The sequence below is a fragment of the Chrysemys picta genome, chromosome 13 (assembly GCF_011386835.1).
Source record: "Chrysemys picta bellii isolate R12L10 chromosome 13, ASM1138683v2, whole genome shotgun sequence".
NCBI lineage: Eukaryota > Metazoa > Chordata > Testudines > Emydidae > Chrysemys > Chrysemys picta.
In genome coordinates, this window is record NC_088803.1 from 3,226,925 (window position 1) to 3,297,945 (window position 71,021).

The following is a 71,021-nucleotide window of genomic DNA, read 5'->3' on the forward strand; positions in this document are numbered from 1 at the left end:
AGTGTTTGTGTGTGTGTGTGTGTGTGTGTATGTGTGTGTGTGTGTGTGACCGAGAGAGCGAGAGAGAATTTTATTTTTGGGATATGGTGTTCATATTCGATTTACTGTTGGGGCAGGGGAGGGGGGATCGCTGTTTGGATTCACGTGAATGTGTGTGTCACAGCCAGGATCCAACACTCCCTTCAAAACTGGTCTCTGCACTGCATGGAGTCCTCTCCCCCGTTTTGGGACTTAGAACATAACAACATGCTGGGTCAGACCAAAGGTCCATCTAGCCCAGTATCCTGTCTCCCGACAGTGGCCAATGCCAGGTGCCCCAGAGGGAATGAACAGAACAGGGAATCATCAAGTGATCCATCCCCTGTCGCCCATTCGCAGCTTCTGGCAAACAGAGGCTAGGGGCACCATCCCTAACAATCCTGCTAATAGATAGATTCATGGAGGATAGGTCCATCAGTAGCTATTTGTTTTTTGAACCCTGTTATAGTCTTGGCCTTCACAACATCCTCTGTCAAGGAGTTCCACAGGTTGACTATGTGTTGGGTGAAGAAGTACGTCCTTTTTTTTGGTTTGTTTTAAACCTGCTGCCTCTTAATTTCATTGGGTGACCCCTGGTTCTTTTGTCATATGAAGGAATAAATAACACTTCCCTGTTCGCTTGCTCCACACCAGTCACGATTTTGTAGACCTCTATAGTATCCCAGCACTCCAGGACCAGTTGGGACCAACTGCACCAGAGGGAGGACACCTGTAAGCAGCAGCATCAAGAAGAACAGATTAGACAGGAGAAGTAAATATTTAAAAGATTCTTTCTTGCAGTCCCCTCCCTGAACATTGATCTGGGGTGAAAGTAAATAAGATCGGGAAAATGAGCGACATATCCATAGTTTTCTCTCTTAGAGAGTGAAAAATATACTAGCAGGGGAGGCTGAGCACTTGGGTCTCTGAGTAGAGTGAGTTTCCTGGGCCTGGTCTACACTACGAGTTTAGGTCGACTTTAGCAGCGTTAAATCGAATTAAGCCTGGACATGTTCACACGATGAAGCCCTTTCTTTCGACTTAAGGGACTCTTTAAACTGGTTTCTTTACTCCACCTCCGACGAGGGGATTAGCGATAAAATCGCCCTTAGTGGGTTGGAATTGCGGTAGTGTGGATGGAATTCGACGTTATTGGCCTCTGGGAGCTATCCCACAGTGCTTCATTGTGACCGCTCTGGATAGCACTCTCAACTCAGATGCACTGACCAGGTAGACAGGAAAAGCCCCGCGAACGTTTGAATTTAATTTCCTGTTTGCCCAGCGTGGAGAGCACAGGTGACCACGCAGAACTCATCAACACAGGTAACTGTGATGGAGTCCCAGGATCACAAAAGAATCATAGAATATCAGGGTTGGAAGGGACCACAGGAGGTCATCTAGTCTAACCCCCTGCTCAAAGCAGGACCAATCCCCAAACAGATTTTTGCCCCAGATCCCTAAATGGCCCCCTCAAGGATTGAACTCTCAACCCTGGGTTTAGCAGGCCAATGCTCAATCCACTGAGCTATCCCTCCCCCCGCAAAAGAGCTCCAGCATGGACCAAACGGGAGGTACGGGATCTGCTCACCATATGGGGAGATGAATCAGTGCTAGCTGAACTCCGTAGCAGTAAACGAAATGGCAAAACATTAGAAAAGCTCTCCAAGGCCATGAAGGACAGAGGCCATAACAGGGACACACAGAAGTGCAGCGTGAAAATTAAGGAGCTAAGGCAAGCCTACCACAAAGCCAGAGAGGCAAACGGAAGGTCCGGGGCAGAGCCGCAAACATGCCGCTTCTACACGGAGCTGCATGCCATGCTAGGGGGTGCAGCCACCACTACCCCAACCGTGTGCTATGACTCCATCAATGGAGAAACACACAGGGGAGAGGGTTTGGGGTACGAGGAAGATGAGGATGGAGGTAATGTAGATAGCTCACAGCAGCAAGGAAGCGGAGAAACCGGTTTCCCCAACAGCCAGGATATGTTTATCATCCTGGACCTCGAGCCAGTTACCCCTGAACTCACCCAAGGCGTGCTCCCAGACCCTGAGGGCACACAGGGGATCTCTGGTGAGTGTAGCTTTGTAAATATTATACATGGCTTAAAAGCAAGCGTGTTTAATGATTAATGATTAATTTGTCCTGGCAATCACGGCCAGTATAGCTACTGGAAAAGTCTGTTAACGTGTATGGGGATGGAGTGGAAATCCTACAGGGACATCTCCAGAAAGCTCTCCTTCATGTACTCCCAAAGCCTTTGCAAAAGGTTTCTGGGGAGGGCTGCCTTATCCCGTCTGCCATGGTAGGACACTTTACCACACCAGGCCAGTAGCACGTAGTCTGGAATCATTGCATAACAAAGCATGGCAGCGTATGGTCCCGGTGTTTCCTGGCATGCAGACAACATCCATTCCTTATCGCTCTTTGTTATCCTCAAGAGAGTGATATCATTCACAGTCACCTGGTTGAAATGGGGTGATTTTATTAAGGGGACATTCAGAGGTACCCATTCCTGCTTGGCTGAACAGAAATGTTCCCCGCTGTTAGCCACGCAGTGGGGGGGAGGGGTGAAGTTATCATCCCCGATAATTGGGTGGGGGCGGGTTAGTTGGGTTTGTGCTGCATGTTAACCCGGAAACCGCAGCCCCCCTTTTACATTGCAAACCCATTTTAAATGGCCAACCCAATGGGTGTTTGGTATAGGAAATGAGGGCGCTACTGTTTGAAACCATTCCCACATGTTAAGAAGGTTAAAAAAGCCAAAAGACTGTGGCTTACCATGGCTGCCTGCAAGTCGAAATCTGTTTCCTGGCACTGCGTGAGTGATCTCTCACACCAAACCGGCAGGCCCTCAATATAAGAGGAAAAATGCGACCTTGTAACAAAAGCACATGTGCTGTGTAATGTGAACAGCAAAATTTAACGTGAAAAAGTGTACCCATTGTTCTCTAAAATGTGTCTTTTTTAACCACCTCTCCCTTCTCCTCCACCAGCTGCAAATGTTTCTCCTTCGCAGAGGCTAGTGAAGATTAGAAGGAGAAAACGACGGACGCTGGAATTTCATCAGCGAGCCCAGGTGCAGGTAGAACAAGTTCCGGGAAGAATCTCCAGAGACTGTTACCCTGCCCTGCACAGCGGGGTTGTACTGAGTGGCCCACGTAGTGCCCCTGTCCCAGCCATTCTGGCTCTTTCCCCGGGGGCTGGCGGACCCATTCCCAGTAGGGGTTAGTGACCGAGTCTCCAGCGATGGTGCACGTGAGTGTGAGAGACGCAGAAGGTGTCACCACGCCTGGCCCCGACTCCACCAGCTGGGGCTGAGAAAGGACACCTAGAAGGAAACAAAGAATTGCATTTCTGCTAAAGCTGGTCTAATATTTTCATCAGCATCCCCCCCCCCCCCCCCACTGATGGAAACACGGTCTTTTTTTTTTTTTTTTTTTTAATAAATGAACATTTTCACAGAGCATGTCTGCTTTCTTCCAAACATTTCGATTTTTTGTCAGTAAACTGAACACCCAAAATTTTAGGGTAAAATCTAAACATTTTTTGTTTTCATCATTGGAATTTAGTCAGGCAAAAAAAACCTGAACTATTTTGGGTTTGTGGGATTTAATTTTCTGTATGAAAATCCTAAATTTTCTGGCTTTCAGCATTTTTTAGCCAAAGGGTCTTTGGTCTCCCCCTACCAAAATCAGAAATATTTTGATTTTCATTTTGATGAAACGTCTATATTTTCTGCGAAGAAAAGCCATTATGTTTGCTACCAATCCTAATTCCTTCACCAAATCATTCTTCTGTATCTATACCCTCGCCTTCCCCTACTGAAAGATACTTACACCCTGGAGTGGCCAATAAGAAAAGGAAAATCAATAACAAATTCATATTGTTTAATTAAAAAGGAAAACCTCCCTGTTGGAATCGCCAGGTCTGAGTCTGGGGAGAGACTGAGGCTCCTAGAACCAGGGGTTTGTATTTAAACAGGAATCTCCCAGGGCAGGGATTTGCACGTGGGTGTGACCCAGCAGGGATGGGAGATGAAAGGGGCTGGCAGGGGGAGCTCTGGCTAGGTAGGGAGCCCCCTGCAGGACATGCCAGTGCCTCTCAGCTGATAGATACATGGGGATCTTCCCTTGAGACATATCCATGCCACTTGTTTTGGAGAAATGAATCCAGCTGCTGCCATAGATTCATAGACCATAAGGACCATTATGGGCATCTGCTCTGATCTTCTGCATACCACAGGCCAGAGAATTTCACCCACTGATTTAACTTATTAATTAATTAATTATAATCACTACATAATATCTCCGAGCCCTAGCATTGGAGGAGGCTCACATTGTGCAAAGCAGTATAGATATGTAAAGCCTGTAATTTCTAGAGCATATTCTTTTAGAAAGAGCTGTCCATTCCCAGCTTGGTTCCATCCACAAAGAATTAATGAAGGGATTGTCCAGGAAGAGCTGTAGATGTTATGACAAAAAAGGCCCTTTATCGCAGCGTAACTTTCTGTGAATATGTCCTATAAAAATGTGAGCTCCCTTTGGAATAAGTCATACCCCAGAAAAGATAGTAAAAAGATCCCTGTTGTTTTTTTCCATTACAGGACGGGCTACTGTATTTAGAGAGGAAGGATGGTTTTTTGGGGGGAGGCATTGGGCCACACTTCAGGACAGCCGAGTTCAATTCCTGGTGTGCTTTCTCTCTCAAACTCTTTCTGTGACCTTGGTCAAGTCACTTCACCTCTGTGCGCCCCCTGCCACCGAATTGCAGCCGAAGACCCGGAGCGGAAGAAGGAGTGAAGGACCCCGCTCCAGGGCCCCCAAAAACTCTTGTGCCCCACTTGTCCCCCCTCTGGGCAGCCCTGTCCTGCTGTCCCAGCCTTGGGTCACTGGTAACTCGCTCCCAGGGCAGGTCATTCAGCAGGAATTTCAGATGCGCACAGAACACAGACAGGATTGGTTCCCGTATGGTTACAGAACTGCAGTGAAGTTGAACAATTTTCAGCTTGTGTGATTGGAGGATGTCTGGATGCATATTATAAGACTGTCCTACATAAATGAGGAAAAGTTGAGGTGCCTTTATTATTCTTTTGTTCCACTCTTTCTTTCTATGGGGAATTTGCCAATGCAATATCACTGTCTTCCTTTTAAACAAATAAAACTAAAAAAAAAAACAAAAAACAAAACAAACAAAAAAATGGCTGTTGAAAATAGCAATTCCAGTCCTAATAACCACTGGGAAGCATTTCTTACTCAATTTATTCTACTTTTTCTACAGCAAGTTCCAGTGGATCAGTATATTTTATTGGGGAGAAATGAAGTTACAGCTGCCCAAACTGAGCTTGAGCACTCCTGAATTTTGAGGGTGTTCAAATCTGGAAGGCAGGTGCTAGATTCCCTTTCCGAATATTGGCTAAATCTGGAAAGGAAAAGTCAATTTCTGCTTCCATGGCTCAGAAGTGGAAATCCTCCTACGTGCCTGGTACTGTATCTAAAGCTGTATCTAAAGCTCCCCTCCCTTACTTTTCATTTTGAATTCTAGTGGGATCCACATACCTCCCTTGCTAGGCTTCAGACAGAGAGGGGCACTGCCCATTTAGTCCACCCAATTCTTTCTTTGGGGGCTGCAAGGTGAGGTCACACCAGTATCCCTAATCCAGGCTGGGGAAGTCTTCTGAAGGGGACATCTGGGGCAAAGCCGCCTACTCCTTGGGCTGGGCACACTTGTCCCCCACTCACAGTGCCACCCCCTTCTAGCAGCCAGCTCTCCATCCACAGCAAGCTGCAGCATGGCTCAGCTACCTCACTCCCTCCCCCTCCCTTTCCTGTTGATAGCTGCCAGGGAATGCTGGGAAATGTAGTTCTTTCCCTGCTCCAGGGTTGGCTCTATAGGCAGGGAGCTAGGCAAGGAACTCCCAGGATCCCGTGGGTTCTCCGCTTCTGCAGCAGGCCCCCAAGCAAAAAAAAAAAAAAAAAAAAAAAAGGATGGCCCGAATGCCAGCCCCTGCAAATGTGCTGCCTCAAGCACCTGCTTTGCTGGTGCCTAGAGCCGGTCCTGACAAACAGGGAGAATTCATCTGGGCTCCAGAATTGAAATCTCAGCTTGTCTCTACCTGCAGAGAATTAGCCGCGGTGCATATGTACATAGGACCATAGTGACCGCCAGATGGGGTTAGACCCAAGTTCCATCTAGTCCAATATCATCTTTCGGACAGTGTTTTGTCACAGATGCTTCAGAAGAGAGTGTAAGAAACCATGCAGGGGGCAGTGTGGGGTAATCTGCCTTCCACATTAGATCTCATCCTGATGTCCAATAGTGAGAGACTGGCTTAAACCCTGAAGCACCGGGTTTAACATCCCTTTCAAATATATGTTATGATGAGTTATGATAACTCTGGGTATTCTTGAGATCCGTATAAATGTCCTCTCTCTTGAAATCACAATTTGTGACAGGAGCCCTGCCTCTCATCCCGTGAAAGCCGGAGAGGAAGGATTACACTGTGGTTAAACCACTGAATTGGAAATGGAGAGAGCAGAATTCCTGTCTTCACTCTGGCACAGGCTGCCTGTTTGGGCAAACCAGTTAATCACTCCGTGCCTCAGTTTCCCCACCTGCAACATGGTGGATACTGATACTTTGCTACCTCTCAAGGGTGTTGTGAGGGTAAAATGTATTCATGATTGTGAGGTGTTGAGATGTGAGGAACATGGATCTGGACATCAGGCCCTGAAATAAGGGTTAAGCACGGCAGAAGTATGGTCACTTCTCTTCAGTGTGCCCCCAATGGTGGCATCGTTAAAGGGGCATTGCCTGGGCCAGAATACCGCAGATGAAGTTTTCACAGAGCGAGCTGTTTGGGGGGAGAGGGAAGGGAGGTGGAGCGGCCCTGAAAAATGTATTATTCTCTGGATGTAAATATTTAAATATTGTTTGGTTTCTGCGAAATTAACGGACAGAAAGAAAACATCAATGCAATTGATTTCTTTCTTTGTCTCGTTTCTTGTTGTTGAGGTAATTGTGGTTTATAGCCCTCAACCGTCCCCCAGGGCTGAATATGTTGTTTTCAATCTACAGCAGGAGGTTTTTGCATGAGTATAAATTCATTTCCCCTCACTGTGTCTCTCGCACAGTAATACCGGGCGGTGTCCTCGGGCTTCAGGCCGGTCATTTGGAGATACACCGTGTTGATGGAGTTGTCCCGGGAAATGGTGAATCGCCCCTGAACAGCCGGCGAATAATGTTGCTTGGATCCAGTCGGTTTGCTAACCAGAGCCACCCAGTCCAGTCCCTTCCCTGGAGCCTGTCGGACCCAGTCCATCTCGTAGTCGCTGAAGGTGAAGCCGGAGGCTTTGCAGGAGAGGCGGAGAGAGTCTCCGGGCTTTTTCACATCCCCTCCGGATTCCACCAGCTGCACCTGGGACCAGACACCTGAGAATAAACACATGTTAATAATCATATCAATGCTAGTTTCAAATATGACAAAATTCCTCTGCATCCCCAGTGTACTTAAAGAGAGAGAGAAAATACCTTCCAAAGCTGCCACAATCAAAACTAAATGGAGCCAAAGCCTCATTTTCCCGGGTGCTGGAGGGGAAAGTTCTCAGGGTCTGGCTGGTCACTGCACAGACCCAGGGGCTGCGGATTGTGTCTCCGGGTGCAACCTGGGCAGAGAGAGGCACAGATTTAAACAGGAAACTGTCTCCCACATTTGCATACCCCCGCTTTATAAGAGACACACACTCCTGCTGCCAGTGATCTGACTGACTCGCCCCAGGGCTCCGGGTGCAGAAGTCAGACTGTCCCGTCCTGTGTGTCTGTGCAGCGCTGGGCACAGGGCGCTGGGTCCTCCTGACACTTTCGGACCCCTGGGAGGAATGACCAGCTCCCTGCAGTGACTGTATTTCCTCACCCAGGAACTGAGGGCCTGGCTATTGTGAGGTGACATTGGGGATTGGGGGGACTCAGCTCTGGAGCCCCGTTCCACGTGCACAAGGGCCATGCAATGTCCGGTCACAGGGGGTCAGTGTCTGGGGAGGGGTCGTGTCCCAGGGATCCATTGGGCTGCGCCACCCGCTGGAGAGGGAAGATTTCCTATGGCGCTGGGAGGGATTTGGGACCGAAGCCCCTTTCCCTTCCCAGCAGTGACCAGCTACATTGAAATGATCCATGACACTAGGGATGTGATCTGAGCAAGCCTGGCTCATGCTTTGGACCAGGTCTGGGGCGCCTGTGGGTGCAGGTGGGAGAAGCTGGGGCGGGGTGGGAAGTCTGAGGACAGAGTTAAGGTTTTGCAGTGGAGCCTCCCTGACATTAGTGGGCCGAGAACAGCATGTCTGGGAGTTTTTCTTTAGGGGAGAGTCGAGGGGGGATTCAGGCTACAGTGAAGGAAGATTATTATGCACGGCTGATATTTATATTGGTGTTTATATTCCTGTTCCCAGTCACACTCCACTTCCCATTTACACTCGGATTGTAAACTCGGTGGGACTGAGAGAGGGTTTATGGTTTGTGTTTGTACCGTGCCTAGGACTATGGAATCCTAGACTATAATTAAGGACATAAGAATGGCCAAACTGGGCGAGACCAAAAGTCCATCTAGGCCAGTGTCCTGTCTCCCAACAGTGGCCAGTGCCAGGTGCCCCAGAGGGAATGAACAGAACAGGGAATCACCGAGTGATCCACCCTCTGTCGCCCATTCCCAGCTTCTGGAGACCCTAGGCGCTAGACCCACAACCAGCACCAAATCTGTCACCACTAAGCATCATCATACAGATCATTTACTTAGTTCATTATTAATAAGCAATAAAGTGTAGACAGAAGCTTTCTCCTGGTTGTGTTTAAAGAAGTTGTATGACATGAACACTATGTATTTCTAAACCATCCCCAAGATGTAATATTGAGGGATACCAACAAAAATATTTCCATTCCCACTGACTTTCAGACCAGTATCAGCATTCACACTGAGACACAGATCTCCACTCCCATTACACTCATGTTCCCTTTCATATCCCCACACTCATTCACACACACTGGAGAGAGAGAGAGAGAGGGAGAGGGAGAGAGAGAGAGAGAGAGAGAGAGAATGTTCTCGGGGAATGTTCCCTAGACAGTTACACTGAAGGATACTCAGAGGATGAGGGTGGGTGGGTGGCTCAGTGCTGTAACAAGGGCGAGGCGAGTGAGGCACTTGCCTTTGGCACACAAAGTCAAGAGGGCGCAGAAAGTGGTGGAGAGAAAAAAAAAGCTGCTGGCATGGAGATATTTATAACCCAGGTGATCTCCCCCCCCCCCCCCGACCCCCATCCCTCAACCTGCTTCCACCCCCTCTTCCTGGCCTGGAGCAGAGCAGCTCTATGCTGCCTCCCTGCAACAACTGCTGCTGCAGGGTCCTAGTGCCCCCCCCTCTCCATTCCAGGACAGACTGACTCTGAGCCTGTCCTTCCCCCTCAGACCCTTCCCTTTTCCGGCAGGACCCTCCAGCAGCACAGCCCCCCGTCCCCCTGCCCACAGTCACTGCTCCTCCCCATGCTGGGCAAGGAGGCAGCCCCATCCCCCACCCCCAGTGAGGCTACAGTCAGGGGCAACAGCAGGGGAGGAGGCGCATGCAGCACCCCCCGGCACCCACCACGGGGGAGGCGAGGGAGATTCCTGGACCTGAGAGAGACCCTAGGAGCACATGCAGTGACAGTGGTGGGGGTGAGTGTGCTGCTGGGGGGGGGGAGAAAGGGGGGGCGGGAAAGGGGGCCTCCTCCCCCAGAGCTCAGTGCTGCTGGCAGGGAAAGGGCTGGGGGGGGAGTCCTCCTCTCTGGCCCTTGTCCCGGAGCAGCCTGCCTGTACCCCAAACTCATCCCCAGCCCTGCCCCACCCCAGAGCCCACACCCCCAGCCAGAGCTTTCACCCCCCCCGCACCCTCTGCCCGAGCCTTGAGCCCCTCCAGCACCCCAAACACCTCATCCCCAGTTCCAGCCAGAGCCCTCATCCCCCCACACTCTGACCCTCTGCCCGAGCCCTGAGCCCCTCCAGCACCCCAAACACCTCATCCCCAGTTCCAGCCAGAGACCTCATCCCCCCACACCCTGACCCTCTGCCCGAGCCCTGAGCCCCTCCCACACCCCAAACACCTCATCCCCAGTTCCAGCCAGAGCCCTCATCCCCCCACACTCTGACCCTCTGCCCGAGCCCTGAGCCCCTCCCACACCCCAAACCTCCCATTCCCAGCCCCAGCCCTCACCCCCATACTCCTACTCTCGCCCTGAGCCCCTCCCACACCCCAAACCTCCCATTCCCAGACCCAGACAGAGCCTTCACCCCTACTCTCGCCCTGAGCCCTTCCCACACTCCAAACCCCTCATCTGCAGCCACAACCCACTACCCTCACCCTGCACCCCATCCCTCTGCACCCCTCCCATCCCCAAACTCCCTCCCAGAGCCTGCACCCCAATCTCCTGCCTCAGCCTAAGGCCTGCACCCCAGACCTCCTCCCTCACCCAAACTCCCTCCCAGAGCCTTGGGCAGGTGGGAGGGGCAGAGTTTGGGTGGGGGCGGGTTCTGGGGATCACCAAAATTTCTACAAACCTGCCACCTCTGATCCTGCCCTGCAAACCTGAACTCCCAGCATTCTCAGGACACATACTGATCCCTAGTGACCACTGCTGATATCCAGCACCTCCCTCCTCTCTTCACCTGTGAGTCCCTCTCGGGATTGGAACTGGACTGGAACCAAAGAGCATTTTGGAAGCAACATTACCAGCCCAAGCAGTCAAAAATCATGAGTTAGACCCCCCAAATCACAGCCTCTACCGCCGCCCCTTCATTCATTCTTCGGCAGCAATTCGGCGGCAGGCCCTTCCCTCCGAGAGGGACTGAGGGACCCGCAGCTGAATTGCAGCCGAAGAGCCGGCCCTGGGGGACGGTGCAATTCTATATTCTTGCCTCGGGCGCAAAAATACCTAGTTACAGTTCTGGGCTGGCTCCATAATGCACCATGGTCCTAGGCTCTCAGACTGGCTGGAGACCAGTTCAGTGATGAGGCTAATAGAAGGGAGACAATGTACAGGGCAGGGAGTCAAATACATCTCTAAACAGACACTGCACAGCTCTATGGCATTGACCAACAGGGATTTGGGGAACAGCCTTGTTCCCTTTTATAGCTGCCGGGGTTTGTGTTTTCACCTCTCCTGCTTTCTATCCCCACACGGGAACTGAGAGGTGAACATGGGACTATTTGGGCTTCTGGTTGGCAGGTAATAATTCCTTTTAACCCATATCAGTGTCTGTGTAAGTGGACTGTTGCCCCCTTACTAAGGCTCAGTGGGGGGGGGGGGGGGGGTTGGTGGCTAGCTCCCAGCACTAAAAGGGGAAGCGTCGATGGGAGATCAGGACCCTGAGACTGACAGTCCCCAGGACCAATGGGGAGAGGCCAATGCTCCAGGTCAGCTTGATTGACAGGGCGGGCAGCTAATCAGAGAGTCAGGAGGCCGGGGGGTCCCGCCCTCCCTGTGAGCTGGAATGGCCTGGGTCAGACAGAGGAGGCGGAGCTAAGGAGGGAGCAGGGGCTCAGCTGAGCTGGGGGCAGAGCCGGGCCAGCCGGAGGGGCCAGAGACGCAGCCCAGGGAGCAGGTCAGAGCCGGGAGCAGAGTCACAGAAGCAGCCCAGAGAGCCGAGCTGTGCTGGGGGCAGAGCTGCAGCCACCGGAGCCGGAGGGGCCAGAGACGCAGCCCAGGGGCTGGAGGCCAAACAGCAGCTGCTGCTGAGACAGGCTGGGGCTGGGGCCGGAGCTGGGTGCGGGGAGCAGCTCTGGAGAGCAGAGGAGGGGGACCCTGGGCAATGGGCCCAGTGCAGGGAGACGCCCCCAGACAAGGGGCTCTGCAACCCAGACTCAGAGGGGGATCGTAACCCCAATGGGGTGGGGGCGACGCTGGGAAGAAGGTTCCTGCCACCTAGAGCCTGAGAGCGTGTGGCCACCGCCAGAGCAAGTGTCCAACCCGCAGCGTCTCTGCAGCACAGCCAGGGCCTGAGAAGGGGCCTGGGACATGTGAGGAACAGACTGAACTTCCCTGACATCCCAGAGACGCGGGTTGTGACGGCCCCGTGCCACAGAGCGGGGTGACGGGTTTTCCTTTAACTTTTTCCTTATTTTTTTAAAATTGATGGCTGTTTAATAAATTGTATTTGCTTTGAACTGTGTGTGATGATCAGTGGGTCAGGGAAGCATCCAGTGCAGAGAGAGCCCCCCGGAGTGGGGACACTCTAGCCCCTGCCCTGAGTGCCCACAACAAGGTTGGGGGTTGAGCCCCCCAAGAATCCTGGGCCCAGCCTAGTTGGGGTTACGAGGACTCTGCCAGACAGGAGAGTGGCAGGGGAGTCCTCCAGGTCAGGCAGCCTCTGGGTAAAGGGAGTGGGAGCAAGGACTCAGATCCTTTCGCTAGCTCACTTCATCAGGGTCGTGTATAAGCCAGGAAAGTTCCCCACAATAGCGGGACCATTCCCCCACTTACATAATTGGCGTCATGAACAGGATCCTATCCAGAGGGTCCACCCCATTGGTTTACTGGTTGAGTTCTGGTAGCCCTGTCCAGGCCTGGTCGAGCATCCTACCATGGCTGGAATTGAAGAACTACGGGCCCAGTGTGCTGAACTTCAGCGCAGATTATCGGACGAAGCTGAAGCATTACAACAAGCTAGAACAGAACAGAGAGACGCCTTGTCACTGGCTAAAGCAATGATAGACCAAGAGGCAGCAGACGCTAAGAAACCCCCTACTATTTATGTCCCACGGGAGCAGAAGGTCACGGAGTTTGGTGGCTTCCCAACTAGACCAGGAGACATTACAATAGAGGAGTGGGTCAAGTCTGTGAAGGCGGCTCTGCGTGTGCTAAGAGTACCTGAGGAAGATCGTGTGGACTTCATAGAGGAACACCTCAAGGGCCAGGCCAAGGCCACAGTAAAGTTCATGGCAGTGGCAGACAAGAAAGATGTGGAAAAGGTGTTTGAACTCCTCCTAGAAGTGTATGGAGACAAGGTACCTGTTGGAACCCGACTAAAGGAGTTTTTTGAGAGAAAGCAGGAGCCTGGTGAAACTGTCTGGGCATACGCATATGACCTCCAGGAGAGAACAAGCAAAGTGGAGCGGCGAGACCCTCAGCGAGTTCCAGACCCAGATATGGTTCTGAAAGAGCAGTTGGTGTTGGGGCTCCGGGACGACTCCCTCCGACGTGAAATGAAAAGGAGGTTTAAGGAAGAGCCCAGTAAGAAGTTCCATGAACTCATGCAGGCTGCCATTATGTGGTCGGAAGAAGCCAAACCTGCAAACACAAAGTGGGGGCCTAGTGAATGCAGCTGCTGGGGAAAGGATCCTGCCCCAAACACAGTTAAAACTGGAAAGATTAAGTGAAACTCTCCAAAAACTGGCAGTCCAACAGGGGGAGATGCTGAAAGTGATGACTGAGGTGATGAAAGGAAAAACCTCCATTAAAATGCCAAAGTATGCAAGGACACTGGGCAGGACCAGCTCTAGGCCCCAGCAAAGCAAGCACGTGCTTGGGGCAGCACATTTCCAGGGGCGGCATTCTGGCCATCCTCTTCCCAGGAGTTGAGGCTTTCGGGTGTTGCAAGGAAAAGAGCACCGGCCCGTGTGCTTACTCGAGACTCACGGGGTTTACTGTACAATTGCCCACTAGAAAAGAGAAGCTGCATGCATGGAAAGCTAGAAGGAGCTCAGGTGCTGGGAACAGAGCCCAGGGCTGGACCAGACAAACTTCTGCAGGGTCTAGTTCTCGTTAAAATCTTCCCTTCCTTACTAATGGGACTGACCCCACTGGCTCCGGTGGAACAATTTGTGGGGTAAGGATTACTCAGGCTAGGAAGGGTTTGCAGGCCCACTCTCAAAATCCCAATGGAGCTGAAATCAAGAACCGCTCCGAGCGCAGACCTCACTGTCTCCAATCAGGTTTGCCTCTCTGGGCTCGAATCCATGTAGGGTTTAAACGGAAATCGGTACCGTTTCCAAGCTAACCAGTTTGCATCACACTCAGAAGCCCTCAGTCCTGAATTTCGGGGGTGTGCAAGGGGCCAGCACATCTGGGAAGAGGAGAGCACATAGGGGCTAGCACAGATGTGTCAGCCAATGCAGGGTCCCTTCACTGGGCTGTCTTGTAACCGCACTGGTTTATAATGTAAGAACGCAGTCAGGCACCTGAGGGGAGAGATCAAACAGCTGGTTTATGGCTCTCCAGAGTGAAGTTCAGCTTGACAGCTAGATCCCACGTGCATCGACCCTGTCCTCTAAGCGAACATGGACTGGAACTTGGCAAGGCTAACACAGAGTTCAGGAGATTTCACACTCGTGTGTCTGGATGGAGAGAGAGATTCCAGACCGGGCGCTCCTAGGGAAACCTAGGGGGACCTGTCTGTACAGATAGGCAGTGTACACAGAGGGTCAGGCTGATGCAGCCAGCCCCATTTCCGCCCCACCATCACCGCTGGAGCCCAATCCCCCCAATCGCTCTGTATGGCTGCAGCAGGCTGCCCTAGCCAAAGGCACCTGATCTGACAGAGCAGTGTCAAAAGACGACATGACTCTAAAGAAACAGTGACTGGCCAGAGGGACAGGGCGTAAGGACACGTTTCCAGCAGATGCAATCTCCTCTCTCTGTGTCTCTGTATTTCTGCAGCACCCCGATGCTTCCACCCAGGCGGCTTTGGGAGAAGCAAAGACTCCCATGAACGTAACTGTCAGACTCAAACAGACTCCTAACAAAGGCGACACCAGACGCCATCCCGGGCTCATTCCGCGCTACTCTGGACACCACGAGGCGAGTCAAGGACAGGCTAACTCCCCCCGCGTGTTCTTTGCTTGTCTGAGAACCAAGCGCTCTCCTGAGCTGCTGCCCATGGTGCTGGCTTGCAACCACGAACCCACATGTGCTCCCTCCTGAACACAGCCCCTCTTCCAAGCAGCGCCCCGGAGAGATGGGCAGGTGCTGCCCTTGTCGCGGGAAAGACGCGAGGTGCTGGGTTGCCTGACAATTGGCTCCTCTCCCTCTCCTGTGCGGGCACATCCACACGAATACAAGATCTGCAGCGGCACGTGCTTTGCGGGGCTGCATGGAAAGGCACAGGGCTGGAGCCTACCCCCACGGGGCACTCAATGAGAGTTTTGCCCCAGGAAGGGCTGGAGAGAGAGGACTCCACCATCCTATTTCCAGCCTTACTCCTTCCCCAAGCTCACGACGGGCGGTGAGACCCCGCACAACACAAGCCCTGGGAGAGCTCCCCCGTGTCAGGGTGTAGCTGACAGTGGGGGGCTACAACAGATGTATAGATCCTGTCCAGACATTCTTATAAACTCCTGGGGAAGGAATCGACAGCGGACTGGCGGGGATCCGGATCTGGATCAGTTCAGTACCAGGACAGGGTCCTTGCTGACAATGTTCCCCCAGAGCTGGCACCTTCCTGCTCATGGGGGGGGTCCAACCTCAGGAATTGGCCCGTGGTTTCCCTCAGCACATCAGCATCCACTGGGCTGTTGCACTTCGCAGACATGTCCTCACTGCGGGTGCTCGATCAGGGGAGAGAGGAAAAGGACCCCGCTAAGGCAGGGTTTTGTCCTCCCCTGTCCATCCAGCAGGGCAGAGTCTAGGGAAGGCAGGTTGTGTAGGTGGATGTGGTCTATGGGGGTTTTAAGAGCAGGTCACTTGGTCCTACAAACAATCGCCCTGTTCACCGCTATGGAAGCCATGTGTGAAGCAATCGCAGCTCCCCCAGCGGGGGTGTCACCGTCGGGAAGAGCTCAGTGGATGTCAAAGGAGAGAAAACTCCGTCTGGGCCTGGGGCAGGCCGCTGTTTATACCTGTTGGGACTCCCCCGACCAGCCAGTCGTGCTCAGGAACCCAATCCCACAGTGTCATGCAGGGATCGACAAGGATCTGTGCTGACTTCTCTCTCATGAGAGCAGGATCGGGGCTGCAGGTGGCGGAGAGAGTCCCGGACCCATGTCAATCTTGCTAGGTGTAGCTGTGAAACACCTTTGGGGGCAGCTCCTCAGCTGGTGGGAATGGTCAGCGCTGAAGTCAGTGTCAATTCACACCAGCTGAGGATCGGCCACTGCTTTCCTTGGTCTTTTTGCAGAGCGATCAGAGCCGCAAAACCCGGAGGGGGAGGGGATACCCAAACCCAAGCGCCTTAAAGTGCAGCCCTGCTAGCAAAAGAGCAACCAGTAACTCGTGCGGATTATTGTCGAGCTGCGTGTAAGGATGAGGGACTCACCGCTGCGGCGCCTCCTGCTGGTCATCCTTGGGAATTAGCTCGCCAGCCATCGGAGCGCCCCCTGCAGGCCAGTGATCCACTGCTGCTTGGTCCCCATGTCCCTCCCGGACCCTGTGCCCTGTTGTCTGGGGTGCTGCCCCCTAGCAGTTACCCCTCACAGCTCTGGGTCTCCCCCTCCCAGGGGAACCCCCACCCACTATCCCCACTTCACCTCAGTCTTGGCTACTGCCCAGTCTCCATCTAGCCCCCGTTCACTGGGGCAGACGGCAGTGTCAGCCACTCATCACAGGCAAAGGGGTTCGGACCTGCTGCCTCTGCCTACCCATGGGCTGCCCCCTGCAACCAGGAGCGGTGCCAGGGTTTTTGCCGCCCTAGGCAGGGGGTCCTTCTGCGCTCCCGGTCTTCGGGGCACTTCGGCGGCGGGTCCCGGAGTGAGTGAAGGACCCCCCGCTGCAGAATTTCCGCCAAAGACCCAGAGCGCGAAAGGCCCCCCCGCCGCAGAATTTCTGCCAAAGACCCGGAGCGAGTGAAGGACCCCCCGCCGCAGAATTTCCGCCAAAGACCCAGAGCGCGGAAGGACCCCCCCGCCGCAGAATTTCCGCCAAAGACCCAGAGCGCGGAAGGACCCCCCCGCCGCAGAATTTCCGCCAAAGACCCGGAGCGCGGAAGGACCCCCCCGCCGCAGAATTTCCGCCAAAGACCCGGAGCGCGGAAGGACCCCCCCGCCGCAGAATTTCCGCCAAAGACCCGGAGCGCGGAAGGACCCCCCCGCCGCAGAATTTCCGCCAAAGACCCGGAGCGCGGAAGGACCCCCCCGCCGCAGAATTTCCGCCAAAGACCCGGAGCGCGGAAGGACCCCCCCGCCGCAGAATTTCCGCCAAAGACCCGGAGCGCGGAAGGACCCCCCCGCCGCAGAATTTCCGCCAAAGACCCGGAGCGCGGAAGGACCCCCCGCTGCAGAATTTCCGCCAAAGACCCGGAGCGCGGGAGGACCCCCCGCTGCAGAATTTCCGCCAAAGACCCGGAGCGCGGGAGGACCCCCCGCTGCAGAATTTCCACCGAAGACCCGGAGCGCGGAAGGACCCCCCGCTGCAGAATTTCCACCAAAGACCCAGAGCGCGGAAGGACCCCCCCGCCACAGAATTTCCGCCAAAGACCCGGAGCGCGGAAGGCCCCCCCGCCGCAGAATTGCCGCCCCCCAAATCCTGCTGCCCTAGGTGACTGCCTAGGTCGCCTAAATGGAAGCGCCGGCCCTGCCTGCAACCCAGTAACTAATAGGCCTTACCAGGCCTGCAGCCTGGGGCTTTCCTAGGCCGGAGCTCCCCGGCTCCCTTGGCCTTTCCCCAGCCCTGCTCTACTCCAGGCACTTAGTTAAGCTCCCTGCAGCCAGGCCCATCTCTTTCTGAACACAGAGACGGCTCAACCCCTGGCTCCCAGCCTTTATATACAGGCCAGCTGGGGCCTGATTGGGGCGTGGCCCAGCTGCGGCCGCTTCCCCAATCAGCCCAGCTTTTACCCCTGCAGCCCTCTCCAGGGCTGATTTCCAGCCCTCCAGGGCAGGAGCGGGTGTCCACCCCGCAACACTGCGGTAAAACAACAACCAAAAAACCATCCCCAGCAGTAAATGTAATTCACAGCTGCTTGGATGCAAACCCCGCTAGTGTTGGGGAAGAGGAGGGAGAGATTTAGGAGCTGAACTGTCCAGGTGAGGTTTTTTCATGGCTCTGGGACAGACTGAGTGGCGCCCCCAGACCCGTTGTCCTAATCCCCCCCCACCCCCTTCCCTTTTGATGTGAAGGATATTTCCCGACCCTGGACATGTGAGGCATTCGCTAAAGGAGCAGGTCACTGGAAGGAGGATGGTGATGGGAAAGCGGGGACTGGGGGGTCATGAGACTTTCCTTCCAATGAAGGTGAAAGGAAAAGACACCAGGAGCCTTTTATCGAAAGGAGGGAGAAGCAGGGGAAAGAAACACTCGTGGGTTTTAGACTTTAAGGAGTGAAACTCTCCGATCTCGCTTCCAGTCTGGGTGGGAAGTGAAGTTGGAGGGGCATGCGCTGAAAGAAGAGCAAATACAAAAGAGATTCTTCTTTAATAAGAAAAGTTGCTCCCAGTAAATCAAGTAACGAATACAAGCCCCAGCTTTCTTCTGAATCTAAGAGATTAAAGAGCCATCATCAGCCATTGCTGAGCAGAGTGGAAAACAACGAAATCAGGTGCTGTGCAAACATGTGTAAAAGCCACACACACAAAAAGCAGGGGGAGGGGGGGTGGCCAAATATTTTTTTGCTTGGGGCAACAAAAAACCTAGAGCCAGCCCTGCTTGCAACCATCTCAATAGAGCATGAGCTGGCCCAGACTGTGCACCTCCAGGAAGCAGTTCAGATCTTTGCAATCAAGAAGGCACAGAAAGCACCACTTTGCTTATTCAAACAGATGAAAATGCCAGTGTTTACTATGCAGACAAAAATAGTTACATTTGCTGTTCAGGCGTTTGAAAGTTAAGTGTTACTTAACATTTTTGAACAAGGCATTTTAAATTGTTAATTCTCCTTTATTGGGGTAGGTAGCAGAGCGGTACCATGAGAGGAGTAGAACAGGAAGAAGGCAGAATTGAGACCTTTCCAAGTCTTGGCCCAAGCAAGGAGCTATGGAGGCATCATTTGAGCTCCCCGCCTCAGGTGCCAAAATGTTGTGGGCCGGCCCTGTGGGTAGTGTGTGGCGCTCTGACCCTGTGGGTAGTGTGTGGCGCTCTGACCCAAATCCCTTTGAAATCAAAGGTGCCTCAGGGAGTTGGGCTCGGGGTAACTAAATGATTTAGGAACCTAAATCCAAATCCCTTTCTCTGGGATTCAGGCTGCTAACTTTAAGTCACTTCTGAAAGTTGGACTTAGGCTCCCAGCTCACTAAAACTGGTCCCCATTTGTACAGTGGGAATTACATTTCTCCTCTTTAAGATTCGCTAATGAACGTGACACACACAACTACTGAGGTGAGGTGGCCTTAAAACACCTGTTCTAGATTAAATTGATCACGTGGGATTAGTGGCTATTGATAAACAGCTGGGTTTGGCAGCAGTTTCAAGTTCAGCTCTTCAGCTCTTCCTACAAAGACTTGTGGATATGCCAGTGTGGTAAATGGAGGGAGGGGGGTAGCACTCTTTTATGGACACTCAGCCAGTCTGATAGTTATAAAAATCCTTCTTAGTAGTGGTATTCTACTTGCCTTACCTGTAAAGGGTTAAGAAATCTCATTGAAATGCTTAGGTAAAAGGAAGTGAGTTGGCAACTGGCCAAAAGAGCCAATGGGAAGACTAGAAACTTTTAAAATTGGAAAAATAAATAAATAAACCCTTCCCCTCTGTGGGCTGTTTGTTACTGTTCTCTCAGCTGGAGAGACAGAGCAGCGGGGATGCTGTAAGGAGCTTGGCCAGGTATGAACATTCCTCAGCATTCACACCTGGAATTACTCCTTTGGAGCTACGGATATGTAAGTAGGACAGGAAATGTTCAGTTAAATGAGATCAGGTTTATCTCTTAAATTGGGGCTTGTGGATTCCTCTGTGCTTTTGTTTTCTTGTGTAACCTTTAAGCTGGACCCCAGGGAAGCCATTCCTGGTGTTTAATTCTTTCCAGTTGCTCTTTAATATCTAGCAACAGCCTGATTTTCCAGATGTTTTCCTCTTTTATTTATATATATATATATATATAAAAATTACCCTTTTTAAGAACATGGCTCCTGTGTCTCAGGAAGTAAAGAGGTCCATGTGCATGTTGTTCAGTTAGCTGCTAAGAGGAACAAAGGGTTCCAGGTTCAGCTGGTGGCAACAGCTGATTTCCTTGTCTCTTTTCTTTCCTCGGCTCTTCCCCGGGGGGGAGGGGGTGAAAGAGCTTGAGGGGACCCACAGGAAGGAATTCCCAAGTGCGCCTTCCTGGGCTCTCAAGGGGTTTTGCATTTGGGGGGTGGTGGCAGCGATAGGACCCAAGGCCTGGGGATCTGGAACCTTGGGAGTTAAGAAAATATTTGCCACTCCAGGCTTCTATTAAAGGTCTTTGCAGCCCCCCACTTCTGCACTCGGAGTGCCAGAGCGGGGAATCAGCCTTGACAGCCAGTTAGTTAGCTCATGGTTGTAATCACACGCTGAGGCCTTCACAACTCTTCCTTTTCAATCCAGGCACACAGCGGCCTTGGAAGGCCAATATAAGGGCAACGGCTACAGTAACTGCCTCTGCCCATGTTGTTTAGGGCAGGTGAAAAACCTTCCCCATGAGTGATTTCCCTGTAATCTGTGCTGCCAAAAGGGCTCTCCAGGGTTTGCCCCCAATGCCTCTTCCTTGGCCTCTCAGAGCACAGGGCGTTCGCTGAGAACTGACCCTGTCTCTGCGGCTCCAGCGGGGGCTCTGTGTGCATGAAGGGAGGCTGGAGAAGACCAGTGGCACGGTGATCACATACGGATTAAAGGCGAATATGCCTTTACAATCTTTATACGTTTTTAACATTTGATCATTTTAGATCTAACTTTAGGTGTCACTGTAGTACTTTTTTCTCTTGTCTGCCTTGGTCTCAGGCGTCACTAATAACATTTGCTTTGTGTTGTTCAGATTAAACTGATTTCTGGGAGGAACCAATATACAAGTGTGGAGAGGTACAGAGGGAAATTCCCCTGGGGTTCGATTCTCTATAACTGCCCCTTGCAATGCTGATGCAGTTGGTGTTTACCGCTAGAGGAGGTAGGCGAATGGGCTAGTTTGGTGCCTGTTCTCATCCACAGTGACAATGCCCATCTTCCTACGGAAGCCTCCTTTGTCCATTTGTTAACTATTTAAACAAGTAGCCCTCTGCTTTTCCCCGTGGCTGCCCCTCGCCTTGGGAGTGGGATAGGCTGGGGGGAGTGGGGAATTTGGTTAATGCTGCCTCATTATTTCCCTTCAAAGCTCTCCTAAAATCCTCCTCTGCCCTGGAGCATAAGAAAGTATTGACAACGGGCGGCTGGTTTGCTGAGGGGTCCCTGCCGATCGTGCTGATCAATATTGTCTCATTGGTTCCTTGTCTCCCCTCCCCCATGTATCTCCCCCTGCCCATCTGTTGTCTCTTGTCTTACAGTTCATAAGCTCCGTGGGGCCCTGACCGGCTGTTTGATCTGTTTGTGCAGCGCCTCGCACAATAGAGCTCCGGCCCATGACTGTGACTCCAGGGGCCATCATGCAAAATAATAAACTAATCATTGACTTCACTTGGAGCAGTAGGAGCAGCTACTCCCTCGCGCCTGAGAGAAGCAAATAAATGACACGTACTAATTAGTGCTTAACTGTTTTCCTTTCCCGGCCTGTGTTTGATTGAGGCAAAGGAAGACAAGCCGCAGGAGAGACAACCTGGCCCTTTTGCAGGCGTTTGTTTAAGGATTGTGTCAGTCCTGTTGGTGCAGGGAGAGGAGGACGAAGGAGACAGACCAGCCTGTCCCGGCTGAGTGTGTTTGCTGCCATGGGCTCCTTGCTGTGTGTAGCTCCGGAGCGCCACCTGCTGGGGGCTTCTTTTTAAATTAACACCGGGGGAGGTTTTTGTCTGAGCTCAGACCTGCTTCTCCTCACTGTGTCCCTCGCGCAGTAATACACGGCGGTGTCCTCCGCTCTCAGGCTGGTCATGTGTAGGTAGAAATTGGAGCTGTCCTTGGAGGCTGTGAATCGCCCCTGGATTGCCGGTGAGTAGCTGTTGTCAGACGATGAATAATAGTAGATCAGCCACTCCAGCCCCTTTCCCGGAGCCTGTCGGACCCAGTACATGTTAGTGCTGCTGAGAGCAAAGCCGCTCACGGCACAGGTCAGTTTAGTGGATTCCCCGGGTTTCTTAATCTCCGGGCTGGACTGGGTCAGAACCACCTGTGCCCGGGCCCCTGGAGAGAAACAAGGTGGGCTGTTAAAAGTAATGTTTAAAAACAACAGATTAGAGACACTGACAGATACACTAGAGAGAAGGAGACAGACCCGTATGTAGAGATTAATCTAAACACTCCCTAGTATGACTGCCCGGATCTCAATATCTTCCCACGCAGGATGAGTTGTGGAGGGATTGTTCTAAAGCACTCACATTATTTGGGTGCACGAGCACTATTGACTCTCCTAGATACACGTTCCTAGATAACTTAGGAACTTTAGGGAAAAACCCTCAGCCCATGAACTGCAGAGCGATCTAAAACCGACGGGTGAACAGAGAAACAAACCCACCTGAGAGGCCAAGCAGGAAAATGCAGATTCTCAGCGGACCCAGCATGGTGATGGGATGGGAGCGCAGCTCTGTAAGTCCCTGCGCTGGATGTGGGGCCTTTGGCTGAGATGCCGGAGTCAGCGGTTAAGTAGGGAGTCGGATGTGGCAGCTTTGCATATTCGGGGGAGAGCCGGGCGGGTGGGAAATAAAAGGGTCTGATCTCAGCGAGCGGGCAGGGCCGGGCGAGAGGCTGATGGGGGTGGGGGCGTGGTGCAGTGAGGGTCGGGGGGTGACCTGGTACAGTAGAGAAGAGACCAGAACTCTGAGCCGGAGAACGGGGCTATGTGAAAACAGAAGGGGAAGAAGGATTCCCTGCCCCAGACTCGGGACAGGACCTACAGACAATCTGAGAGCGATGCTTCCTCACGGCCTGTTCTTGTCAGTTTGGCCCCTGGACCAAACCCCTCTCCACAGCTGTTTCCAACCCGCTCGCCCTGTCGAAGCCCATTGCATGAGAGCCCTCCCCAGGGATGTAGAACATGTAGAACAGGGACAGGCCCAGGCCCCACCACTCCCTCTCCTGACGCTGCAGCGCTTCATAGCTCTCTGCAAAGAGCACGATGGGGTGTTTTATGGGCTGTGAATCAGGGACCCTGGGGTCAGTTTTGTCTCTGCTACAGATTCACTTTGTGCTCTTGGGCCAGTCACTTAGGCTGAGATTTTCAAAGGAGGCCGAAGGAGCGAGGAGTCCCATTCCCATTGCCAAGCAGTGGGATGCAGGTACCTAAATCGTTTGGGTGCCTTCGAAAATCCCAAACGAAAAGGGCTCGGTGCATTTCTTGGGCAGTGTCCTAAACAGCTGTGTTCAGGTGACAGCCAGGTGGGTAGGAACGATCCTGAAGTTACGCAGGAAGCAAAACCGAACCTTTAACTACCTCCCCCCACTTGTCCTGATATGTCACATCCAGTCTTGAATTGTTCAGCAGCCACAACGCGCTGCACAAGCCCCATTCAGCCTTCTGCACGTCTGTGCGAATAGTGGCAAAATGTTGGTGTGCGAACACTGGGGGGGGGAGGGGATATTCCACCACCAGTCGTTATACAATGGCTCTGGCGTTTCTTCCTCTTAGTTCATGTTTACAAAGCGGGTTGAAGGGACGAAAGCTCATTATTCATAGTAACTGAGGCAGATTCTATTTCTGCATTGCCAGCCACTAAATAAGATACCCTCTATTCCAGGGGTGGGCAAATTTTTTGGCCCAAGGGCCACATCTGGGTGAGGAAATTGCATGCAGGGCCATGAATGTAGGGCTGGGGCAGGGGGTTAGGGAGTGGGAGGGGGTGCGGTGTGCAGGAAGGGGCTAAGGGCAGGTGTTGGGGTGCAGGGTACAAGCTCCGGTCTGGTGCCATTTACCTGGAGTGGCTCTGGGGTGGCTGCCACTGGCACCCTGTCCCCACTCTGTCCCCACTCTGCTCCTGGAAGAAGGCTCCATGTGCTGCCCTCATTTGCGGGTACCTCCCCGGAAGCTCCCATTGGCTGCGGTTCCCCGTTCCCAGCCAATGGGAGCTGCGGGGGGCGGTGCCTGCAGGCGAGGGCAGCGGACAGAACCCTCTGCCCCCCTTCTCCCAGGGGCCCCAGGGATGTGGTGCCGGACGCTTCCCCCTGCTTAGCCCCACGGCACCACGGGGTGGCAATCCCGCGGGCCAGATCCAAAGCCCTGATGGGCCGGATCCATCCCACGGGCCATAGCTTGCCCACCCCTGAGCTAGGCCTATCCACGTGCTCCGGTATTGATTCACTAAACCCCCAATCCTGCAAACGCCTCTGCATGGGAGCCCTCCACAGGCACAACTGTTTGCAGGATCAGTGTCTAAGACAGAGCAAATAGCATAAAGCAGCTTCTTAAAGTGACACCAGTGAAAATACAATCACAGATCGATTTCTTCAAACCTTGGATTGCTCCACTTTATCCATACGACCACTCCCAGGTAGCCACATGCCCCCAAATGCCAGCAACTCGCCAGAAATCTTGGCACCTCCCCACAAAGCCTAATTCCCCCACCCCACAGCCTGCTCTCCCCAGCCCCTCCATCTCCTGCAGCCTGCTCTCCCCACCCCGGCTGGGGCTGGGACACTCCAAACCCTCCACCCCCACCTCAACCCACTGACCCCCACATATCTCCTATTTCTCCACCTACCCGCTATTTCTCCCATCACCTCACCTTCTTCCACCTCCTCTCCAGGGTCCAGGAGGCACGTAATTAGTTGAGCTAGCCTAAGGGGATCCATTAATTAGGTGGGGGGCCCTTCATTCCCTTCAGCAGGAACGTCAGACCGGGGCTCCTCCGGGCGGGGGTGGGGCTGCGTCTGGCTCCTCTGGCTGTGGGGCGTCTCCAGGCTTTGGCCACGGGGGGAGGGTGCAGGCAGAAGGGGTGGAGCCGGGGGCTAGCCTCCCATGCCGGGGCGATTTAAAAGGGTCCTTTACCCTGGGTAGGGTTACCACACGTCCAGGTTTCCCTGGACATGTCCGGCTTTTCGGTCTTTAAATAGCCGTCCGGGCGGAATTTGTAAAAAGCTAAAAATGTCCGGATTTCCCCTGGATGGCTATTTAAAGACCCAAAAGCGGTGGTGAGCTGGGGCAGGGGGGCGCGGGGAGGGCTGCCTGCAGTAGGAAACCCGGGGGGGGGGGGCGCAGGGGAATCCCGCCCCAGCTCACCTCCACTCCGCCTCTATCTGCTGCCTTGAGCGCGCAGCCGCGCCGCTCCGCTCCGCTCCTAAACCCTCCCTCCCAGGCTTGCCGCCAAACAGCTGTTCGGTGGCAAGCCTGGGAGGGAGGGGGTGAGAAGCGGAGCGGCGCAGCTGTGCGCTCAAGGCAGCAGGCAGAAGCGGAGCGGAGGTGAGCTGGGGTGGGGGCGGGGCAGGGAGCGTGGCAGGGAGCGCAGTGAGTCAAGGGACAGGGAGCAGGGGGGTTGGAAGGGGTGGGGGTTCTGGGGGGGGCTGTCAGGGGGCAGGGGTGTGGAGAGGGATCAGGGCAGTCAGGGGACAGGGAGCAGGGGGAGGGTTGGATGGGTCAGGGGTTCTGGATGGGGGGGCTGTCAGGGGGCAGGGGTGTGGAGAGGGATCGGGGCAGTCAGGGGACAGGGAGGGTTAGATGGGTTTGGGGTTCGGGGGGGCAGTCAGGGGACAGGCAGCAGTTGGATAGGCGTGGGAGTCCCAGGGATCTGGTGGGGGCAGGGGTGTGGATAGGAGTCAGAACAGTCAGGGGACAGGTAGGAAGTGGGGTCCTAGGGGGGCAGTTAGGGTGGGGGGTCTCAGGAGGGGGCAGTTGGGGACAAAGATAAGGGAGGCTTAGATAGGGGTCCTGGGGGGTGATTACGAAAAGGGGTCCCGGGAGGGGGCGATCAGGGGAAAAGGAGCAGGGGGGGTTGGATGGGTTGGGGGTTCTGTGGGGGGCAGTCAGGGGGCGGGAAGTGGGAGGGAGTGGCTAGGGAGTGGGGCTACTCCCCCCCAGAGTGTCCTCTTTTTTGAAAATTCAAATATGGTAACCCTAGCCCTGGGACAATTGCCCCCTTTGCCCCCCCACCCCATGGGATCAGGTCTGGGGACCCAAGAGCGCAGGAGGGGTGGAAGGCTGGTTGAAGTGGACTCCCAGAGGGAGAAACCCGGGGGCCCAGTACCCTCACAAGGGAGGAGGGGAACTGAAGTCAAGCCCCTGAAATGGGGAAGGACCTTGGTTCAGAGCTGCCCCTGCGAGGGGACTGAACTGTTGTGTGATGGGCTGAGACCAGGAGGCCCAGTGGGAGAACCTGGAGAAGACACTGGCTGGGACTGGCCCTTGCGTCCGAGAACGGGCCAGCAGAGGGGTGTGAGAGGAGCCGTCCCCTGCAACTCCCCATCTGTGCAGGTGGGGCTGCCCTAGAGGTAACATGCATGTGTAGAGATGAGTTAGGTGCTTGATGATGGGATCTGCAAAAACCAGCACAGTGAGCGGGGAGCTGCCTCATCTACCCCCTAGGACAGGGATAAGCAAACTTTTTGGCCCGAGGCTCACCTCAGGGTTCTGAAACTGTATGGAGAGCCGGGTAGGGAAGGCTGTGCCTCCCGCAGCAGCCTCGCCACCGCCACCCCTCTGCCCCCACCCACTTCCTGCCCCCTGACTCCCCCCTCAGAACCCCTGACGCATCCAACCCCTCCTGTTCCTTGTCCCCCACCCCTAACTGCCCCCCAAGGACTCCACTCCCTATCCAACGCCCCCTGCTCCCTGTCCCCTGACTGCCCTGACCCCTATCCACACCCGCTCCCCCTGACAGCCCCCTCCCGGGACTCCCATGCCTATCCAACGCCCCCTGCTTCCTGTCCCCTGACTACCCCCCGGGATCTCCTGCCCCTTATCCAACCCCCTTACCCCCAACCATACCACTCAGAGCACCAGGACTGGCAGCCGCACCGCCCAGCCGGAGCCAGCCATGCCGCCACACTGTCTAGAGCACCGGAGCAGGCCGGCGGCTCTCACAGCTGCCCTGCCTGGCAGGAGCTCGCAGCCCCACTGCCCAGAGCGCTGGTGGCACAGCGAGCTGAGGCTGCGGGTGAGGGGGAGAGCGGAGGACTAGCCACCCTGGGCCAGCTGGGAGCTCAAGGGCTGGGCAGGACTATCCCGCAGGCCGTAGTTTGCCCACCTCTGCCCTAGGAAATGCTGAGGAGAGGTTTCAGAGGGGTAGCCGTGTTAGTCTGTATCTGTAAAAACAAGGAGGGGTCCTTGTAGCACCTTAGAGACTAACACATTTATTGGGCACAAGCTTTCGTGGGCTAAAACCCACTTCATCAGATGCATGGAGTGGAAAATACAGTAGGCAGCTATAAATATACAGCACATGAAAAGATGGGAGTTGCCTTTCCAAGTGGGGGGGTCAGTGCTAATGAGGCCAATTCAATCAGGGTGGATGTGGCCCATTCTCAACAGTTGACAAGAAGATGTGAGTATCAACAGAGGGGAAATTATTTTTTGTAGTGACCCGGCCACTCCCCGTCTTTACTCAGGCCTAATTTGATGGTGTCAATCCTGCAGATTAATTCCAGTTCTGCAGTTTCTCGCTGAAGTCTGTTTTTGAAGGTTTTTCTGGTTGAAGAATGGTGACTTTTAAGTCTGCTATTGAGTGTCTGGGGAGACTGCAGTGTTCTCCTATTGGTTTTTGAATGTTACAATTCTTGATGTCTGATTTGTGTCCATTTATTCTTTTGCGTAGAGACTGTCCGGTTTGGCCAATGTACATGCAGCGGGGCATTGCTGGCACATGATGGCGAAGAAGCAGTTTGCTAGATCAATCACTGAAAACCACTTTGCCTTGGGCGGAATACTTTCCATCAATGCGGTCATGTCTGCCACCACTGGAGCCCGCTGTGGGGTGCAAGCATTGATCCGGCGGTAGTCTATAGTTAGTCACCAGGTCTTCCCGTCTGCCTTGCGGACCGGCCAGATGCGGGAGTTGAAAGGAGAGGGAGTTAAACGAACCACTCCCTGGGCTATCAGGGCGTCCAATGTCTCACCCACAGCTTGCTCTGCCTCAGGAAGATACTTGTCTTGTTCCTGGGGCGGCACCGGGGGACCCTGAACGACAATGGGCCCCCCCCTTCCAGAGACCACAATCGGATTTATCCTGAGCCCCGACCCCGGGAATCTGCTTTTCCCATTCATCTGCCTCTGGTACCTCCACAGCTGCCACCCCCAGCATAGAGCGGGTTAGCACCCCAGAGACCCCTCCTTGTAGATCTTCCCCCCAATCTACTGCGGGGACCTGCCACACGCAGCGATTGGCACAATCTACCACCAAACGGAGCTCTCTGGGCTGATCAATCCCCAGAATAACTTCGCCTGCCATCCGCCAATGAACCCAGGGGAGGTTAGCCACCAAATCTGCCAACTCCCACCTAGGTGCTGACAACAAGTTTCCTCTCCCCTCCTGGTCCCCGTAAGCAGCCCGCACAACTGATCAAACTTGCACACATTCGGGGGGGGGGAGGGTAAAAATAAAACTGCTACACCAGTTTCCACCAGTGCCACGCAGGGGGTCCGTGTCATTCCTACCCTCATTTGGACTACTAGACGCCCTTCTGATCGGGGGACAAGGTGGCTACCCATCGTTACCTGTCCTCCGGGCATCTGTCCTCCTGCGGGCTCCCCTAGGGGACTTGAACTGGCCGATCCAAGCCGGCTGGTGCTGCTCCTGATGGGGTCAGGACGCCCTTCTGCTCCCCTGCAGGAAGGGGTATCCCCAACTGCACGCACCGGAGCATCACTCCCCGGTGGGTTTCCCTCCCCCTGTTCCTCCTCCTGTTCCAGCAAAACCCACCAGAGGTTATTCCACAGGCAGGACTGCCCCCTGCGGTTTCCAGACCGAGAGTCTGGTCTCCTGAGGTTTCTGTGATCTACTGCCGCCCCTTAGAAGCCTTGCCCACTGGTAGTTGTGGCACCGTCGGGGCGCTGAGAGCAGCCTGCCTGACTGCGTCCATCTGGGCTTCCACATCCGCGGGTTCACCTGGTCTCCACCTCCCGATCGACTGCTGTACATGGACTGGGAGACCCTGGGCGACCAGCCTCAATTCCTCCGGAGGCAGGACTATTTGAGCTATGGTCGGGGGAACCTGCCTTCCCTCTATGGCAGGCACACCCCGGCCACACAAACATGCCAGGTGAACCATTCTCTCCATGAACCGGACGGGGTCTTCCCCAGGCACAGCAGCCACCGAGACAAACTCTGCCAACAACGCGCACGGCCCCACGGCAGGCGTCATCCCCGCCAACATATCAAAGATACTATTGGGTGCGGCATGACCAGTTTGCTGCCGAGCCTCCCCGGCTAAATCTCCTCCCAACCTGGACGTGGCTTTTAACACCCGTCGGGTCTCAGCTGGGTTCAGTCCCTGATCCAAACACAGGGTCACCATGTCCCGGGCCCACCCGCTGAACCCGGAGCGCGAGGGGCCACCCAGGGCTTTTGCTAACTCTATTGCTTGTGTGGGAGTCATCTCAGTCTCTGCCACAGTGTGTCTGGTACTGGGGCTGCTCCGTCCCCTGTGGGCACAGGCCCATAGTTTTGGACCACCACAACACGGTGTCTGGGGTCCGGCCACCCGGGGCCTGGATCCAGGGGATCTGGATCACACCAGATATCCCCGTCCCAATCATCATATGGTCCCACCCCGCCCTGGGCTTTCACCCCAATGGCGGTGACGACCCAGGCTGAATAAGCCCCCCGGGTCCTGTTCTCCCGGGCGGATGCCTCCAGGACCAGATCCTTCAGACAGGTAACTGCCTGGTTCAGAGCGGCTCCTGATTAACGTAGGTGCTTCTCAAAACTTCACAGATTAACATCATTTCTTCAGTCAGTCGTTTTCTGTCTCTTTCTCTATTTCTCTTTCCCGAGCAGTGTGGAAGAACTGGGTTTGCTAGTTAGTTTCTCTCTCAACCCTTGGAATGTCTGTAAGATTGAATTTTCCTGGACAAGAGCCAGGAGCGATTTTAGAAATATTGTGACCAGGGGGTTGAGGCTTGTCACTAAAGCTCATGATCCTCCTCTTTGTTGCATCACTTTGGTCCACAGATATGTGGGAAATTCCCCCAGATTCCTTACCCGCCTCCCCTTCCATTTTCTTTCACTTACATGCATTTCAATGATGGGAATAACAGCTCTTTCCGTTCTGATTGTCTCCCTGCACTGGTCAGAATATGCTTCCCCTTTTTGTACCAGTCCCTGCTTTGCTGTGTCACTGTGTGTTTCTGGCACAGTAATACGTGGCCGTGTCTGCAGCTGTCAGCGAGCGGAGCTGCAGGGAGAACTGGTTCTTGGAAGTGTCTTGTGTGATGGTCGTTCGACTCTGCAGAGAGCTGGCGTAGTTAGTGTACCACTGGCTCGGTCTGTAGTAAATGCGCCCTACCCATTCCAGCCCTTTCCCCACGGGCTGCCGGATCCAGGTCCAGGTGACGCTGGTGCTAGAAACTGAGTCTCCGGAGATGGTACAAGTGAGTGTCAGGGACTCCCCGGGTTTCACCGCTCCCGGGCCCGTTTCCTTCAGCTGCACTTGGGAGAGGACACCTGGGAAGGAAACACAGAATGAAACCATGAGCCAGGCTCCTCTCCCCGGGGAGTGGGGAACATGTGAAAATTAAACATCCTGAGACCACGCCTAAGGTAGCGAGACACCCAAATGCCGCTGAATTACATTGGGATCCGGGCACTTCATTCCCTTAGGCTGCCTTGAATGGCTGATCTTCTGGAGTCACTGCAGCAATGAACCCTCAGGACCCCCAATAGACACGCACCTGAAGGGGCCTCCAGCATGAACAGGAAAATCAGTAGCAGGTTCATCTTAAATGAAGGTGCAAACTGTCCCCAGCAGCCGGGACCGGGCAGTTCTGTGTCTGGGGAGAGACTGGGGCTCTTCCAATCCAGGGTTTGTATTTAAACAGGAACCCGCGGGGGTGGGGGGGGGCACGGATTTGCATGTCTGTTTCACAACGTGAATATAAGAGATGACGGAGTTTGATTTTTGTCTACACACGGGGATCTCGCCGTGGGACGCATGTTCCCCTGACACAGTGAATTCAGCTCAGCAAAGTGTGAAACTGCCTAAGGTATTTGGATGCCCAAATTAAATGTAAATAAATAGAATTTGGTCATTTAACACTCCTAGGGGTCTTTGAGCTTCTCAGAGAAATATAAGTGCAGGACAGCACCTTCTTAGGAATGAAGGAATATTTGGAGAAGGGAAATTATACCTCTTGTGGTTTTCGTTGGGATTTCAAAAGAGCCCAAGGGAATTAGGCACTTAAATGCTAACAAAATTCAGTAGGATTTGGGCCCTTAGTTCCCTTACAGCATCTCTGAAATCCTATTACTGTTCGGTAGAGATTAATTATTCTGTTGGCAAAAGCGCTATATTTACTGTACAGTCCTAGATCCATTTCCAGTTAATAAGGGCTTGATTCAAATCAGGTGAGTGAAATGGGAGTCTTTCGGCTGATATCAATGTGCTTTCGATCACATGAGTTAGTGGAGTTATATTTGCTGCCTTCAGAAGATAGTAATCGTCTGAGAATATAAGCACTACAACAAACAAACAAACAAAAAACAGTGCGGTTAGTCTGTGTGTGCATTTGTGCGTGTGAGAGTCACAGACAGTAGCTGAGGACAGGAGTTTTCTCGCTCACTGTTTCCGCTGCGAGCTGTAGAACTCCAGCGCCCCCCAGCGGAGAGTTTGTCCTTAGGCAGCAAGGGCAGGTTTTTGTCTGAGCTCAGCCCGGCTTCCCCTCGCTGTGTGTCTCGCACAGTGATACCGGGCGGTGTCCTCGGGCTTCAGGCCGGTCATTTGCAGATACAGCAGGTTGTTGGGGTTGTCTCTGGAGATGGTGAATTGGACTTTCACTAAGTCTGCATAATACTGTTGGCTCCCATCAGAATAAATGCATGAGACCCACTCCAGCCCCTTCCCAGGAGCCTGTCGGACCCAGCTCATAGTGTAGCTGCTGAAGGTGAACCCGGAGGCTTTGCAGGAGAGGCGGAGAGAGTCTCCGGGCTTTTTCACATCCCCTCCGGACTCCACCAGCTGCACCTAGGACCGGGCATCTGGGGATAGGAAGATATTATACATCGCATTAATATTCAGAGCAATAATAGACAGTTACCTTCCCCCGTCCTCTGCCAATGGGTGTGAGGGGAGAAAATACCTTCCAAAGCCACTGCAAGGAACACTACATGGAGTCAAAGCCTCATTTTTCCGGGTGCTGGAGGGGAAAGGTCTCAGGGGACTGGCTGGTCACTGCACAGACACGGGGGCTGAGGACTGTCTCTCCGGGTGCAGGCTGGGCAGAGAGAGGCACAGATTTAAACATGAAACTCTTACCCTGGTTTGCGTATCCTGCTCCTTATAAGACACACAAACTCCTTCCCTAAGTGATCTCATTTCTTGCCCTCCGATTCCGGGAGAATGTGTGTAGCGCTCTGACCCAAATCCCAGTGAAACCCAAGGGCATTTTTAAGTGGCTTCAATTGATATCAGATCAGGTCCCATGTGTTTGTGTGGAGTCCAGCACAATGGGAACCTGGCCCTGACTGGCTCTGGAAAGGGGCTTTGTCAAAAAGGAGAAACAGAGGAAGGGGAAGTGAGGGATTGTAGCATAAGAGAGAAAGGGAGCTGCAGTCCTGCTAATGACAGCCCAGTGCCTCTAATTCCCTGTGAATCGTTATTATCATCTTCATCATCGTCGTCTTCATTCTCCTCTTCATCGCCATCTTTGGCACATTCTCAAACTTTACCAGCAAAAATTTTATATAATTGTTCTCGATAGCTCCTCATCTCTAACAAGGGGACAGCAGCATTTCCCTGTCTCACGGAGGAGTTGTGAAAGCAACTACATTACAGACTGTGAGGGGCTAATATATTCCCCATATTGACTGGGAACATGTCACCTCAGGACGAAATGCAGAGACAAAATTTCTCGATACTTTAAATGACTGGTTCTTGGAGCAGCTGGTACGGGAACCCACAAGGGGAGAGGCAACTCTCGATTTAGTCCTGAGTGGAGCGCTGGAGCTGGTCCAAGAGGTAACTATAACAGGACCGCTTGGAAATAGTGACCATAATACAATAGCATTCAACATCCCTGTGGTGGGAAGAACATCTCAACAGCCCAACACTGTGGCATTTAATTTCAAAAGGGGGAACTATGCAAAAATGAGGAGGTTAGTTAAACAGAAATTAAAATGTACAGTGACTAAAGTGAAATCCCTGCAAGCTGCATGGATGCTTTTTAAAGACACCATAATAGAGGCCAAACTTCAATGTATTCCCCAAATTAAGAAACATGGTAAAAAAACTAAAAAAGAGCCACCGTGGCTTAACAACCATGTAAAAGAAGCAGTGAGAGATAGAAAGACTTCCTTTCAAAAGTGGAAGTGAAATCCTAGCAAGGTAAATAGAAAGGAGCATAAACGCTGCCAAATTAAGTGCAAGAATGTAATAAGAAAAGCCAAAGAGGAGTTTGAAGAACGGCTAGCCAAAAATCAAAGGTAATAACAAAATGTTTTTTAAGTACATCAGAAGCAGGAAGCCTGCTAAACAACCAGTGGGGCCCCTCGATGATAGAGATACAAAAGGAGCACTTAAAGACGATGAAGTCATTGCAGAGAAACTAAATGGATTCTTTGCTTCAGTCTTCACGGCTGAGGATGTTAGGGAGAGTCCCAAACCTGAGCTGGCTTTTGTAGGTGACAAATCTGAGGAACTGTCACAGACTGAAGTGTCACGAGAGGAGGTTTTGGAATTAATTGATAAACTTAACATTAACAAGTCACCAGGACCAGATGGCATTCACCCAAGAGTTCTGAAAGAACTCAAATGTGAAATTGCGGAAATATTAACTAGGGTTTGTAACCTGTCCTTTAAATCGGCTTCCGTACCCAACGACTGGAAGATAGTTAATGTAACGCCAATATTTAAAAAGGTCTCTAGAGGTGTGTCACGGAGTGTGGGGGAGTCAGGACCCTGCACCCCTTTGCCTGCGATTCACCGTGACTCTTAGCCAGCCAGTAAAACAGAAAGTTTATTAGATGACAGGAACACAGTCCCAAGCAGAGTGTGGAAGCAGGGAAAGAACTGACAGGAAGGGGATGCAATGCATGACAGTTTGTTAGCAAGAGTCAGGCTAACTGTAACTTTAATAATGCGAGATTTGTAGAAGCAAGGAATGGGTGAGGCGAGTGGGAAAGAACTGTGTGAGAAGTTGTTGCGACCTTGTGTAGATAATATGGAATGTAGACTAAGCGTCTACATTAGTGAGCAAAACAAGATATCAGAATGACCTTTGTATAAACAAAATGCAGCTGTTGCTCATTATTGTCTGTAACAAAAGGTATAAATGCTTGCTGTCATTGTTTACCTGTTGAGAGACCTGCTTAGCTCTCTCCCTCTATGCAATTGATAGAGAGCTAAATAAAGCATCTGACTTGCTGTACCCAAACAAAAAATGAGAACTCTGTTATTCTCTGACAATTTGGGGGCTTGTCTGGGATGGCAATGACCGCAGAGGCACCGGCAGCTGCTACGGATCGTTCCCCTTCGAACCCCGTGGCGCCACAATAGAGGTAGGGGACCTTTTGAAATCTCTATTGGGGTGTTGGAAGAGGACTGTCCATGGGGCCGTCTGTCCCTGTTGGGCTCACGCCATCTGAACTTATTGACTGTGCAGGAAGGTCAGATGCAGAACGGTTCTGGGGAAGTGTTTTGCCACCCCCAATAAAGTAGTTGTATGCGGTTCTGGGGACCTGTTAGTTTGGCCGCCCCCATATATGCATTTGAGAGATGCATGGGTATGCAACGGTGCTGAGGAGTTTTTACCGCCTCAAGAGCGGTTGTTACCGCCTCATAGTGTAGATGCATTGCGGTACTTGGGAATAGTATCTGGAAATAGAGGCCTTGGGGGTGTGTGTGTGTGTGTGTATACACCAGTGTGAATTGAGTGTTACCGGAAGACGCCCAGAGTACTCTGCTAAGTCTTTTGGCTCGTGACCAGAACTAATCTAACGCAAGCCCGGTAACTAGAGGATCTTTTAGGAGATCCGACCCACGGTGGGCTAACTCGGCCTGGCATTGTCCGGCGAGGAGGCTACCTGGGTCTAGGAGTGTGTGAACCCATCTTCCCTCCCCTTTTCCTCTCCGTGTGAGCCACTGACAGTCTGATCATCTCACTGGATACAACGAGAGTAAGCGGCGCCGTCTCTCTCAGACTAGCCGACGCTCTTTGCTGAAGGGAGGTGTAGGAGGTCGTGGCCATCCTCGTTAGTCTCTCCTGTGTGAGTACCCTGTAGGGAGAGATCCTTAGTTTATGTGCCGCTAGAGCAGACAAATAGAGGAAGCAAGTTGGAGATTGCACAGCACCTTCTCTGAACGTTATACACAGACGTGGCCAGTCTGGACGTACGCGTGTGAGTATGAAAGTGTGCCTACTCTCAGCCGCAGTAAGTCTCAGAACCGGAGAGAGGTTTAGCATTCCTCTTTCCACCCCGGTTGACCGGGAAGGGTGTCAGGTGGATCTACCCCAGTCGTAGCAGGACTGGGCAATAGAGAAGTTGGAGAAAAGGGAAGAGTTGTGTACTCGATAACTAGAATTGAGCAATTAAGAGCACAGATCATGAACCAGGCAGCAACTCAAACCTACGCCCAGGGCAAGTTGCAAGCCTTGACACAGGACTTCCAGGCAGAAAAGGAAGCACTGGCTAAGCAAGTACCGGTCCTTCAGGGACTTGTCAAAATTTAATAATTTGTGCTCAGCATATGCTGTAAGAGCAGTGTGTTTGCCACAAGAGAAAATTGAATAGTTAAATGCCAATGAGCCATGTGTTTTGCCCTGGTGGCAAGCCTCACGAGGGAGGACTCGGGTAGCCTTGTGAGTAAGAATGTTTAAGGGAAGAGACCAGGAAGCGTGGGGGCTAGTTGAGAAGCCCACCCTCCTATCTAAATTGGTGCCCATGGAAGGGATGGTTCAATGAGAAAAGCAGGATCGGGCCCAAGCGGACAGGCAACAAATAGAGAGATTGGAAAACAGGTTGGAAACTTTGAAGGCATAGTGGAAGGAAAGGAGTAAGTAATTATAAGCATGAGGATTTCAAATCCCCTGGATAATAATTGGAATGTTAAAATGTGTGTAAGACAGAGTCTTTGTACCAAGGTGCAAGGCTCTCCTTTCTTCTGCAGAATAAAGCAACTCTTCCTTATCCCTGTCTGGCTGTTATTGGCTCTCAGCTAGGTGGACCCGATATTTCGGTGACAGTTACTGGCGACTCCGGCTAATGAATTTCTGTCTTATACATTTGGGTGTTAGGTGTGTGGATGGAACTGAGCCTCTCATTCGTAATTCCTCAGAGTGGAAGCCATCGCGAGCGATGAAGCTCTGAGGTCGAATTGGGATCCTTCTGTCCCATCCCCAGTAGCGGTCAGTATTAGTAAAAAATCCTGTAATAAGATCCTATTAGGCCATAATTCCCTCTGTTCTCTGTGTAATTCTCTGTTAGAGTGTCAGCAGGCAGATGGGTGTGTCTCTGGTAGAACCCTCTAAGGATAGCCCTTTGAATTATATGTTAAGTAAATGGCCTTTACCCGGTGTTCAAAAAAAAAAAAAAAAATAGTTACACTTTGTGTAAAAATTGATGTGGCTAGTGTTGTGGAAATTGAATTGTGGAGAGGATGTGCATTTTCCCCAGAACATGTGCAGTGTATATTGTAGCAGAGGTAAAAGAAATGCAAATCTACCAATATAGGTTGTGTTGTCTCTTTCAGATCTCTGTGTGTTTCAAAGCAGGAGTTAGAAGTAAAAGGCAATCAAAAGTCTGGGAAAGTTAATTGTGACCCTTTTTACGTAAGAATCTTTAAGCTGTGGATAGCTTTGGATCTGGAAGCAAGCCAGAAAGCATCTGTATTAATGCAATTTTCTAACTAATAAGGTAGAAGCCACTGAAACCTGGGCTGCCTATGAAACAAATACAAGGAAATATGGGGTAATTCCTCTGTTTTGTCTAAAATCAACAAGAGTATGTGTATATAAAGGAAATATTTTAAGCAATGACTGACTACCCAGAAGGGGTAGACCTCTGTTCTTCTGTCTTTCAGATCATCAGAGAAAACGGATGCCAGCTGAACAGCATTGAATGTACCATGCATTTACTGGTACAATAGGAATTATTTTTGTGTTCTATGTCCTGTCTTGTGGTGTTTGTCTTGTGGCCAGAATTGTTGGGTTTAATATTTTCATATAAGACAGTCTAGTTCAAAATTAAATAGAAGGGTTAAATCAAAAAGCAGATACTTGTTTTATTCAACTTGGAATACAAAGTGTTTGGATAAATCAGGAAAATGTGATATACTGAAATCTAATACATTTGCTTAAGTAAGAAAAAGAAACTTCATTGGCCAGATTTTTTTAATTGAAAAAAATTGTTGTTAAAATTTGCATACCAACAGTCTTTGGAAGCAAGGACATGGAAGGTTAACCCACTCCCCATATTGCCCATGGGATCCTTCTGGCTACCTCAGATTTCTAGCCAGAGGGCTGGGGAGGGAGGAAAGCTATTGGACACCAGAGGTTGTACCGAGTGGACTCCTCAAAAGTGGGTGTGCTCGTCCTGGTTTGTTGCTCCAAATCTCTGTAATAAAGTTATTTTACTGGAAGGGTGTACATGGCATACATTGAATAATAAGACTAATGTACTGTATAATGGCAATGTGCATGTGTTCATTGTTGGGAAAAGGTGTCTGAGTGAAGAGTGGAAGTTTCCTTTGTAGGTTAAAAGAAGCCAAGAAGGGGAGAAGGAAAAAGAACAGAACGAGTTAACTGGAAAAAATAGCTAGCAAGCTCAGTCCAAAGATAAGACGCTGGCCCCATCCAAGGACACTGCCCACAGCTAAGACTTGGCTGACAACCAAGAAAAGGGGGGTCTGAATGTGCCCAAGCAACTATGAGATCTGCAAAACACTGCCAGGCATTAATGAAATATGTTAGGTTTTTTCTCACAGATAAAAGAAGTGCTACCCAAAGACCCTAGCAGCCCTGCCGTTCATTGAAACAAGGAGACTGAGTCTACGTAAAGTCCATCAACGAAAGACTGCTTTGGCTCCACGCTGGAAAGGCCCTTTCCAAGTCCTGTTAACCACCAACACCGCTGTGAAGTGCCAAGGACTACCTGCCTGGACCCATGCTTTTCACTGTAAAAAGACCCCTCCACCTCGGGAGGACTCTCCGACTGATGATAAGCCTATTTCTCCTTCTAGCTCTGCTGTGCCTTCTGGACAGCAGGAAAAAGAAGAAAAAGACAAGGTGAAGTGCTAGTAACCTCTCCCTTGTCCACTGACAGACCTACTGTGCCTTTGGATTTTTCTAGAAGAAGCAAAACCATTACAGGGTGATGTGCTAGTAACCTCTCCCCTGTATGATGCTGAACCACACTATTTCAGGAAAAGAGAAGAAGGAACACTTGCTTCATTGAAACCACAAAGTCCAGGGATTCCTGACTACAAGAGACATTAAGAACTGACCCTGGTGAAGAAACAAAGAATTATACACTGGCAGGAAGAAACTTGTGGGACCCATGCTTGGGAACATGGTATTATTTGGATTTGGGGGTTTATTCTACAGGCTGCGCCCTGTGTTTTGGATAAGTCCTTCAGCATGTATTGCCCTCCCTAATTGGATTTTAAATGATAAGTACCAAAGGCACCTTGTTGCCATTGCCCCTGCCACCTCCTCCATTACACTATTACCCCTGTAACACATCCAAATACAGAAAATGCCATATATTTGATAAAACCAATGACTAAGGCCTTCACACTTTAGTGATTTATTTAAATATTGTTTGAAAAAAAATATTTTTAAGGTTCAGGATATCCCATATAAGCGAACAATTGAATGGATCAGTGGAGATAAAAGTATATGATATCACTACCCGTGAACCCCAGAATCTGTAATTGCAATTGATGGGTTCTATAGTGAATGTTCCTGGAATTTGCACTGTGTTAAATGAGAGAGGCCCTTATTGTTATTTGGTCACCCAATTAGTGAACAATTAAACCAATACCCAGAGTTTGTTTTGCCACTGGAAATTTTACCTGCATAGAAATTATTCCAGTGACTAATAATGTGACCTGTACCTTATTGCAATACACCCCTTCTTATGCCATTAATATCAATGCCTCCTGGAAGTACATAAAGATGTTCAACCAACAGATGTGGTATAGTACTACACCAAAGAGAGATGTATTAGGATATCAATGGACTGTGATTAACACTACACTAGGGACTGTTAAATTTTCATTGCCCTTATCCAGTTTCCAGATTACCTCTACATACCCAAACTGCTCATAGGGGGCTGCCATTAGATTAGCACAACAGAGGGCTTGGGTTATTTCTTCTAGAAAGAAGAGAGACTTGACCGGATCCCTATGGGATGGGGCCAATAGTGCAGCAGCAGTTTGGAATATTTTTAAAAACCAAGAACATGATGAGAAATTGGGGCAACTAGAGAAGGCCACTGGCCTTGTTTCTGGAGCACAACTAACCCAGGTACAGGCTGGAGTTGGTGAGTTACAAGTTATCTCCGCCCTTAGTTCTATGACCCAGAAGTTGCTGACAGAGATGGTATTGAATATCACTGAGGCTGGGAAGGCATTGCAGTGGGATCTAGCATGTTCAGAAATTCAGGATTTCCTGAATGACCAGCTAATGGCCATTCAGAATGATCTAGAGCATCAGGCTTGGCCCACTGCCCTTACAGACTCATCAGGAGTACCATCTGATCTGTGTCCATGGAGACATAGTTGGAGACTTTCTGGGTGGAAGTGCGGATGTTCTCAGTGCTCCTTCCAAGCATATGGACCGGTTGGGGGGGTGTGGGCTCCCACATACCGAATCCTGCCAGGTTCATGGGGAGGATGCATGTGGGATTGGGTAATTCACCGAGACATCTGGGAAATTAGACCTCCTGGTATGCCCAATCGATTTTTAGTCAGTGCTCCTGGGATTACATCTGACATTTGGAGGGGGTTAGGGAGTCAATGGACATTAGAACCCCCACAGCTTCAGTGTATTCGTAAACTGAAGCCAGGAGAAGTTGTTACTCTTCATGACTACGTTTGCTGGGAGGGTAGGGGACAAGGAACTACCCTAACAGGACACTTATTTTTTTCAAGCTAATGATAGCTGTGTGCATGTTAAAGCCACCAAATTGCAAAATATGCATTTTAATCTCATTACCACTGCAGGCAATCATATTATTTACTGGCCTGCAGATAGAATTTTGCAAGTAGTCCTTAGGTTCCAGATACCCTTTAATTGGACTAGTTCAGTACCTGATCGATTTCAAAATTTGTTTTCACTGTTACCAGAGGTTCAGAACATCTCTGAAGTACACGGGCAAATTCACATGCTTCAAAATATATATCAAGTTGAAAAGTATGCCTTTCATACAGCTTATAGAGTGTCCACCTTATGTACTAAGTATGATGTATTGTGTTATATGACTAAGATTGTACAACAACCCCATCATATTATCGCTATGGGAATGTTATTGCTTGTGTTGTTGTTAGCTAGTGTAGTAGTATGTTGTTGTTGTTGTAAAGGACGTAATAATAGTAATACCTTTCATGTCCATGCTCATCATGCATTGTCATTACATCCAATCAAAACCCCTAAGGTTGAAGCATCTGATGTAGAATCTGAATTCCGAGATTTAATGCAAACAGAGATTTGAAAATGTTTGTTGTACTAGTAGTACAAAAGGGGGGGTTGTGGAAGCAGAGAAAAGAACTGACAGGAAGGGGATGCAATGCATGACAGTTCGTTAGCAAGAGTTAGGCTAACTGTAACCCTAATAACACAAGATTTGTAGAAGCGAGGAATGTGTGAGGCAAGTGGGAAAGAACTGTGTGAGAAGTTGTTGCGACCTTGTGTAGATAATATGGAATGTAGACTAAGGGTGAGCAAAACAAGATATTAGAATGACCTTTGTATAAACAAAATGCAGCTGTTGCTCATTATTGTCTGTAAAAAAGGTATAAATGCTTGCTGTCATTGTTTACCTGTTGAGAGACCTGTTTAGCTCTCTCCCTCTATGGAAATGATAGAGAGAAAATAAAGTATCTGATTTGCTGTACCCAAACAAAAAGTGAGAACTCTGTTATTCTCCAACACTCCACAGATACGTAGAAAATTCCCCTAGATTCCTTACCTGCCTCCCCTTTCCATTTTCTTTCATTTACATGCATTTTAATGATGCGAATAACAGCTCTTTCCGTTCTGATTGTCTCCCTGAGCTAATCGAATCTGCTTCCCCTTTTAGTACCAGTCCCTGCTTTGCTCTGCATCACTCTGTGTGTGTGTGTCTCTCCTTGCACAGTAATAGGTGGTGGTGTCTGCAGCTGTCAGCGAGCGGAGCTGCAGGGAGAACTGGTTCTTGGTAATGTCTTGTGAGATGGTCACTCAACTCTGCAGAGAGCTGGCGTAGTTAGTGTACCACTGGCTCGGTCTGTAGTAAATGCGTCCCATCCATTCCAGCCCTTTCCCTACGGGCAGCTGGATCCAATTCCAGGTGACGCTGGTGCTAGAAACCGAGTCTCCAGAGATGGTACAAGTGAGTATCAGGAACTCCCCAGGTTTCACCGCTCCCGGGCCCGTTTCCTTCAGCTACACTTGGGAGATGACACCTGGGAAGGAAACACAGAAATGAATCAGTGAGCCAGGTTCCTATCCCCTGTGAATGGGGGACATAGGAAAATAAAACACCCTGTGAAAGCCAGGGCCGGCTTTAGGCCGATCGGCCCAATTCCCCTGAATTGGGCCCCCGCGCCTGAGAGGGCCCCACGCTCCGCACCTAAGAGGGCCCTGTGCCCAGTGGCCTTTTTCATTTTTACTCACCCGGCGGTGCTGCAGGTCCTTCACTCGCTCTGGGTCTTTGGCGGCACGTCCTTCACTCACACCAAAGGACCCACCGCCGAAGAGCCGCCGAAGATCCGGAGCGAGTGAAGGACCCGCCGCCGAAGTGCCGCTGAAGACTCGGAGTGCCGCCCAGTAAGTACAAGCCCCACGAATTGGGCCCCGCACTTACTGAAGCCAGCCCTGGTGACAGCGCTTAAGGGAGTGAGCCACCCAACTGCCACTAAACTCCATTGGCATCCGGGCGCTTCACTCCTTAAGGCTCCTTGGAACATCTCTTCTGCAGTCAGTGCAGCAAAGGACCTTCCTTACAGCAATAGACACGCACCTGAAGGGGCCTCCAGCATGAACAGGAAAATCAGTAGCAGGTTCATCTTAAGTGAAGGTGCAAACTGTCCCCAGCAGCCGGGCCCGGGCAGTTCTGTGTCTGCGGGGAGACTGAGGCTCCTCCAATCAGGGGGTTGCATTTAAAGAGGAACCCTCCGGGCAGAGATTTGCATGCCTGTTTCACAACGTGAATATAAGAGATGACGGAGTTTGATTTTTGTCTACACACGGGGATCTCACCGTGGGACGCATGTTCCCCTGACACAGTGAATTCAGCTCAGCAAAGTGTGAAACCGCCTTAGGTATTTGGACGCCCAAATTAAATTTAAATAAATAGGATTTGGTCATTTAACACTCTCAGTGGTCTTTGAGCTTCTCAGACAAATATAAGTGCAGGACAGCGCCTTCTTAGGAATGAAGGAATATTTGGAGAAGGGAAATTATACCTCTTTTCTTGTGGTTTTCGTTGGGATTTCAAAAGCGCCCAAGGGAATTAGGAACCCAAATGCTATCAACATTCAGTAGGATTTGGGCCCTTAGTTTCCTTACAGCAACTCTGAAATTCTATACCTGTTCGATAGAGATTAATTATTCTGTTGGCAAAAGCGCTATATTTACTGTACAGTCCTAGATCCATTTCCAGTTAATAAGGGCTTTATTCAAATCAGGTGAGTTAAATGGGAGTCTTTCGGCTGATATCAATGTGCTTTCGATCACATGAGTTAGTGGAGTTATATTTGCTGCCTTCAGAAGACAGTAATCCTCTGAGAATATAAGCACTACAAAAAACAAACAAACAAAAAACAGTGCGGTTAGTCTGTGTCTGCTGTTGTGTGTTTGGTTGTTGTGGTAATAGAACATTGTGTTGCTATGGCAACTGAGTTAGATTATTAGGGGATAGCACATCACTTCAGCACCATATCATCCATCCACCAATAAATTAGCTAAAAAATTTGTGCAAACAATAAAACAAGCTTTAAAATCGGCAAAAAATCAATTATCCATTCAAAGCCACTGCAAGGAACACTACATGGAGCCAAAGCCTCATTTTCCCGGGTGTTGGAGGGGAAAGTTCTCAGGGGATTGGCTGGTAACTGCCCGGATACAGGGTGCAGCCTGAGCAGAGAGAGGGACAGATTTAAACAGGAAACTGTCACCCTGATTTGTATACCCCGCTCCTTATTAGAGACACAAACTCCTACCCTGGCTGATCTCATTTCTTGCCCTCCGATTCCGGGAGAAGTGTGTGTGTGTGGGGGGGGGGGGGGGGAATGTGTGTAGCGCTCTGACCCAAATGCCATTGAAACCCAAGGGGATGTTTAAGTGGCTTCAATTGATATTGGATCAGGTCCCATGTGTTTGTGTGGAGTCCTGCACAATGGGAACCTGGTCCTGACTGGCTCCGGAAAGGGGCTTTGTCAAAAAGAAGTAACAGAGGAAGGGGGAGTGAGGGATTGTAGCATAAAAGAGAGAAAGGGAGCTGCAGTCCTGCTAATGACAGCCCAACACCCCTAGTTCCCTGTGAATCATTATTATCATCTTCATCATCGTCGTCTTCATCCTCTTCTTCATAGCCATCTTTGGCACATTCTCAAACTTTACCAGCAAAAATTTTAGATAATCGTTCTCGATAGTTCCTCATCTCTAACAAGGGGACAGTAGCATTTCCCTGTCTCACGGGGGTGTTGTAAAAGCAACTACATCACAGACTGTGAGGGGCTAATGTATTATCGTTATTGGGGCCCTAGAAAAGCCTGTGATAAGACCGAGAGTCCTGAATCACTATTATTCTTCTATAATATTACACTGAATAATAATAGTAATTAATAATAATTATTAATAATTTATTATCTCTATTGTGGTTGGGCCTGGGAGCCCCATTTCGGATCCCAGTAGTCCAAGCACCAATCTCAGAACAAACAGACTGTCCCTCTCCCAAAGATGTGTTTGTTGAATGTAATTTATTTTGCATCAGTCCCAGCTCCCGGGGAGTGCGTAGGTGCTCGGTATGGGGGGGGGGGTAGGGTGGGGGGAGAAGGGGACCCCCAGGTGTGTCAATGGCAGGAGGACGATTTGGGAAAGCCCCCCTCATACACGTGCTCCTGTCCCTGTGGAAACATCCAAGTTGGGTAAATTCCCGGAACAGGAAGCTGGAGGTGATGGCGGGGATTGGTAGATTCCCTCTTTTCTCCTCGGCAGATTTTGGTGTTTGATCTCCACCAGAAGCGAATTGATTCTGAAAGCGACAGGGCAGTTATTTGTCCAAGCTCAGCCCGGCTTCCCTCCAGTGTGTGTCTCCCGCACAGTGATACCGGGCGGTGTCCTCGGGCTTCCGGCCGGTCATTTGCAGGTACAGCAGGTTGTTGGGGTTGTCAGTAATCGCTGAAGGGGAACCCGGAGGCTTTGCAGGAGAGGCAGAGAGAGTCTCCGGGCTTTTTTACATCCCTTCCAGACTCCACCAGTGCCTGGGACGAGACACCTGCAAATAAAAAAACAATGAGATTCCTGCAGACCTGGCTGCTAGTGAGATTGATACAAAACCTGGGGGTTCCCCAGTGTCTTCAGACAAACAATGCACCTGTGGAAACAGTTGAAATCAGAAGGAAATGGAGCCAGAATGCCATGTTCCGGACTGGGTTTTTGTTGTTGTTGTTGTTGGTGGTGGTTTTTGTTGTTGTTGTTGCTGTTGTTGTTGTTTGCCTGGCACTGCACAGACACTGGAGGGTGGGGGGGGGGGACAGAGCTGTGGGGTGAGGGGAAGGGCTGGCTTTAAAGAGGAAGCTGAGTGAGAGAATTTGCATCACCTGCTTTTTATGAGATAGAAATAAACCACCACCTTCCCTCCCGCCCGGGGCGTTGCAGGGACTAGCAGAGTGAATAGCTGAGAGCGAGTTGGGAATCCCCCCTGCAGTGTTAGTGGGGCACTGAGGTAGTGGGGCGGTGATGTGCAGATGGGATGTCTTTGAGCAATACGGGGATACTTCTAGAAGGCTTGGTCTACACTAAACCCCCAAATCGAACTAAGGTACGCAACTTCAGCTACGTGAATAACGTAGCTGAAGTCGACGTACCTTAGTTCGAACTTACCACCATCCAGACCCGGCAGGCAGGCTCCCCCGTCGACTCCGCGTACTCCTCGCGGCGAGCAGGATTACCGGAGTCGACGGGGAGCACTTCTGAGTTCGATTTATCGCGTCCAGACAAGACGCGATAAATCGAACCCAGAAGTTCGATTGCCTGCCGCCGAACCAGCATGGTAAGTATAGACAAGCCCGAATAGTCAAAGGAGCTGAAGGGAGTTGGGCTTGGAGTGTAGGGCTGTCTTTAATTGAATACCACTGCAGAATGTATTACTAAGCGCTGAAAACATCTTCTTAATCTTCTTCCTTCCGTTACCAGAAGAATGGGAGACAGTACATTAAACTCTGTCAATGCTGCACTAAGAGACAGAATCATTATTTATTATTATTCTACCAGCAACATAAAATTAGTGGGGATTTGGGGTCAGGATCCCCTCTGCTGTGAAAGTCGTAGCCCCAGAGGCGCCATGGTGCTCAGTCACGCTGTGACAATTATTTTCCGGGTTGGAGGCAGTGTGCTCAGGTGCCAGGCCCAGTTCCCGTAAGCGGTGGGCGAACGTTTGCAGAGGTTGGTTTGTAAAATCTGAGAGCTGGGGCTGGGCTATTCAAGGGTTTTTAGGGCAGACAGTAGCTCACTAGGTCTCTGAGTAGCGCCATGGGCTATATGAGGCCGGAACAAGGATTTGTCCCAGGTTAATGAATCATAGAGAAATACCTCAACACCCACTAATATTGGCTTCCACCAGACGGGTTATTCACTAGTGTATTCACTAGTCAACATAAGGGTATCACTGTCTGTTCCCTACTCACTGCAAACCACAATAGGAAACTCGGATTTATTTCTCTCCTGGAATGCTGCTCTCTCTATTTCTTTTCCTTTGGTGTGTGGTTTCTGGGGTGTGAGTGTAGTTATTTAAGATGGAATTGTGTGTGTGCAGGGCGGGGTGTCTAGGAATGATACATTAAGGGCGAAGCTCACAAGGGGACATGGCTGTTGCAAGGCTGTTGCACTTGCTATAAGTAATTAGGGACTTGAGTCTCCTCCTGAATCCCAGAGAGTGTCCTAACCCCTGGGCTGTAGAGTGACTCACTTTCTTCCTCTCTCTGGCCCAGTACATATTACCAGCTAGACACCTAGGGGATTTCGGTGCCTACAGGGTGCAGGCTTTGAGGATCTTGGTGGCATGTCCGATTTGGGCACATAAGGCGGCAGTTAGGTGCTGAATTCCCTTTGTGGATCTAGCCCTGAACACACATTGAAAGCCCCTGGCAGGTGGGTGTCCAGCGCTCCTAGGCTCCGTCCAGAATTCAAACCTGTCTGCCCAGGCTGAGGGTCTGTAAAACTCTATGATAGGAATGAGGTGTCCATATGGATTCGGCAGCTTAGCAAAACCTCAGCCTGGCTGTTAAAAAGGGGTTTAAAATACCGTGTGTTCATACACTTTCCTGTCGGTTCTCTCAGCCTGGGATATTGGGAGGTGGAGGGGGGTGAGGAAAGGCAGGGAGGGATGGAGTCAGGGGCACAGAGTGTATTAGGGGAAAGGGAAAGTTGTGGGCTGGTCTCTTCTAACAGTGCGGTTAGTCAGTGTCTGCATCTGTGTGTGTGTGTGTGTGTGCATCTGTGTGTGTGTGTGTGTGAGAGAGAGAGAGACACACACACACACAGGATGGAAGCTAAAGACAGCTTGGAAACCCTCGGCCTGGCTGTTGGGGGGGGGGTTAAATAACATGTTTTCATTTACTTTAACGTTGGTTCTCTCAGCCTGGGCTATTGGGAGGTGCAGGGGGGTGAGGAAAGGCAGGGAGCAGTGGAGTGAGGGGCACAGAGTGTATTAGAGGAGAAGGGAAAGTTGTGGGCTGACCCTTTTCTAACAGTGCGGTTAGTCAGTGTCTGCATTTGTGTGTGAGAGTGACAGTGTAACAATGTTGGGTCTCACCACCTGGCGCCTCCTACTGGTTGTCTCGGGAATTAGCTCAGTCCAGTGGAGCGCCCCCTCCTGATGGTGTCCCGTCCATTGTCTTGCCCTTGGTTGACGTGTGGACCTGCATTGCTCCCAACTCGCAGCGTCCTCAAGAGGACCACTGCTCTCCGGCAGTGCCCCTTAGTCCATCCACACCCCCTTCCAAGGCGGAGGGGAGAGTTGATCAGTATCCCTTGGTGCCCCAGCCACCATGTACAACCACACACCCCAAGGTCTAATCCCTCTTGTCAGGAACCGGGCATGGTCTATAATGGCCGCTCCCTAAGGCCGATGGCTGGGTGTACTGCAAGGCGGGAAGGGGGGGACCCAGGCCCGCCCACTACTCTGGGTCCCAACCCAGGGACCCTATAGTGGCAGCCGTTCTGCCCTCCTTCTCTCCCTCCATCTGTCCACGTCCCTGGGCCACTTCCCCTTCGGTCCCTCGCTCCGGCTAGGCCCTTCCCCTCAGGGTCTGCAGCCTGACAGACACCGGGCTGGAGTTTCCTTCTGCTCCCGCGGGGCTGCCCAGCACTGCGCTGTCCCAGGTGCTAGTCTCCCACTTGGAGACAGACCTTCCCTGTCAAAGGCCTGGGAAAGGCTGAATCTCTTCTCTCAGAGAAGCCTTCTTATAGGGCTCAGCCTGGCCCTGATTGGCTACCTCCAATCCGGGCCCTGATTGGCTCCCAATAAGCCCTTCTCTAATTGGCTCCCTGTCTGCGCAGGCCCACTGGCCTGCTGCAGCCTAAATTCACAAGGAGTGGGGCAGCTGCCCCACTACACACAGACAGGCAGCTGAGGACAGGAGTTTTCTCGCTCACTCTCTCTCCGTCGCTGCGAGCTGTAGAACTCCAGCGCCCCCAGTGGAGAGTTTGTCCTTAGCCAGCGAGGGCAGGTTTTAGTCTGAGCTCAGCCCGGCTTCCCCTCACTGTGTGTCCTGCACAGTGATACCGGGCGGTGTCCTCGGGCTTCAGGCCGGTCATTTGCAGATACAGCAGGTGGTTGGGGTTGTCTCTGTAGATGGTGAATCGTCCTTTCACTGAGTCTGCGTAAAATTGTTGGCTCCCATCGGTGTTGTGATGGGTTGGATCACAGAAACCCCCTTGGGAGCTGCCACCAGATGTGCAAAGACTACCCCTGCTCCTGTTTTCCCTGCCAACTCAGGACTCCAGCACCGTGTCTTGCTGAGCCAGACACTCCCGTCTGGCTCCAACACAGACCCAGGGTCTGAATAACTTGTCCCAAAGCTGCAAGTTTACCTGAAAACAGCTCACAGAAGTGTGCTTCTCTTTAGCACTCAGATTCCCAACTCCCAACGGGGTCTAAACCCAAATAAACCCGTTTTACACTGCATAAAGCTTATGCAGGGCAAACCCAGAAATTGTTCGCCCTCTATAACACTGATAGAGAGATATGCACAGTTGTTTGCTCCCCCAGGTATTAATACATACTCTGAGTAAATTACTAAATAAAAAGTGATTTTATTAAATACAGAAAATAGGATTTAAATGGTTCCAAGTAGTAACAGACAGAACAAAGTAAGTCACCAAGCAAAATAAAATAAAATGCGCAAATCTATGTCTAATCAAACTGAATACAGATAATCTCACCCTCAGAGATGCTTCAGTAAGTTTTATCTCAGACTGGACACCTTCCAGGCCTGGGCACAATTCTTTCCCCTGGTACAGCTCTTGTTGCAGCTCAGGTGATAGCTAGGGGATTCTTCATGATGGCTCCTCCTCTTTTGTTCTGTTCCATCCCTTTATATCTCATTTGCATAAGGCAGGAACCCTTTGTCCCTCTGGGTTTCCACCCCCCCTCACTGGAAAAGCACCAGGTTAAAGCTGGATTCCAGTTCAGGTGACATGATCACATGTCACTGCAAGACTTCATTACTCACTTGCCAGCACACACATATACAGGAAGACTCACAGGTAAACACAGCCATCTGCAGACAATGGGAGTCATCAAGATTCCAAACCATCCTCAATGGCCCACACTTTACATCATTACAATAGGCCCTCAGAGTTATGTTTTATATTTTTAGTTTTAGATACAAGAGTGGTACATTTCTACAAATAGGATGATCACACTCAGTAGATTATGAGCTTTGTAATGATACCTTACAAGAGACCTTTTGCATGAAGCATATCCCAGTTACATTATATTCACTTATATTTTTATAAAACCATATAGACTGCACAACGTCACAAGTGTAAATGTGTGAGACCCACTCCAGCCCCTTCCCGGGAGCCTGACGGAACCAGCTCATGTAGTAGCTGCTGAAGGTGAACCCGGAGGCTTTGCAGGAGAGGCGGAGAGAGTCTCCGGGCTTTTTCACATCCCCTCCGGACTCCACCAGCTGGACCTGGGACTGGACACCTGGGAATAGAAAGATATTATACATCGCGTTGATATTCAGATCAACAATAGACAGTTACCTCCCCCGCCCCCCGATCATGGGTGTGAGGAGAGAAAATACCTTCCAAAGCCACTGCAACAAACACTAAATGGAGCCAAAGTCTCATTTTCCCAGTTGTCGGAGCGGAAAGTTCTCAGGCGATTTGCTGGTAACTGCCCGGACACAGGGGGCTGCAGATTGTCTCTCCAGGTGAAGTCTGGGCAGAGATAGAGACAGATTTAAACAGGAAACTGTCACCCTGATTTGCATATCCCACCCCTTATAAGACACACAAACTCCTTCCCTGGGTGATCTCACTTCTTGCCCTCCGGTTCCGAGAGAAGGGGAGATATGTGTCAATGTGTGTAGCGTTCCAACCCAAATCCCACTGAAACCCAAAGGGATTTTTGTTAGTGGCTTGGATCGACATCGGATCAGTTCCCATGTGTTTGTGTGGAGTCCTGCACAATTGGAACCTGGTCCTGAACTGCTCCGGAAAGGGGCTGTCAGAGCAGAAAGAGAGAACAAAGCGGGTGAGGGATTGTAGCATAAAAGAGAGAGAGGAAGAAAGGAAGCTGCAGTCCTGGTGATGACAGCCAAGCGCTTCTAGGCCACCTTTCAATCATAACCATCATGATCTTCATCCTCCTCCTCATCATCATCTTTGGCGCATTCTCAAACAATACCAGCTAATATTTTATATAATCGTTCTCGACAGCTCCTCATCTCTAACAAGGGGACAGCAGCATTTCCCTCTCTAACAGAGGTGTTGTGAAAGCAACTACATTAAAAATTGTGAGGGGCTAATGTATTACCTCAATGTGGGGCATACTAGTAACTGCAATAAAACTCGGAGTCCTGAATCACTGCTATTCAGTTATAATATTACCGTCAATAATAATAAATAATTAATAATAAATTATTCTTATTGTTGTGGTTGGGCCTGGGAGCCCCGTTTCAGGCCCCACTAGTCGAAGCCCTGGGCCATCTCAGAACAAACAGATGTTGCCTCTCCCAAACATTTGTTTGTCGAATATAATTTATGTCGTATCAGTCCCAGCATGCCGGGAATGTGGGGGTGCTGGACTCAGTGGGGTGGGATAGGGTGGATGGAGAGGGTACCCCCCAGGGTGTAAGCGGCAGGGGGATGGGGTGGGAAAGCCCCCCTCCCACATGCCTTCTTGTATGAGTGTGAACGTCTAAGTTGCGTAAATTCCCGGGAACAGGGAAGTGGAGGTGGCAGGACAGGATTGGCAGATTCCCCTGTTTTCTCCTTTTACTCCTCTTCAGATTTTGGTGCTTGAGCCCCAGTTCCTCTCCAGCAGCGACCTGTTTCTGAAAGTGACAGGGCAGGTTTTTGTCTGAGCTCAGTCCGGCTTCCCCTCACTGTGTCTCCCACACAGTAATACCAGGCGGTGTCCTCGGTCATTTGCAGAAACAGCAGGTTGTTGGGGTTGTCCCTGGAGATGGTGAAGCATCCCTTGCAGGGCTGTGCATAGTTGATGGTAGTTGAAGTTGGGTGTATTTCCACTATGCACTCCAGTCCCTTCCCAGGAGCCTGTCTGACCCAGCTCATCCAGTAGCTGCTGAGGGTGAACCCGGAGGCTTTACAGGAGAGGTGGAGAGAGTCTCCGGGCTTTTTCATACCCCCTCCGGACTCCACCAGCACCTGGGATTGGACACCTGCAAACAAAGACACAATGAGATCCCTGCAGACCAGGCTCCCAGTGAGATTGATACAAAACCTGGAGGCTCCCCAGTGTCTTCAAGAAAACAATATACTGGGGAAACAGTTGCAATCAGAAGGAAATGGAGCCAGAGTGACACGTTCCTGACCTTGGGGTTCTGCCTGGAGAGGTTGCAGATCAGTGATGATGTGCTGGAGAGGTTTTAGCTGGGGGGCTGTTCGTTATGGCCAGTGGTGTTCTGGTATTTTCCTTGTTGGGCCTCTCCGGTAGTTGGTGATTTCTGGGTACCCGTCTTGCTCTGCAATCTGTTTCCGCAGTTCCCCGGGTGGGTATTGTAGTTTTCAGATGTGTATGGATCCACAACCTTGCTTTAGAAAAATCCAGTGTGGAGAGCCTAAAAGGTCTCAGATGGAATAAAAATGGTTAAGGAGTCTGACCAGCCCCATAACCAAGATGCTGAGCTTGGCCAGCCTGTTGGGGAAACACTGTTGTTGGAACCGGAATGTCACCATGTTGACTCTTTGAGTGAACAGTCTGTGTCTGAGGTTCAGAGAGAAGCCTGCATAGCTGAGTCTGCAGATCAGGACAGCTGTGCAGTTAATCTCGTGAGAACACAGGGGATGGTAGGCAAACTCTCATCTCTAAATGCTTGGGATATGTCTTATAGTCTCTTAGTGGACTTAACATCTGACTCCATGTGGAAACAGAGGTTGGTGATGGAAAGAAAAAAGAACCTTGGGTCTAACATGCTAATGAAAAAATGGACAATATCTCTTTAAGACAGAGTCCAGTCTTGGAATTGGTATCTGAAAGAATCTGAAAACTAGTCAACAAGCTAGTGTCTGTGTTGATGCAAATTGCCTGACAGACATGGGGGGAGAAAGACTTGCCCATAGCCATTAGCAAAGAGGACACACCCAGCCAGCCAATGGATTCTGTTAAACAAAAGAGCTCAGATTTTGACCCCCCCAGAACAGGGAGGAAGGGAAAGACTAAACCTGGCAAATAAAAACCACCTGTTAACCCCAAAATGCCAAAACCCCAATGGTACTGAGCCAAAGGCGTGGCATGACAAAAATGATTAGAAATGTACACTGGTAATGAATTTAATGCTAATATTAATGCTAATGTTAACTCTTGTGACTAATGTATTGCTGATACCAAACACTGTAAAATGTACAATGTGCCTAATCTTTTGGAAAAACCCCTGAACATGTTGGGAGTGATACATAAGAGAACACTTTATGTTAAAAGACCTTGTGATACTGATATTTCAGAGTTAGTGCCTGGAACTAGTCTTGAAACTGTACACAGGAGAAAAGACATTGCAGACCTAATGTGCTGTATGAAAAGGGAAACTGAGGCACATTACCATCTTGGTTTCATGGCTAAATGCCAAGATTCCTACACTATGGGGAACATTAATATCTACATTGACTTGATATTAATTGGGTTCCAAACATTAGCCAGAACTTGTATAAATAAATTAGCTATTTTCATTAGCTTATGGCAAGATCACATGAGACATATAAGAATTATGGTGCAAGAGCAGATCGAATCCTCTATTGGTCTAACCAAGTTTTACCTGGGGTTTGTAAAGAAATTCAATCACCTTGTTACTTCCATAATGAACCTTACAAAGAAACATCCTGTTTTAGTCAAACATGATTTTGATAAGCCATTTGTGTTATGCACTAAGGGCACGTCTACACTGGCAAAATTACAGCACCAGCAGTTACAGCACCACTCAGAGAGCGCCGAAGGAAAACCACTGTTGTATGTTCACACTGACAGCTGCCTGTGCAATAGCGTGTTCACACTTGCAGCACTTGCAGTGGTGTTCGGAGCGGTGCATTCTGGGCAGCTATCCCACAGAGCGTCTCTTTCTCTTCTGCCGCTAAGACTTGTGGGAAGGTGTGAGGGGGTCGCGGAGCATCCTGGGTCCAGTCCCAATGCCCCGTGATACATTGCTTCGCATCCCAGCAATTCCTGCACTTCTGTCCGCAATTAGCACCACCTGTCAACGGTTTGTGTACTGCGCGCTCTGCCTCTTCTGGGCCACAGGAATGGATCCCGAACTGACCAGTATGCTGCTCACTCTCACTAACACGTACACGTCACGAGTGGCAGTGCAGTTATTCCTTAAACTACAAAGACAAGAGGAGTGTGACATTGATCTTGCTACGCGTAGTAGCTACGACACTAGATTGCTTGTGGTATTCACGGACATGCTGACCACAGTGGAACGCCGCTTTTGGGTTCGGGAAACAAGCACCGAGTGGTAGGAACACATTGTCATGCATGTCTGGGATGATGAGCGGGTGGCTGCAGAACTTTTGTATGAAGAAAGCCACATTCATGGGACTGCATGATGAGCTCACCGCAGTCCTGTGGCACAACGACACAAGAATGAGAGCCGCCCTGTTGCTGGAGAAGCGCATGGTGATAACACTCTGGAAGCAGGCTACTCCAGATTGCTACCAATCAGTCGCGAACCAGTTTGGAATGGGAAAGTCAATTGTTGGAGTCGTGTTCATTGAAGTGTGCAGGGCCATTAATCGCATCCTGGCTCCAAAAGACCATGACTCTGGGCAACGTGCGTGACATTGTGGCTGGCTTTGCACAAATGGGTTTCCTTAACTGCGGAGGGGCAATAGATGGCACACATTTTCTAATTCTGGCACCAGACCCCCTAGCCACTGAGTATATTAATCGCAAAGGGGAATTTCTCAATAGTTCTCCAGGCACATGTGGATCACCATGGGCATTTCACAGACATTAACGCAGGCTGATCCGGAAAGGTGCTTGATACATGCATCTTTCAGAACACCGGCCTATTCAGGAAGCTGCAAGCAGGGATTTTCTGCCCGGACCAGAAGATCACCATAGGGAAAGTTGAAATGTCCATTGTGATCCTGGGAGACCCCGCCTACCCCTTAATACCCTGGCTTATGATGCCATACATGGTTCAACAATAGGCTGAGCAGTGCAGAATGACTGTGGAGTGTGTATTTGGCCATTTAAAAGCCCACTGGCGATGCCTGTATGGGAAGCTAGACCTGGCCGATGACAATATCCCTGTGCTTACAGCTGCGTGCTGTACACTCCATAATATCTGTGAAGGGAAGGGTGAAAGCTTCACTCAGGGCTGGACCGCTGAGGGTCAGTGCCCAGAGGCAGAGTTTGAACAGCCAGAGACCAGGGCTATTAGAGGGGCACAGCGCGGGGCCATAAGGATCAGGGATGCCTTGAGGCAGCAATTTGAAGCTGAAAGCCACTAATATTTGTTGCTATGCTCCGGATTGCAGTGCTTGTAATGCTAGGAGGTGATATGGGGCTTTAACATAACTGTCTGTTGTTTTGCAGGGCTCTTTTTGCTTTCACTTGATAGAATAGAGATTGTTTTCAAACCAACACAATTCTTGTATTAAAAGACAACAACGGAAGGAGCGAGTCAAACGAAGGCTGTGCTGTGGGGTTTGATCATTGCTGCCCCCTGGTGGTGGACAGGAGAAGCGGACTCTGCAGCCGCCCTCTCTTTCTATCACTGACCCCTGTTTTTGTTATTAAAACCAGAAATGAATATTTTGGAGGGGTTAGTTATTTATTCATTTAACCCAGGGTATTTTTTTTCTCCTAGGAAAATGCTCCTTGTGCCAGAAAACCCACCATAGGTGGAAAATAATTCAACTAATCAGACAAAGAAGCAGAAAACAAAGGAAACACACAAAGAAACTTGGTGGGTTCTAGTGCGAAATGCTGAGCGATCCTGGCCCTTCTGCGGGAATGTGTCACTGACAGGGTGATACCGAGTGGAATCCCAGCCCGGTGAATTCAAGAGGGCGCTAGACGGAACCGGAATGACCAGGGTGAGGATCTATGGCCTGTATTATGCAGGAGCTCAGACTAGTTTCTCATCCTGCTCCGCTCCGGCCTTTATGTCTATGGATCTGTGACTCCCCGGCAGGTTGTGTGGGGGCTCAGCATTTGTCCCCTGCAGAGGAAAGAAAGAGGAAGGGACCCAACTAAGAATGTTCTGTCCTTTGTGGGAACTTGTATCAATTCCTTCACCTTGCGTAAAATCAAAGAAGAGGAATGATAATAACAATAAAAGGGTTTGTTGCTGCCAGTCCCTTTCCCAACACTGATCTCATTTTCACTGACAGGCCTTGGGCGCCCCCAACACCAAAGGGCTTCTCTGATTACTGCAGGGGAAGGTTTTTGTCTGAGCTCAGACTGGCTTCCCCTCACTGTGTCTCTGGCACAGTAATAGCGGGCGGTGTCCTCGGGCTTCAGGCCGGTCATTTGCAGGTATATCAGCTTCTTGGAGCTGTCTGTAGAGGTGGTGAATCGCCCTTTCACAGAATTTCCATACTGCGTAGTTGCTCCATTAATTGCTGATACCCACTCCAGCCCCTGCCCGGGAGCCTGGCGGACCCAGCTCATCCAGTAGCTGTCTATGTTGAACCCTGAGGTGGTACAGGTCAGTCTGAGGGAGTCTCCGGGCTTTTTCACATCCCCGCCGGACTCCAGCAGCTGGACTTGTGACAGGACACCTGGGAATAAACGCGTGTTAAAATCATGTCAGTGTGAATTGCCAACTATCCATTCCTCTGACTCCCCTACTCACACAGGGGGAGAAAATACCTTCCAAAGCGGCTGCAAGGAAAACGAAGTGAAGCCAAAGAGGCATTTTCCCTGGTGTGGGAGGGGAAAGGTCTCTGGTGGGTCAGTTGGAAACTGCACAGACCCAGTGGGCTGCAGATTGTCTCAGGGTGCAGACTCGGCAGAGAGAGATTTAAACAGGAAACTCTCATCCTTATTTGCATATCCCCCTCCTTATAACAGATAAAACTCCTCCCAGTGACTCACAAGGATGAGTGCCCGGGTCTGGTCATTCCCTCTGAAGCTCCTGGCATTGACCTCTGTTGGAAGACAGGACACTGAGCTAGATGGACCTTTGGTCTGACCCAGTCTGGCCGTTCTTATGATCTCACATCTTGGTCTGGGGTAGGCGCAAGACTGGTTCCTAGAGGAAAAAAAATATGGGAAAAGCTTTGAACTAATGAAGGGTTTAACAGACTCTCACCCTTTGGTGTTGCCACAGCAGCTAAATGGTGTATGCTCTGTCCACAGGCCCAACCCTGAAACCCCTGAAGTGGACATGACTCTCCACTTCGCCAGGATTTGCGGGGGGCTAGAGACACCATTCCTTACCCATCCTGGCTAATAGTCATTAATGGACTTCACCACCATGAATTTATCCAGTTCTCTTTTAAACATTGTTACAGTCCTAGCCTTCACAACCTCCTCAGGCAAGGAGTTCCACAAGTTGACTGTGCGCTGTGTGAAGAAGAACTTCCTTGTATTTGTTTTAAACCTGCTGCCTATTAATTTCATTTGGTGACCCCTAGTTCTTGTATTATGGGAACAAGTACAGTTAGCTAACTACTGTAAAGTGCTTTGGATAAGAGCTTTATAAAAAAATTAAAAAAAAAAAAACATTGGGGTGAGAGGTCTGGCCAGGGCTTAGGGTGGGGGATGGGGCTCAGGGCTGGGGGTGCAGGGTCTGGGAGGAAGTTAGGGTGCAGGAGCAGCCTGGGGGTTGGGCTGCAGGGCCTGGCCAGTAGTTAGGATCAGGAGGGGGCTCAGGGTAGGGGCAGGAGTTTGGGGTGTGGAGCACTTACCTGGGGAGCTCCCATTTGGTGCAAGGGATGCAGGTGGGACTGTGTGGGGGGGTGCAGAAGCTCTCGTTTGGTGCTCAAGGTGTGGTTGGAGTTGTGAGGGGGTGCAGGAGTCAGGGCAGGGGGCTGGGGGTGTGGGCTGGGGTCGTGGGGGTACTCCCAGCCCCCTGCCCTTAGTGTCTCATGGCAGGGGGCTGGGTGGAGGGGTATGTTCAGGGGGACTGCAGGGCCCCACCTTTGCTCTGCCCTCCCCTGATTCCACCCCCTTCCCCAAGTCCCTGCCCCCGCCTCTTCTCCACCTCCTCCCCCAAGCACACTGCGGTCCCGCTCCTCCCCCTCCTTTGCACCAGCAAACAGCTGTTCGGCAGCAGGGGAGGCGCTGGGAGGGGGAGGGGCGGGAACACGGCACGCCCGGGGGAAGAGGTGGGGGAGGGGGAAGTTTGGCTGGCGGTGGGTGCAGGAGGAGCCCCAGGAGCCAGCAGGACCAAGCTTCTGCCCCCGCAGGGGAGAGCAGTGGGCGGGGGGCCGAGAAGAGCTGGTGGGGGCCTTACTGCAGTGCAAGCCGAGTGGGCCGGGCCAGGGCCCCTTTGGAGTCTGGGCCCAGTGCCATGGCACCAGTGGCACCATGGTAAACCCGGTACTGGTCAGTGACTGGGGAGGGGTCGGGTCACAGGGTTGCACAGGGCTGGGACACTCACTGGAGAGTTAAGTCTCCCTGGGCTGGCGAGCGCGGTGTGTCTGGGAGTCTTCCCGTAGGCGAGGATGCAGGCAGCTCTGAAGGCAGATGATTATTAAAGATCCAGATTCGTAGAGGCGATCCCATTCCCACTCCTGTTCCCATTCCCACTCCTACTGCACTGCCCGTCCTTTGACAGACCTTGAGTGACCAAACCAGGAGAACATCGACTCCGAGGGAAGGTTTTTTCTGAGCTTCCACTACAGTGAGTCTCTTACAGTCAGCAGCGGCTCCAGGCACCGGTGCTCCAAGTGTGTACCTGGGGCAGCAAGCCACGGGGGGCACCCTGCCGGTCGCTGTGGGGACAGCAGTCAGGCCGCCTTCGGCAGCATGCCTGCAGGAAGCCGCAGGACCAGGGACCTCCCGCAGGCATGTCGCTGAAGGCAGCCTGCCTGCTGTGCTTGGGGTGGCAAAAAAGCTAGAGCCGCCCCTGGCCGCAGTGATACCGAGCCGTGTCCTGGCTTCGCAAGCCCTTGATGTGTGTGTGCAGCAGGTCTGTGAAGTTGTCCCTGGAGATGGTCAATCACCTTTCACTGAATCGGTGAAATACGTGGCACTGCCAGAGCTGTCTATGGCGGAGATACATTCCGATCCCTTCTGGGCAGTTGATGGCCCCAGCCCAGCCAGGACACGGATTCTTTGCAGGAGAGACGGAGTCTCTGAGCTTTTTCACACCTGTGACATTATCTGATTAAAATATGACCATGTAGATCAGGGATCGGCAGCCTTTGGCACGTGGCTCACAAGGGTAAGCACCCTGGAGGGGCGGGTCGCTTTGATTACCTGCTGCGTCCACAGGTTCGGACGATTGTGGCTCCCACTTACCACGGTTCGGCGCTCCAGGCCAATGGGGTCCGTGGGAATTGGTGATGGCCGAGGGATGTGCTGGCCGCCACTTCCTGCAGCCCCCATTGGCCTGGAGCGGTGAACCGTGGCCAGTGAGAGCCACGATCGGCCGAACCTGTGGACGCAGCAGGTAAACAAACCAGTTCGGCCCACCAGGGTGCTTACTCTGGTCAGCCACGTGCCAAAGGTTGCCGATCCCTGATGTAGATCATTGTTGCTACCACTGTTATATAATTGCAACAAATCTTATACAAAGTGTGTCAAGTAAAGTGTAGATAGAAAAGTTATGATTTGCTGGTCATGCTGATGCTATCTGGATGCATGTATCATTGTTGTATCTGAAGTTATGAGTATTGGCTCTATACCGGGATTTCAAATGTTTGTTCCTGGGTAGCACCCACAAGGTATTTAGCCTGCACATCTTGAAGGGACTATTCAAATTAAGTGACTCATCAAGGAACACTTACCTCACAATGGACCCTGGGAGACGCCCATCTACCCTGAATGGACTTTCCTGAGAACGTTCTGTCCGGGGTATAGGTAATGGCTTCTGCTGTGACTAAGCAAAATCGTGCATGGACATGTGACTTGCCCATGTGACTCCAAAATCCATCTTGTTACTTAATTTTTCCACTAGCTGTGCTGAGGGTTTTGTTTGAAACAATGGATTTGATGAGACTGGTCACAGGGCTCATTGGGCCGAGACGCCCCTGCAGACACAATAACGCCCTGGGCACTGGGAATTAGCAGGGACTGAAGCCCCGGCCCAGCCTCTTTCCCAGAAGCGGCGCTCCACTGACCTGGGCTCTGTTTGGTGGGAAATATTCCCTGGTAGCTTTCACCACACGGGACAATCGCGGTTTTCTTCACTCCCTGGAGTTCCCTCAGGAATTGCAAGGAGAGGAGCGGTTGGAGTGAGGGAGGCAGGGCTCTGCTCTCTATTGCTGCTTTCTGCTCTCCCGCCCTCAGCTCTTAAACACTGGTCACTCCACTGAAGTTAGATTTTCAAACAGTGAAAAACTTCTACTTAGGCAAGATAAAGTGATTCCTCATCCGCTATTCCTAAAAGAAGATAAAATTTTCCAATTTTTACTTCAAATCTGACCAAGAACCTAACCATAAATGTAGCCTCTTATCAAATCTGGACTCGAACTCTAATCCATAGACAGACTATTTACCCTTACCTGAAATGCTAATTATTACTCTGATTCCCCCCTCTGGCACTTCGAGTGCGGAAGGTGGGGCCCGCAAGGATTTTAAAAATTAATACTGGCCACTCCAGACTTGTATTTAACTCCCAAAGTCACAGCTTTTCTTTGACCTTGGATGGGTAGATGCTGCCATCCCCCAAGTGCAAAATCTCCCTTTTGAGAACCCCCAGAAATGCGCACTTGGAAATTCCTTCCTGTGGGGTACCCTCCAGCCCTTTCACCCGCCCTCTAGAGAAGAGCCGAGAAAGAAAAACAAAGGAAATCAGCTGTTGCCAACAGCTAATTAAACACCATGTGCACAAACTTCTTAGGGACACAATAATTCAATCCTGTTCTTAAAAAAGGTAACTTTTCTTAAAAACAAAAGAAAGACAATACATCTGGACCTTAGGCTTTTTGCTATGTTTAATAAAACCACTACAAGGATTAAGCATCAAGATAGATTCTTGAAGTCCAGCTTAGAGGTTACAAGCAAAGCAAAAGCACCTGGGGGTTAGCACAGATGAATCCACAAGCCATATAAAAATAGAAAGAGATAAACCTAATTGCATCTTCCTAAACATTTCCTGATCTTCTTACATATCTGGGGTTTCAAATGAGTAGTTTCTAGGTATGATCTGATGACTTTTCATACCTGGCCCAAAGCTCTTACAGCATCGCTGCTCTGTCCCCCCTCTCTAGAGAACAACAGACAAAAGGGAAGTTTTTTTCCCCAGTTTTAAAACGTTCTAGCCTTGCCATTGGCTCTTTTGGTCAGGTGCCCACTGCCTTCCTTTTACCTAGTCAGGGAGAGTGGAGAACAACTACTAAAAGGATTTTATAGCTCACTGTCTGGCTAGTGTCCATAAAAGGGAGCTACCCCCCCCCCTTTCATTTATCACCACCCTCCCAAAATTCTGATTTAATCCAACAGCCTAACTGTTACCCTGGCTCTAATAATAATTCCGTGAACCTTACACTTACTGTGACATGGAAGTTGCGGCTGAGGGAGAGACCCAGCCTCAGCCAGTGCTGGAGCCAAGCCCCAGGCCAGGAATATTCCTGGTGCCCAGGCACCATGGGCCCATAGAACTCGCCACCCATCCCATGCCCACTCTGAGGGAAGATTTTTCTCTGACCTTCCACTACAGTGAATCTCTCGCAGTAATACCAGGCGGCGTCCTCATGTCTCAAGCTGCTCCTGTGCGAATACAGCAGGTCTCCGTGTTTGTCCCTGGAGATAGTAAATCATCTTTTCACTGAATCGGTGAAATATGTGAGGCTTCCAGAGCTGTCCATGGTGCAGACCCATTCCGATCCCCCTCCCAGGGGACCCATCCCAGTTAGGACCTGCGGAAGATGAACTCGGAGGCTTTGCAGGAGAGGTGGAGAGAGTCTTCGGGTTTTTTCACATCCCTCCGGACTCCACAGGCTGCACCTGCACCCGGGCACCTGCAATTCAAGGCACGTTATGAGTTGGGAGATTCTGACCGAGCTGAGGAGAAATCTCAGGAGTCTGCTATTTTGGGGGAGAAAATCTCTGAGCGCTGCGAGAGTGTGGAGGTGATGGAACCAAAACCTCATTTCTCTGCCTGTATCGGGGGTTCTCGGGGGTTAACTCTTTCACTGCCGGAACCACAAGGCTCTGGCTTCTCCGTGCCAGAGCTGCAGGGTCTGGGGAATGGCAGGTTTAAGCAGGGAGCCAAGTAACCTTATTTGCATATCCTGCTGTAAGGGGCTGAGAAACCCAGCTCCTAATCGACGTGAAATCGTGAGATCAGAGCGACAGTTCCAGAGAGTCTGGCAAAGGCTGTGTGACTTTATCCTCAATATGCTGCCTGGTACTTGATCCCAGAGTCAACATTGTCCTTACCAGAGAACTTGGGGGCCACTATCTTCGTAAGACCAATTTCCCTACACTGCACATAGGCCAAGATTTTCAAAAATAGCTATTTTAATTGTGTCAAATTGTGTTTGCTTTGTCTGAGACGCCTTAGAAGGGGCTTCATTTTCAGAGTTTGGTACTCAGCATGTTCTGCCAGGAAAGTCCCATGTAAGAATTCCAAGCAGGGCACCACAATTTGAGAGAGTTAGAACCACATAGGAAAACACGACCTATGTTAAGATGAGAGAAGACAGACAAAGAGAAAAATGTTTAATTTTATAGTATTGTTACCTGCACCCCACCTTTTCCCAGTCCGTAGGGCTCAGAGCCACCCATACACCCTGTCCCCTACGGATTGGGTAACTAACCTGGTCAATGTAAGCACCCACACCCTTTCCCAATACATAGGGCTCTGGGTCCCTACTACTTCTGCAGGTGTGCAGGACCTTTTACCCGTGATAGAGCCTTACACAGTAATTTCCTGATCCTCTATTTATTAACAATTACCAGTCAGAATACACATTAAGCACACAATGCCATGCTCACCAACCCTGATCACGCAGGTGGACTTTCCCTGTTGGCCAGGCCAGGCTGGTCTCATCTTGGCCCTAGTTGCTGCACTTCATGGTTGTGCAGCGGATTCTTAACAGCTCTGATCTCAGGCTGAGTCTTGGGGGTGAGATCTTCTTCTTCCAGGTCTTTCCTTCTTCTTCTTCTTCTCTTCCCAGCCAGTCTCCTGCTTGGACCCCAGTTTATATAGTGAAACTTGAGTCCTGCTTAGCTAGACCTCAACCAATCATTTTACTGAAATCTATCTAACAAATCTTAACATATTGTAACATAATTCTCTAACCAATTATAACCCACTACCCTAATTAACTTACACCTAGCAAAATTAATTATACAACAGATAAATAATTAAAGAACCAGACAGATCATACAGATAACAATAGGGAACTGGGGACCATAATGACAAAACAATAAAGAAATGAGGATTTCACAACCACAACTATTGATAAGTGATTTCTTGACAGACAGATGCTGTCAAACTAAATTTCCTTTAACCATCTTAAGATGTGTTTGTGTATCTGGTGCTAGTGGAGCCGTTCGGACGGGGTCTCCTCCTTACCAGCCGGATCTGACATTGCTTTAATGGAATGTAGATGGAATGTGAGGATGTGACTTCCTGCTTCTCCGCTAATGGCTGCTGCTCTGTTAATCTGGCTGCAGACGAAGGCCGCAGGCTTTAGGCCTGACAACATGGCTGCAGACAAAGGCTTTATCCCTACAACAGGGATCGGCAACCTTTGGTACACGGCTCGCCAGGGTAAGCACCCTGGCGGGCCGGGACGGTTCGTTTACCTGCCACATTCGCAGGTTCGGCCAATTGTATGTATGTATGTATGTGCTGCGCTGGATTTGAGACATGCTGGTCTCCTAGTGCCATTTCAGAGCTCTGAAATAAACTTGGCTTGCTTTCTCCCCTCGGTGTCTTTATTGGTGCCAAGCACACCAGGCGACGAACCCCCTGTTTGCCATCTCGAGGCCCAGTTCTGGGCAGGCAACATCTGCACAAGGGGTATTTTATAATGAATGGGTATTAGCAAGAAACTTGGAGTTTGGATACAGATGAATCCACACGATTCTGTACAGGGAATACCCACGGTCTGCCTGTGAATTTAGGACTAGTGGCCCCTATTTCCCCCCTCCTTTAGAACGTGGCATTGGCTATTCCAGAACCCCAGTGGCTTTGCAAATGAATCAGTGTGTTCAAGAAGCACAATTCAGCCTACGTTAGGTGTGTGCAAACTGTGGCAAGATCACAGAGTGAAAAAATTCTAGTTCAGGTTCCACCTTGGTTCCATGGCTCATTCTTCCTGCCTGTCTTCTCCAGCTTAGCTTGCTGGGAAATCAGGGTGAAGGATGGACAGATAAGTGTTAATAACACATTTGTGGCATCACTAGGGAATGTAGGAGGGGTCTCGGTTCTGTCGGAACCATGGGTCTTTCATCATCACAGTGAATTTGCAGAGGACCGAAGCCCAGATAAAGGACTGGGGACTTTGCACTCTCTGTTCCTCTCTGTGTCATCTGGTCTGTTATGGCTGTGAGTGCGGGCACTGGAGGTTTTTGTGCTAACCGCAGGAGGTTTCTGATCGCTGTGTCTCTTCTCACACAGTAATACCGGGCGGTGTCTTCTGCTCTCAGGCTGTTCATTTGCAGATACACCGAGCTGCGGGACTCCTCTCTGGAGCTGGTGAATCGCCCTTTAACCGCATCACTGTAATATGCTGCTGAATTATGAGCAGGATTGTGTATCTCTGAGACCCACTCTGGTCCTTTCCCCGGCGCCTGACGGACCCAGTTCACACAGTAGATCCTAAAGGTGAATCCAGAGGCTTTGCAGGAGAGGCGGAGAGATCCCCCAGACGTTTCGATTCCCCCTCCAGTCTCTACCAGCTAGACCTGTGACCAGACATCTGGCCTCGTTCAAAGCCCATTGGAAACAGCAGAAAGTTTCCTCTTGAGGTCACTGTGCTTTGGGTCAGGGTAGGAATGTCCAACATCCCCTGGTGTCTCCAGTCCATGTAGGGGGGAAGGGGATACAATTACCTCGAAGGGCCGCTAGCCCGCTAGAAAGAAAGCGAGGGGGGGGGCACAGTCTCATGTTGCTGACGCTGGAGGGGTTTCTGATGGGAACTTCACAGACACCCGGATTTGTCCCTCCTCCCTTCTCACACTGCAGAGACCTAGATATCACACGATTTTTATAGAGTGCCGAGGCACTGAATTTGCATCTACTCCTCTTTATAAGACACATCTTGGACCTCAGCCCTCACCCAACTGAGCCTCCAGGAGGTGGGTGTGGTGGGAAAGCGTTACCTGAGTAAAGGAGACGAGTAAGAACTCCACTCAAAGAATAATTTCTGCAGTGTTCTCTACAATTTTTAGAGACAACATTCCTTATTGATTGTTCACATTAAGGACATAAGAACATAACGATGGTCATATTGGGTCAGACCAAAGGTCCATTTAGCCCAGAATCCTGTCTTCTGACAGGGGCCAATGCCAGGTGAACCAGAGGGAATGAATATAACAGGTAATCATCAAGTGCTCCATTCCTTATTGCCCTTTCTCAGCTTCTGGCAAACAGAGGCTAGGGACACCATCCCTACCCATCCTGGCTAATAGCCATTGATGGACCTGTCCTCCATGAATTTATCTAGTTCTTTTTTGAACCCTGTTATGATCTTGGCCTTCACCACATCCTCAGGCAAGGAGTCCCACAAGTTGACTGTGCATTGTGTGAAAAATACTGCCTTTTATTTGTTTTAAACCTGCTGCCCACTAATTCATCTTGTGACCCCTAGTTCTTGTATTATGAGAAGGAGTAAATAACACTTCCTTATTTACTTTCTCCACACCGGTCATGATTCTATAGACCTCTATTATATCCCGCTTGGTTGTCTCTTTTCCAAGTTGAAAAGTCCCAGTCTTATTAATCTCTCCTGATATGGCAGCTGCTCCATACCCCTAATCATTTTCGTTGTCCTTTTCTAACCTTTTCCAATTCAATATACCTTTTTTTGAGATGGGGCGACCACATCTGCATGCAGGATTCAAGGTGTGGGCATACCATGGATTTATATAGATATTTTCTGTCTTATTATCTATCCCTTTCTTAATGATTCCCAACATTCTGTTTACTTTTTTTCACTGCCACGGCACATTGAGTGGCTGTTTTCAGAGAACTATCCACAATGACTCCGAGATCTCTTTCTTGAGTGGTAACAGCTAATTTAGATCCCTTCATTTTATACATAAAGTTGGGATTATGGTTTCCAATGTGTGTTACTTTGCATTTATCAATATTGAATTTCATCTGCCATTTTGTTGCCCAGTCACCCAGTTTTGAGAGATCCTTTTGTAGCTCTTCGCAATTTGCCTGGGCCTTCACTATCTTGAGTACTTTTGTATCATCTGCAAATTTTGCCTCCTCACTGTTTACCCCTTTTTCCAGATCATTTATGAATATGTTGAATAGGACTGGGCCCAGTACAGACCCCTGGGGGACACCACTATTTACCTCTCCCCATTCTGAAAACTGACCATTTATTCCTACACTTTGTTTCCTATCTTTTAACCAGTTACCAATTCACAAGAGCACCTTCCCTCTTATCCCAGGGCAGCTTAAAGCTTCCACTAAGTTCTGTCTCCTTGTCCCTCTGTTCTTGTGAGATCCTTGGAGCAGTGTGATCTTGTGGGGGCACATTAGCCTCGTACTTGAGAATCCGGCAGTTTATTCCTGGCTCTGCTACTAGTATGATGGGTGATCCCAGGCAAGAAATTACACTCCCAGTGCCTCAATTTGTATGTCTCTGAAATGTGGCGGAAATGATATTGAACCTGCTTTGTCAGTGCTTTGAGATCTATGACTGACAACCATTATAGAATAGCTAGGTGTTGTTATTACTGCTAATGTCTGAAAACTACTTCTTCTTGAAGAATTGGAGAAAATCTATCAAACGCTTTCTAGCAATGCTGGACTAGAAGACAAAATTAATATTTATTATTATTCTACCAGCACCTTAAATTAATGGGAATTGGTTGGTCAGGATCCCCTCTGTTGCTGTGACAGTCGTAGAGCCAGCGGCGCCATGGTGCGGGATGTTGCTCAGTCAGGCAGTGAGTGTTATCTCCCAGGTGAGAGGCAGTGTGCTCAGGTCCCAGGCTCAGTTTCCTTTAAGGATGGGCAAAGCTTTTTAGAGATGGTTTTGTAAAATCTGACCACTGGGGTTGGGATATTCAAGAGTCATTAAGGGAGAGGGCAGCTCACTGGATCTGTAGGTAGCGCCATGGGCTATATAAGGCCGGGTGAAAATTTGTCCTATGTTACTGAATCATGTAGAAATACTGAACACTCCCTAATATTTGTGTCCACCACAGGGCTGCCCAGAGGATTCAGGGGGCCTGGGGCAAAGCAATTTCGGGGGCCCCTTCCATAAAAAAAATTGCAATACTATAGAAGACTATATTCTCGTGGGGGCCTCTGCGGGGCCCAGGGCAAATTGCCCCACTACGCCCCCCCGCCAGGCAGCCCTGCTCCACTAGCTGGACCTGGGACCGCCCCCTGAAAATAAAGACAGGTTACAAATTACTCCAATTTCCAATGGCAACAGTGTAATGTTCCCCTGTTCCCCGAGCACAGTTACGGGGCTAAAATACCTTCTGAAGCGGCTACAATGAAAAACAAACGGATCCAACGGCCCATTTTCCCGGTGTTGGAGGGGAAAGTTCTCAGGGGAATTGGCTGATAAATGCACAGACACAAGTGGCTCTGGATTATCTCTACGGGAGTAACCTGGGCGGCGGGGGGGGGGGGGGGGGGGATTTGCATATTCTCTATTCCCTATTTGCATATTCTCCTCCTTTTAAGAGAAACAAAATCTGATGTGATGTATTACATGCAGTAGGACTCAGAGGGAGGGAGTCAGATTATTCCACACTGTGTGTTTGTACAGCGCCAGGCACAGTGCGGTGGGATGCTAAATACACTTTTGACAAAGGAAAAATAAAGAGATGCCTGGAAGATACTCGATTCCCCAGAAGGAAATTTTGGGGCCGGATTACAGCCACGTTATTTGGCCGTGGGAGACTCAGAGATGCCTGGAGAGATTGGCCTTATAATGAGGAAAATTGTGTTTTAAATCTGTTATAAAAGAAACAAATGAATGAGTTTGACTCTTCATGGAGTAAAAATATGAATAAATGGGGGGTGGTGAAACTCAGCTCAGTGGGGCTGTGTAACGGCCGGTCACTAGAGTTAGTGACTGGGGAGGGGGTGGGTCACCCACCCGCTGGAGAGCAAAGATAATTTGGGGCTCTGGGAGAGAGCTGGGCTCGAACCCCTGTTCACACCCCTTCCCAGCCGGGACCGGCTCCACTGAAACGTGCCAGAGGGAACTATTTCCTGGCAGGTCGGACACATGGCTCAGGCCACATGCCAATGTTCTCACTCCCAGGAGTTCCCTCATTTATGTCAGTGAGACCAGTGGTGTGTCTGGGGGGGGGGGGGGGGAGAGAGGGGGGGAGTAGGTTGTGCTCAACATTGGTGCGCTGTGGGAGATTCCCATGGACCCATGGAGTTAAAAGCTGGTGTCATACGTGCGCCCACCCTGATGCCCCTTCTCATGCCCGTCCCACAGCTGTGCTCTGGGGTGTCACTCCTGCCCCCTGCTGCCGTGTGAACAGGGATGATACATCCATGCAGTGAGCACGGGGCAGGGCACCCCCAGCTTGCTGGAGGGGGGGGCGGGTTGATGCTAAAGAGAAGATATCTTGGGTTATTGGGGTTCAGGGACATTTTATTGTACATCGCTCTGCACCTCAAACCACTGACATCATTGTAAAAACTGGGACAGGGACAATGAGGCAGAATCAGACACAGGGGAAGAAAGTGAATTGTGATATCAGACTGGTGAGCCCCGGGTGGGAGCGAGAGGAAGTGAGAGGGGATTTGGGGAGGGGCGAAGTTACTCTCATTTTTGGGCCATGGTGTTGTCCCACTCGAGTGCACGATCTCCAGAAAAAAGTGGGGAGGTCTCAGTTCCCTTTCCCCCTCCCCCAGCCAGAAGTGCTTGAGTGGTCACGGTTTTACTGTTTGTCAGATATCCCGTTATTGCATGTCCGGGGGATGGTTCGCCAGTCCAGGGCAGATGGACTCAGAAGGAAAACGAGAAGCCCGGAGCAGCGGACACCAGGAAACGCCTCAAGCTTTGGGCTCCCTGACTCTGCCCTCATCTCTCATCTGTGGGTCTCTGCTTCTCCCTGCGTCACAGCCTTTGCCTGGGAGAATCCAGTCAACCTCGCGGGAATCCACTCTAGCTGGGTGTCAGCGCAATCCCTGGGTTATTGGTGCAGATAAGGTCTGAGTGTTAGGGACTTTTATCTCCCTGGTCGCTACATTAAATTTGGGAAATCTATTGTGGGTTGGCTCCTTAACTCTGCCCACTGACGTCAGCAGAGGAGTTGGAATGCCATCGTCTGAAATCCAGGCTGGGCCATATTTCCAGCATTTTATCAACATTAAATTTCATCTGCCGTTGTGTTTCCCAGTCGCCCAGGTTTTATAGAATGTATTCTGAAGCATATAAGGGTTTATGGGGCCCAGCGTGTCACTCCCCCATCCCAGTCATGAGGGGCCGGCCTCGGGATCTCTGCTGTCTGTGGCCCTAGATTTGGCTAAAGAGCTGAGTAAAGTTTAACCATTTCAAGTGGAACACACTCCGGAACTTGTCTCCCGTGAGAGCCCAGCGCCCGGACTGTCAGTGTCACAAACCAGCTAGAGACTTCCCCTGCTGATCGCAATGGGAGGTTTTAGTCTGAGCTCAGACCGGCTTCCCCGCACTGTGTGTTTCTCTGACACAGTGATACCGGCCGGTGTCCTCGGGCTTCAGGCTGGTCATCTGCAGGTAAATCAGCTTCTTGGAGCTGTCTGTGGCGGTGGTGAATCGCCCTTTCACGGAATCTCCGTACTGCGCATCTGCTCCCTTAATTGCTGATACCCACTGCAGCCCCTGCCCCGGAGCCTGCTCCGCGGAGCCAGTGCATCCAGGCGCTGTCTATGCTGAACCCTGAGGTGGTACAGGTCAGTCTGAGGGAGTCTCCGGGCTTTTTCACATCCCCGCCGGACTCCAGCAGCTGGACTTGTGACAGGACACCTGGGAATAAACGCGTGTTAAAATCGTGTCAGTGTGAATTGCCAACCACACAACATTCCCCTGACTCGCTTCTCCAGACGGGGGAGAAAATACCTTCCAAAGCTGCAGCAAGGAAAACTAAATGGAGCCAAAGACTCATTTCCCTGGTGTGGGGGGGACAGGTCTCGGGTGGATCAGTTGGTAACTGCACAGACCCAGGGGGCTGCGGGTTCTCTCCCGAGTGCTGCCTGGGCAGAGATTTAAACAGGAAACTCTCACTTTTATTTGCATATGTCCCTCCTTATAACAGATAAAACTCCTCCCAGTGAGTCACTGGATGATTGTCCTGCTCTGTTCATTCCCTCGGGGGCACCTGGCATTGGCCAGTGTTGGACGACAGGATACTGGGTTAGATTGACAATTGGTCTGACCCGGTCTTGCCGATTTTAACTTCTTATGATCTCACATCTTGGTCTGGGGAGCCAAGTGCTGGGGAATAAAAGGAGTGGAAAAGATTTGAACTCCGTAAGGGTGTAACAGACTCTTACCCGTTGGTGTTTCCCCAGCAGCTAAATGGTGTATGCTCTGTCTACAGGCCCAACCCTGACACCCCTGAAGCGGGCACGACTGTCCTCTTCGCAGTCTGGGAAATGGCTTTAATTGCTGGCAGGGTTTGTCCGCACGGACTGGAACTTGTCCCGCTCTGCCAGGCTTTCTGCGCTCTCACCTCCCCACACTTACAGGGACAGGCAAGAACCGATATTAGAAAGGTGTTTGTAGGTGTCCGATTCACAAAAAAACAAACAAAAAACCCCTAACAAACAAAATAAGTTGAGAAACCCTCAGCTCCCTGATTCCCCCTCACCTCCCCCGGCTCCTCCCCAGACATCCCTTTCTGATTTTCTGATATTGGTTTGAAAGCGCAGATTTCATAGTTTCACTGGGTGTGAAGCGCTCTCTTCTTGTCATGGCTGGGGCGCATCGAAAGGGGAATGAGGACCCCAGGGGAGCAGCCACCAGCCCTGTGCCCTCTCCTCCTAATTCCCTCTGACACCTCCCTTCCTGGGTGCTGCTTTTCTCTGCACGATCCCAATAAGCCCTGGACCCGTACTAGCCCACTGCCCTCAGCGCCAACACTTGGTAGTTCCCTGCAATTAAGGGCTGCCGGTTGAGACCTTTATCTCCACGGTCACTAGATTAAATTGCTGGAACTATATTGCAGGCTGGATCTTTGGCTCCGCCCTCGGACAGCAGCAGAAATTCTGGACCGTGATTGTCACTTGTGAGGTGGGTTCCTTTATCCATGAGGCCCCTGTGAAAATCCCAGCCCTGCCCCATGTTTCCAGGAGCAGCTGAGCAGGGTTTCTTCAGGGACTGAGCGATCTCTGCACCTCAGGCCCATCAGGACTTGGCACAGCAGTGGGTGACAGAGACCACCAGTTATAGGGTTTCAAACTGACGGCAGCTTTTAATCACCACTGGTGTTGGAGGGGAAAGTTCTCAGGGGATTGGCTGGTAAGTGCACAGACACAGGGGGAGGCAGATTGTCTCTCCGGGTGCAGCCT

The 71,021-nt window shown here is 50.7% G+C and overlaps 2 long non-coding RNA genes, 1 pseudogene and 2 gene segments (V, D, J or C); 2 read left to right on the top strand and 3 right to left on the bottom strand.

Annotated features, from left to right (window-relative positions):
* Positions 1-7,084: 7,084 nt before the first annotated feature.
* On the bottom strand, positions 7,085-7,516 carry LOC103307236 (Ig heavy chain V region C3-like). The segment is given in 1 exon segment: positions 7,085-7,516. A coding segment is annotated over 1 exon segment (432 nt).
* Positions 7,517-19,393: 11,877 nt separating this feature from the next.
* On the top strand, positions 19,394-22,631 carry LOC135975410 (uncharacterized). The gene is made up of 3 exons (XR_010592429.1): positions 19,394-19,777; positions 20,890-21,018; positions 21,392-22,631. It is a non-coding gene; the product is annotated as an uncharacterized LOC135975410 (long non-coding RNA).
* A 7,370-nt stretch (positions 22,632-30,001) lies between these two features.
* On the bottom strand, positions 30,002-30,905 carry LOC103307289 (immunoglobulin heavy variable 4-61-like). The segment is given in 2 exon segments: positions 30,002-30,580; positions 30,808-30,905. Coding segments are annotated over 2 exon segments (375 nt in total).
* Positions 30,906-34,983: 4,078 nt separating this feature from the next.
* Positions 34,984-38,479, top strand: LOC135975416 (uncharacterized). The gene is made up of 2 exons (XR_010592436.1): positions 34,984-35,467; positions 36,819-38,479. It is a non-coding gene; the product is annotated as an uncharacterized LOC135975416 (long non-coding RNA).
* A 6,063-nt stretch (positions 38,480-44,542) lies between these two features.
* Positions 44,543-56,173, bottom strand: LOC101933778 (Ig heavy chain V region 3-like; annotated as a pseudogene).
* Between the last annotated feature and the right edge of the window lie 14,848 nt (positions 56,174-71,021).